This window comes from Ambystoma mexicanum, chromosome 13, assembly GCF_040938575.1.
Source record: "Ambystoma mexicanum isolate Mex_15411 chromosome 13, UKY_AmexF1_1, whole genome shotgun sequence".
NCBI classification, from domain to species: domain Eukaryota; kingdom Metazoa; phylum Chordata; class Amphibia; order Caudata; family Ambystomatidae; genus Ambystoma; species Ambystoma mexicanum.
This window is the reverse complement of record NC_090938.1, coordinates 687,934,699-688,006,787: the sequence shown is the minus strand read 5'-3', so window position 1 is coordinate 688,006,787 and position 72,089 is coordinate 687,934,699. Positions and strand designations below refer to the sequence as shown.

Genomic DNA, 72,089 nt, shown 5'->3' with positions numbered 1-72,089 from the left:
ACATCTACATATCATTGTAACGCATGTAAGTCGTTCAATAGTGTGCATTGTCTAGATAGCATTTGTCCGTGCAGAATGCTATTAGTTACAAGAATTGTCATTGACAACAAACGTTTATTAAACTTATCTTGGTCATTTAAAAACAGTTTGTTTCATTCCTTTTCACAGGTGGTACAGGCTGTTGGCCTATCGTTCCTTTACATGGTGGCTCCACGGGAGGCTTGGGCACCGCGTTCGAAGAGTGATACCCACCTGTGCCGTTCGTGCCATTAGAGAAACGTTCCCGAGTGACAGCGGTCAGTACAGGGGATTTTCTCTCGCTGTGCTGCAACCTGAACTGTACAATGTTTAAAGTCTTGTATTTTTGTGTCATCAAAATAAGATACAAAATAAAACACCACATATATTTTAACAACGGTTGTTTCGATTTTTTAAATCAATCAACTGTGTCTCCATTCAAGGATGGACGTCAGACATCTGTGCTCCGAATGGGAGAAGGTCTGGTCGCTGTGAAGCAGGGTGGTCACTATCTATCTAAGCTAACATAACATATTCTCGATAATGCATGCACTAAATAACACTTGTTCAAAGTCTTTCAGTGGGTTATGTCTCTATAAAAATCATACATATATTTATACTAACAATTACCATTGGATTATACAGGCCTTGGGTCTTGACCACTATAATACACCGGTTGAAGTGTGGGTCTGTGCTCACAAGAATCTCCGGTATGTGGAAATTGTTATTGATAAGCAACGATATACTATCATTGATTTAAAGATGATATACTATATATTAATATAAAGGCAGTTCGCGCCGGTGGATGCGCGCTGGTATGGGGGGCTGTCAGGGGCGCGAAAGGCCAAGGTGCCAAACTACATGTACACTTCAAAAGGTGTCCCACGCCAAGGGGCCATCGGTCACATGGCCTCCTCAGACCCCGTGTCTCCAGCCAGGCCTCCCCTTGAAGCAGGCCGCCCCCCTGCAATCCACATAAGTGTGTCTCCATTCAGCAGCCTTCCTGTGCCGTATCTGCATGCCCCAGGCCCATCCATCCCACCCCCCTCTATCAAAGGCGGTTCGCGCCGGTGGATGCGCGCTGGCATGGGGGGCTGTCAGGGGCGCGAAAGGCCAAGGTGCCAAACTACATGTACACTTCAAAAGGTGTCCCACGACAAGGGGCCATCGGTCACATGGCCTCCTCAGACCCTGTGTCTCCAGCCAGTCCTCCCCTTGAAGCAGGCCGGCCCCTTGCAATCCACATAAGTGTGTCTCCATTCAGCAGTCTTCCTGTGCCTTATCTGCATGCCCCAGGCCCATCCATCCCACCCCCCTCTATCAAAGGCGGTTTGCACTGGGGATGAGCGCTGGCATGGGGGGCTGTGACGGGCGCAAACGGCCAAGGTGCCAAACTGCATGTACACTTCAAAAGGTGTCCCACGCCAAGGGGCCATCGGTCACATGGCCTCCTCAGACCCTGTGTCTCCAGCCAGGCCTCCCCTTGAAGCAGGCCGCCCCCCTAAAACCACGACATACATACGTCATTCATTCACAAACACACCCCTGTTTCTAATACTTTATAAACCACTTGATATGTCTCATGAGAACATCTTTGTGCTTTGCAAGTCAACTCCTGAAAGTGTTACCTGGCAACCACTGAGATCTACGCTAATCTGCTCGTCGTCGTGCTATCCGTGAACCTCTGTGACCGCTTAGAGCAAACCCATCAGTGTGCTACCTGTGGCCACCCACCTATTCTCCTGCAACATACTGCTCTGCTTGCTGAATCCAACTGTTTGTTGGTCAAGGTAAGGCCATGTATCCTAGTCATATTTCGCAGATTTTTAAATTTCTATCTATTTGCGAGTAGAGTACACAATAGTGCTATGTTCATTGGTCTCATTGCTATTGACTTGAGTTTCCATTGCTATGCTATCAATAGATCTATTTATTTTCATCTGTGTCTATTGTCATCGAATTGCATCCTTCGGGGGTCCAGTCTATAATGTAAGCATGTTTCCTTCTCGTGCAAGACAGAACATCCAAGGGACGAGTCACATGTTCAGGTTTTAGACACATCATTTGTAAATTTCTGCAACTTATGCAAATACTAAGCCGCACATAATGAACTGGTATAGTTCCTGCGACCAAAACAAACCTTGCATTGATCATTGTATGATTCATTTACTTTTGTATCAAATCTTTATTCTTGAAGATTGTATAATAATGTCGATATTTCCTTTTCAGATTTATCAAAAATGCCTGCCTGTTCGATTAGCGGTTGCCCTTCGAAGACCCATGCGAAATCTGAAGGCACTACAATGCATGTATTCCCGAAAACTGTTGATCGAATAAGAGAATGGGTCAGACATTGCGGATATCCACTGGATGAGCTGGAAAGTAGAGTCCAACAAGTCTTACAGGACAAGAGGGGTGATCGATACCGCATCTGCAGCCGGCACTTTTCCTTGGACATGTACACAACATCTTGGGTAACAAAGAAGAATAAACGGCGAACGACATGGAAATTGCTCGAAAACGCTATTCCCACTCTATTCGTCCTTATTCCGCTACCGGTGAGTCAAGTGTCCGGATTTAGCTTTAGGCCTTGTGGTAGTGTGTAGGTATCCGAACGGATTAATTGATATTGTAGGTGTTCTATCCCTTGTAATTATTTCGATATTGATATGAGTGTATAGTTTTTTGAATAATGACATTTACCAATATATTCTTTTTCGATTTCATAACCCACAAACGCAATGTATATATATGGGAACAGGGAACTGTGCTGTATTGAGCATTTTACAAGTATTCTGTCGCCTTACATGGCTATTTTTAATATTGGCATTTCATTATCAATCATTAATTTACCTTTACAACTTCTTGACTATCCCTTGAATCTAAAGCAAGAACATTCTACATCCTTGACGTGGTCGCAGTTATCAACCACTTCTAGCGCGTATCAGGTAATCTTACTAGGCTAATCCGCTACAGACCTGTTTTATGCATGTCAAGTAATATTTTTATTTTATCGTGTAATCATTTTACCGAATGTTTGGTTAGTGCTTTCCAATTGATATACACCTTAGTTATCGTCCACTGGTGTTTGTTTTCAGTTATAATTAGTGTTATCCATACTAATGCAAGTACTGTCTTTCCGGGAGATGCTGAAGTGTCCGCCACATCTACAACATTTCTAGATTTTCTTCAACAGCAGGAGGTATGGATACTGACAGCTCCATCGAGCGTCATCATCAGAGCTGGAATTCTTGTCGTTTGATTGTTCTACACAATGTTTCATTCGTGGTTAGCCGTTGATATGTACCTGTGCTGTCGACCCCAGGTGTGTGTTATGTTTTCACTATTGTAATCCTCACTAATGCAAGTACTATGTTTCAGGCAGTTGATGGAGCGTCACCCCCTGCACTTGATGCAGAGCCTGACATTCAAGTAATTCGAGGGGAAGTGGAAGCGGGACTATGCGTATACGAATCGGCACAACAGCTTTCGGAAGTGCGCACTACATTTGCAACATCCATAGATATTCTTCAGCAGCACGAGGTATGGATAATGACAGCTCCATCATGCATGATCATATAACGTGATTCCATTTGCTATACTTTCTTCCCTATTAATGCAAGTGCTGTGTTTCAGGGAGACGACGAAGCTTCCACTACAATCACAACATCCAATTTAGATGATGCAGATGTAAATAAATCGGAGAAATAAGTCGATGAAATGTGATCATATTTAGATTTTCCTTGATTCTTTTGGACAATGCATCATTTGCGGTTATCTCTTTATATGTACCTGTGCGTTCGACCCCAAGTGTGTGTTATGTTTCCAATATTGAAAACCATACTAATCCAAGTACTGTGTTTTAGGGAGACGACGGAGCTTCCACCACAATCACAACATCTCATTTAGATGATGCAGATGTAAAGGAATTGTTGAAATAAGTCGATGAAATGTGATCATATTTGGATTTTCCTTGATTCTTTTGGACAATGCATCATTTGTGGTTATCTCTTTATATGTACCTGTGCCGTCGACCCCAAGTGTGTGTTGTGTTTCCAATATTGAAAAGCATACTAATGCAAGTACTGTGTTTCAGGGAGATGCAGATGCCTCCTCTCCAATACAACCATTCATGGCAGTCCATGCAGAGCCAGACGTATGGATACTGACAGTTCCATCGAAATAGATCATCACTGGTCGAATACTTGTCGTTTGATTGTTGCACACAATGTTTAAATCGTGTTTGGCTATTGAGATGTACCTGTGTGTTCGTCCTCACGTGTGTTTTATGCTAACAATATTTTGATACATAGTAATGAAAGTACTATGTTTCAGGGAGACGATGGAGCCTCATTCCGTGCTGTCTATGCGGATACAGAAAATATAGTCGTTGCAGCGCAAGAGGAAGGGAGGACATGCGGAAAAGAATCGGAGCTACAGCGTGCAGATGTTGAAGGTCGAGTCAAAAAAGTTGCAAAGAAAAAAAAACAAAAAAGGTTAGTTACAAACAGTTCATAACTTTAAAAAAAATGTTTGTGCTGGGGACTATTTTATGTTTTTTTCCAGTCAATTCTACTACACTCCATCTTGTGTTTAAACTGAACATCCCTTTTCCAATCTTTCCTCCAGTTACCCGTGGATGTCAGAACTATACACAGACAGACAGTGAAGCGAATGAGAGATGTGGCTTGCCAGACCGTGTACACTATGGAGGAACTATTAATTGAGGCGAGGCGTGTTCAGGCTCGAGATGCTCATGTCCAATGGCCAGAACATGAATTAACTGTGTTTGGAGACTACAGCAAAGTTGCATTGGACCATAGCTACAGTGCGACCGCACCACCACAAGAAGATGTTATTGAATGTATTGAAGATAGCTCTGAAGTAGTTGCAGATCAATTTACACAATCTACACCCGCCAGAAATTTGCCACCGAAAAACCTGTCGACATTGTTGTGTTCTCCCATCAATGTTGAAGTAATAGATGTCGAAATGACAGAGAATGAACCAGCCGCAGCATCCATAGACGCATCAGAACTTGATATCAGCGATATCACTTTCCAATGTGTTGAAATCTCCACAACGTCACAGGCCGAAACAACGTTGACACAGGGTGACAGTCTAATGAAAGAGAGCAAATACATTGTATTCGACAGTTTGATGGAAATTATAAGTATGCTGAAATGTGTGCATTCCATTAGAGGCAAAGTATGTGGGAAGCCATTTATTAATGTGACTCGTTAAATAAAAGGCAGTAACATCAAAATAAATGCCGCCTGTAGATTAAATCATAGGTTCTCATGGTCTGCACAACCGATGCTGGGGAAACTGCCAGCAGGCAATCTACTGTGTGCAGCTGCATCACTTTTTAGTGGCTCCAGTTTTAGAAAGTTAGAGGCTTTCTTTCAGTTTGTGGGACTCCATTTCATTTCTAAAGCGCTGTACTACATATAACAACGTGATTATCTGTTTCCGGCCATTAGTGATGCTTGGAAAATTGAACAATTGTCTCTAGCAAGTACATTCGAAGGCAAACGATTCAGGCTAGCCAGCGATGGACAGTGCGACAGCCCTGGATTTTCTGCCAAGTACTGCACCTACCACTTTCAGGACATGGATAGTAAGAAAATTGTGAGTTTGGTGGTTGTGCAGGTAACACAATGTACATCGTCAGTGGCCATGGAGAAACTAGGATTTATAAAATCAGTGGAATATCTACAATCAAGGGGAATGCACATCGACCTCATAGCCACGGATAGACAAGTTTCAATTTCCAAGACAATGAGAGAGCAGTTCCCACATATTAAACATCAATTTGACGTATGGCATCTTGCTAAATCAATCAATAAGAAAATCTCGGCTGCAGGGAAAAAAAAAAGGTTTTGAAAGTATTTTGCAGTGGTCACATTCTATCACCAACCATCTTTGGTGGAGCTCAAAAACTTGTGAGGGGTCAGTGGAAATACTACTTGAAATATGGCGGTCACTGATGCACCACTGTACCAACGTTCACCGCTGGACAGCAAATCAACATTTCCACCAATGTGAACATGGCCCTTTGTCCCCAGACGAGGCACGGAAGAAGAAGTGGTTGATTCCATCTTCACCGACACACAAAGCCATTGAGAAGATTGTTTTCGACAAAACTCTATCAAGAGATTTGAGAGGACTGACAGAATTCTGTCACACAGGAGATTTGGAGGTATTCCACAATATGTGCCTAAAGTACAGGCCAAAGCACATGCAGGTCCACTGGTCTCACTGATCTCGGTCCTTGGCCCAACTACTTTTCCCTGCACTGCCTACCTGCACTACGGGACTGTCTCTGTATCCTTCAGCCCCTTCTCCCGGCATTTACCTTGCACTTGCCACCAGCTGGCTCTATTATTTAATTTGTATTCAACTAACCATGTACAGCCCTTCCCCATGCGCGATCAGAAAGACACCTGGCCTAGTAGGATCGTTGTCTGTCTGCCCTTGTTCCCCACCTGCCTCGTCACGCCTAGAAACACTTGAGTATAGGCGCGTTACAAATGTCATATCATATATCATATAATTCCTCACGCATGTAGACTAACTGTCGTTTATCATTGTGTGTTTGCCTCGATTTAGCTGGTTACTTTTCGCATTGATTTTAGAGACCAACATACTCCATTGAACTATCCTTGCAAGCAAATAGTTTCTGATCGGCCGTAATAAATAAAATGAGTAATATTAATGAAGTTCGGCTAGCGAGACTAATTATAATTTTTTTGTTTTCATAACAGGTATTTGATCCCATTCTGCCACTGCCATCTGTTTGAGGCACCGGCGGATGGATTCTTCAGCAGACACCTGCAGCTTCGTGTCAACAACTGGAGCACGATCACCATATTATGGGACGATCGCCAAGGGCCCACATGCCCTTACGCTGTACTAGTGGCTAGAAGCAACATATCAAACTTTAGGCTGGACTAGTGCCTAGTTGATGGAACAGCCTTGCGGTTCACCGTACTTCCAAAGTGATTCTTTTTACGAAAATGAACACCCTGTGTACCATAAAGGAACAGCGCGTGACTCAAGATGAAACGGAACAGTTATTGCAGATACAGATAAAAGAAAATAAATAGCTTTCGGAGTTCATATGGCAATTGCTGAATATTCTCTAAACATTGAATGTCAAATAAATAGACTTTACCAAATGTACCGTGTTGCTGTTTCATTTTAAAGTAAAGTTTCATATTCCGAATTGTGGCGCGCTGTGTTTTGAGTTGATCTGTGTTGGTTTCCGGGTTCTGTGTGGAGTCGCGCAGAAGACGACTGGGCGCGTTTGCCTACACAGCACAGTAACGTCACGGAGAGAGGCGGGGAATATGAATGTTTTGATAATGTCAGGCTCAGGGGCGGGGGAATTGATTTAGTGCCGCAAAAGCAGATCAGCCAGGGCGTTGGGGGAAAAGATAGGATTATCAGAAAATGGCGGCTCCCTGGTGCTTGTTTTTTTTCGCGTGCGTTTAATGGACGAAAACTCGGGTAAGGTCCATAGGAAAGTTTTCTAAAATCGAGCCACTTAGGCTTAAAAAAACATGGCCGACCCGTAGGGACAATACATTTTTTTACTAGACCATGCCTTTAATTACTCATTTAAGTCTAGCATTGTATTACTCCACTACTTTCATTACTGTTGCAGTTAAACAATATATTTCTCCCCTCATGATCTACTCCCTAATCTTAATACCACCATTATTCTCCAATTTGTGCAGCAATGACCTCTTTCCCTTTGTGTGTTGGCTAATGCATATGTGCCAGTGCTGTGTTCAAAAGCGCTAGTGGCATTATTACTTGCACTGTGTTATTTTGTTGCCAAAGTGTGTCTGTTGGGAACATGGATCATCCACCCCCTTACCCAAAGTTCTCTCCTCCCGGGGTGCCGCTCCCTGCAATTCCATGATGTGTGTCTCTTGTGTATTGTTGTACCCCACTCACATCACATGTTCCTCACTCCTCTCAGGTCAATGTGTCTCTCCTTCAGTTTTCTGCGCTGTGTTCTAGTGCCAGTGTAAGAGCAACTAATTTTGCTGTGTGTGTTTAATAATTAGTTAGCAATCGTGCGCCCTTAACCTTCTCATTTGTCCTGCCTTCCCTCAGTCTCACTACAGCATTTCCTAACCTCTTGACCCCATCAGTCTGATCGATAGTTAGTGAACCATCAATGAAAGGCACGCCTCCCCCCTCAAGTGCACCTTTCCCCAGCTTGTGTGTCTCATTGAATTGCTCTGTGTTATTTGTGTATGCATGAGCCCAGTCTCCTTGCTGAAAGGTGTGTGCTCAGAATGTAGCTGAATTTACTCTCTTGCAATGCACTATCCTTAGGCACCCCCTCTGTACCCTGCACCCTCAATATGCCTAAACAATCTTCCGTACTTTCAGCATGTGTATGCTTGGTGTTAAACAAGTAATGGCTTTGTCTGTGAATAAAGTGGTCATATCCAGTCTGCTCATGATGTCACAAATGTCCCTTCCCTAATGCATGGCCTAGTCGCCCCACTGTCACCCAGAAAAGAAAATGTGTTGTTACCTATCACCACCCCTATGCAATTGTCCTCCACCGGATTGAGTGTGTGCGGCAGAGTCAGACAAATCAAGTTTGTCTGGGGCTGTCCTATTAAAAGTATAATGTCAATCCATTTCCTTTGAAAGGGTTGTTCCCCACCAAGATGACCCCTCCCAGTCATCTAACGGGTACTGTTGCTATTGTGTCGGTGTTCTGTATGCGTGCTGACTGCTTTGCAGTCGCACTGGGTTGTGATGCTTGTAAGTCCTGGGGTAGTGGTGCTGTCATTTGTGGTGTTTGTGTCTGTACCTGTACCTGCAGTGGTGACAGTGCCTGTGTTGGTGCTTGTGGTGTCTGCTGAAATGATCCCTGTATCTGTCCTTGCTGCTGCTGGCACTCGGCACAATCATTTCCCTGTGCCCCTGCATACTATTCTTGTTCCTGATTCCCCCCCACATTTTGCTTTGCTCCCCCAAAATGACAAGTTCTTGAAACATGTCCTAAATGCCCATAGATCCAGCACTGTAGTGACCCCCTCCCCTGTCCTGAAACACCCCCTGGAATATTTCCTGCATTCTGTGGTCCCTGCTGTCCATAGCCCCGAAATCCTCCCTGATTGTGGTGCATCTATGGTCCAAACCCGCGCCCTCCTTGGAGTTCCCCCCTTCTTTGAACCCTTGCTGGAGCCCACCCTGCCCCATGGGCAGTGCGTATTGTGGTTGTTGCTGATACTGCTATTGAGATGCTTGTGCGTGTGAGTTAGGGTAGGTTTTAACTGCCCCTTCCATTGCATACTTTAATAATTTATTTTGTACCAACTTGGCCTCATCTGCCTTTCTCTGCCTATGCTGTTTGTTTAACCGTCTTCTCTTGCCACAATCTTCAATACACAGTCAATCTCTAGCATGCTATACTTGCTGCCTCCCTTCCATAAGCCCATGCATACTGTGCCTCTATCATGTTTGGCTGTGATGTCTTGTTCAGTCTTTCTCTCCACCTCCCATCTCTTCCTTTCCCATTCCAGTGCAACCCACTCACTGACCACTTTTATGGCCTGTTCATCCTCCTGCTTTTGTACCCATTCCCTTGCCATCTATCCCTTGTCCACGCTCTTTTCCCATAAGCTCCCTCTCTTTCTTCCTCCTCCATTCCATTTCTTCCCTTTCCAGTTCCCCCGCTCTCTTCCTGTCTCCCTCCTCGCACTGCACTTTCATTTCCCGGTCCCTCTTCCTTCTCTCGTCTCCCTCCATTTGCTCTACCCAGTCAAGCTTTTTGCTCTCCTTCTCCCAACTCTCTATTGCTGTGGTCACTCCTTCCACCTCCCCCATTGTCTTCCCTTTAATTTTGAAAAAATACTTGTGCTGCTATTTATTCCTCTGTACCTGTGCCTTCAAATCTGCTTTCATGCACTGCAGCCCTCCCTTGCTCGCTCCTGTGCTGCTAGTGGGTTGTTCTGCACCTTCCAGTTTGTTCTCTTTAGTGTATTGTGATGGTTTGTATGTGGTGTTTAAATGTCCTTCTGCTGTTTTCAGTTCTCTCATGGAATGCATTCCTTGCTTATCATTTGTGTGATCAAATATTAAACTCCCGGAGGTGCAGAAGGGTGAGACCCCTCTTCCCTCTGCTCGTGCTGGTTCAGCATCTGCTGACACCTTGCCACTTTCCTTTCCTTCATGCGCCACAGTTCAACTGTAGCCAGGCGCTTTTCAGCCTCTTTCCCGTGTAGGTGCTGTGTATGTGTGTCAGTAGCAATTGCTGCACGCCTCTGGAGAAGCCTCCTGTGGGCAGCCATGGTCTTATTTATTTGCCTTAAGTCATTTTGAATCATTGTACACTATGTTTTACTAAATTATCTTGGCATGGAAGCTGTGTGCTACATAACAGTTGAAGGCGAGTCATTTCTCTGCTACCCCTAAATGCATTATGCTTTATCCACCTTAAGTTGAGAATTTCAATAATCCGCTGTTCAGGGATCAAAAGTTAGAAAATAATGTAACATTTCTCTTTTTTTAAATGACATTTTTATGAGCCTTCTTGGCTCTCACCTTAGCCAGTGCACTCCACGTGCAGCCCATCTTCACCAAACCATTGCCTTCTCCGGCACACCCCCACAATCTTGCGCATGTGCCTTCCACACACCGCCTCTGGGTCACCTCTCCTGCCTCTCCAAATCCACAGCAGTAGCGCCTCACCATCAAAAATCGGCATCAATCTAAAGGTGACGTCACCAAACTAAAAACACAGTACAAATGAACAGACAAATGCGCATACACATAACAACAACCCATTGCTTCCAACCCCACACAAAACCCCACAAAGATCCCAAAATAAAACCCCACAATCCCCACAGCTGTCTTCCCACTCACCAGGGTGGACTATCCATTAATCATTTTCAAATGTAATCAGTCTGCACCCGCTTCGTCGCCTCGCGTGTGATACGCTCCCTCACCAGGGGAACTTAACCAGCCGATTATCTTCCGCAATGTGAGGCAGACTCTAGCTATCTCCTGTGAGTATCCGCCATCTATTACTGAGCTAAAACACTCAATCAATAGGAATCCTCATCTACTCATCGAACTATAACGCCGACTCATAGGAATACCATACCCCGTACATGTAATCACCATCCAGACCAACCAGCGCGGCACTCCGTCCTACACGTGGGGAGGGACTACCCCACCCAATATCCTCATAAACACAAGAAGGGACCACTACCTCCGCTCCAGTCCCGACTCCAATTCGCGTGCCGATCACCACTGATATGCCGAATTTCACGACAACGTATAACCACCCGCCACCCTATGTACAATGCCTCCCCAAGTCCCTATCCAGACAATACAACTTAAAACTTCTGCAACATACTGATCAACAATACATCCTAATACTTAAAACATTTGGCCATTGTTGTCCCACACAATCACATCCTCCCCTCAAAGCCCATGTTGCTGGTTGCTTGAATTTGTACTTACATTTCCTATGCTGCACTGGCACTTGCTCTGCTACCGGACCCCCCATCAAGGCGCTTCACCGGACTCCTTCTTCTGCAAGGCTCTCACCTGCCCTTAAGCAGGGTATTTTCAAGTGGCCCCCATGCCTTTACCCGGTTATGTGTTTTCTGGTTGTCTTTAGGTGCAGGCGAGGGTCCCACAGCTTCTTTGGGTCGGCGGCAGGGAGGGCAGTTCAATGCAGGGCTTGTGCAGGCAGTGCCCATTCACCAAGGGCCTTACAATGAGCAATGAGCCTCACAGAGGGCACCAACTTGTTGGGGAGAATTTGGACCCTCACCAGGGCTTCTGGGGGTCCCAGCTATGGGAGGCCCCAACACCTCCCGTTTTGCCAAAAGAAATGCAGCAGAGTTCCAAGCAAGCAGCAACATGTTCCAAACTGCATTTATTTCTGAGCAGCAAAAAACAAAAAAAAAACACAGAGGGCTTCGTGCATAGCGAAAATCCTGGCACTGTCTTCCCTGGGACTGACTTGCAAGCCAGCTTTGTAACACACTGCAGTCTGACATCACAAAATTGGACCAGCCACAGAAACCTATCTCATCCTGGGATTGGCTGCTAAGTGATAGGTAACCTATAGTGCCCATATAGGACGCCTGATCATTGGACATTTGGACCTTGGTGTCAGTGGGCTGGCTTAGCTGTTCCTCCCCTATTACCTAATTCTAAAATTGTTGCATTGTGAATTTGTTCCCTTTAGTTTTAGCTGAACAGGCTTTTCGCTCCTGGGTTCTCAGCGTTCATTGGCGGCAGCTGAGCCATTCTTGTTACAATTATGTTTCAAATGATGTGTAGATCTTGTGAGAATGTCTTTCGTTCCCAGAGAAAAACTCTGCACCCTGGGTGTTCTGCTCTGACTTACTCGTATTTGTGAAGAATTAAAAATGCTTGTCTGCCAGAGTTCACTGTCGTTCAAAGAAAGGAATCATATCTTACTGTAAGACCTTGAGCTGCTCCTGAGTTTGCGAGGTGCATTGCTGAAGTCAGCACGAATCCCCACTGCAGCTGGGGTTCAGTGAGACAAGTGTACCTGGCTGTAATTTTCCTGAAACATGGCTTTACACTGTGCCATTAGATCAGGTTAATTCATATGAGCATCTGCAAGCGTTTAACCAGGAATGCTTGTGTTTTGTAGATTCTGGTATTGCTGCATTGAGGCTAATGTAGCATGTAGGTTGCAGTGTTGGTGAAGTGGGTGTCTTTCAGCGTATTTGTCACCAATGGGCGCACTGGGCCTGGTGCAAATGTTGAGTGCGCTCCTTATTCTTCCTGCTGTTCTTTCTGTTGATGTGCCTGGGGTGAGGGGGCAGGAGTTTGATCTCGATTTTCCCTCTTCAAAGAAAACCTACGTGAGATCGTGATAGGCTTAGGGGGAACATCTAAGTACATTTTCTATAAGGGGTAAGGTTATAATTGGACAATTTATGCCCATCCCTAGTGCAAGTCATCTTCAATAGTTATAAGAAACACAACATCTTATTGGCTCTCAAACTATAAGGCCCTTCATTATATGGCCTTCTACAATTGGTTGGCATGCTTGTACCCTTCTGGAACATTTGATTCTCTAGCAGCACGTAAGCTGGTACCCCAGGAGCCAGTGGGTGGACTTGACCATGTCTCCCCACTTAATTAGCCCATATCGCTCATCACTCATGCCTTCTGCCATGAGATTGTCTTTGAACTTTGAACTCAGCCTTGCAACTGGTTCTTGCTCCTGGGAATATAAGGGAGTATGAGCATTCACTATCTTCAGTCTGGTGCACCATGCTCTCCGTCTATTTCCATCCTCAGCGCACGTGACTAGAGACCATGAATCAAGCCATATTTTAGCATTTAATTGTCTTAAATGAAGAAACTTGGCATCCGTGGTGTTCCTTCTTTGCAATTTAACAAGAGACACCTCAGCTTCTCACGCTCACTGTTCTTAACGGGCTGATAACCAATTCTTGGCTGCTTCCAGCCTTTGACACCAAGCCAGACAGCCTTTTTGATCCTGCTTCAAATTCTATCTTATACTTTGCTGCGACACACGTTCAGTTATCAATCCTTCTTTCTTCATGGAGACTCGCTTACTAAAATTGTGATCTCGAATGTCCAGAATTCTATATACAATGGTGGCACCGCCTGAAGTCTATTCACTACTTATAGCCAGCCTTATGATTACTTTGTCTACTTGCGTTAAAGCATCTGTACAGTTATACAATGACTTGTGTTTTCTGCAGTGTTCTTCACGCGTGCAATCTTCACTCCACATATGAACGCTTACTCGATTCTTTATTTCATCATCAGTTTCCATATGATCTATGCATCTTCTCCTTCAACCATTCTTCTCAGTTCATCATGCTTATTTCTTGTGCCGTCACCAGCCTCTTTTCCCTTGTTTTCATATTCCTTCGGGGACTGCTTCCCACAGTTCATCATCTCTTTGGGGGTACATCATATAGGGTCTTCTTAATGGATATATTGGGCCTCATTCCGACCCTGGCGTTAACCAAGGCGCTATTAGCGCCTTGGTTGACGCCGTTATCATTCCGACTCCGCCATGGTGAATGGCGGAAATTACCGCCCCATTCCAAGGTTGGCGGGGTCGGTAATTCCCCATTCACCATGGGCCCTTCCCCATTACCATTTTTGCCCCATAGGGCTCAATGGGAATGGGGAAGGTGCTAATTACGGCACCGTAAATTACGGTGCCGTAATTAGCTCCAAGGTCCCTTTGCGGGTTGGTTTTTTAACGCCTGCAAAAAGCAGGTGTTAAGTTCCAACACGCAAAGGGAACTCGCAATAGGGCGGTAAGGGTTTTACAGCACCGGTCTCGTTACCGGTGGCCGTTAACCCTTACCGCCCGACTCGGAATGAGGCCCATTGTTTCAAAGACCTTCCTCGTAATAGTCACAGTTACTGGTATGAAACTTGGCACAACCTCTGTTTCCCAGCACACAGGTGGCAGAGATGCGAACTTCCTGTAGAGGCATTTGGCTCCTCCTCTACAGAATATTTATCAGAATTCAAAATGTTCTTATAAATTAAAATACTTTTTTAAATAAATTGAGCCCACCATGATAGCAGACCCGTCTCCAGGCGAATGACAATGATGGGTACTGATCTGAGCACTCCTAAAACCTCTTTAAGAATATGGCCCTCAAGGCAGTCAAAATACTTTCTGTTGGAGAAAAGTGTTAATTCAGAACCATAAAGACACATGGGGTGACCTTTAAACGATAAAAATCTATACGGGGTAAGAGGGAAAAAGCGCCATGCTTATGCTTGATGACTTTCATAAGGAATAAACAAGACCTCATTTTCTCTTCATATTTCACCTGAAATTTAGGCAAGGCGTTTCTAACTGAACACACATAGCAAAAGAATTCAACCTCAGAGAATTAGGGTGATTTGTTGTATTAAATATGGTCAAATTGGCCACCCCAAATTTGGTCTTTTGGGATTCTGTCTTTTTGCCCTTGATCTTTTTGAGTAATATCACCTCAAAAACCTTTGTGTCGTTTATAAACCACTTGTACTTTTTCAGCTTGTACTTTGAAGTGATCCTCATCATGAAGGATGTGACAGGATTTATTACCAATTTGTTCTGTCTTAGAAAGAGTGTAAACACCATTCAAGGATTGAATTCCATTCATATAAGATCATCTGCATATCCAATACCAGGCATATGCAAAGCCCCAAATTTAGGAGGATAACCACCCCATAGACTGCACTCACACCAGAGGTCCGCCACGCACAGATTAACCAAAGTAGGAACGATCACACAACCTTTATGGACTCCTTGACACAAAGGCAATGATCTAGATAATGCCTCCAGGGTGTTTAATCTGACCCTGGTCACATTGTTCGAATACAGCACAGCATTCCCGTATCTATCCCCCAGTATTCAAGTTTATTCCACAAGCGGAATAAGTTTACATTGTCAAACACAGAGGACAGATCCAGGATGGCCACGTAAAGGACTATGCTCGTGCAGCCACAAACTAGTGACATGCACGAGGCCAGGCCATACCACTCTCTGTGGAAAGGACTGAACTGGTTGGTGGTCTCTGCCCAGTTTGTTAGATCTTTTAATAAAATAGTTGCCCACATTTTCAAAGATGTATCTATCAGAGAAATTGGGCGGTAGCTAGTGGGATTGATTCTTGTACCTTTTTTCAAAAATTGAAACAATTATGCTTTCGTTCCATGAAGTTGGGCTTACACTACTGCTAACTTTTTGAATAAACAATCTGAGGAGGATCTCTGTCCATAACCCACTGTTGTTTTTCAATAACCCGTTTGTTATGCCCTCCGGTCCCCAGAAGCGAGATGTCTTTAACTTAACTGTTAGATCCTTGATCTCATCGATCTCTACTTGTGTGACCATATTTCCCCAATGTCTTGATGCTGAATTTCCTCCCCAGACAGATTTTCGTAGGTGTTAAATGTAACTGAAAAATACTGGATCCAATCTTCCTCTGCAGCAGAAGAAGATTGAATGTAGATGAACTGTCTTTGAGACTCAGAGTATTCTTGGGCCACCTATGAGAAGAACCAGAGTGCTCGATGAATTTTAAGACCAGCCGGAGTGGTCTTTCTGAGCCTGCGTCATATGTGATTGGAAGGGTGGCTTAGGCTAGTATTTGGCAGAGGCGGCTCGTCCATAATGGGCAAGGGGGCGTAGACCCATCCGGTCTTGGCCCCCTCTCACCCATTATGGAGGAGCCAGCCCAGTAAAATACGAGCACTCCCTTAGCTTTTTTTTCAGATGAGGGAGTGCTCTTAACTGTGAAAGGGATACTTTGTTTCCCTTTCCCGGTTAAAGTTCTGCAGCCGTGCAAGCTCAATGAGCCATGCAAGGCTGGGATGTTTGCTTCCCCAGTCTCGCATGGTTCATTGGAAATGCTGTCTGGGGAACTGCACGTCTGTATGTGCAAGGGGGTGCTCCTGTACCTCCATGCACATACAGACACAGGAGGCTGGAGTGGGTTGTCTCCGGACCCACGCTCAGGCCCCTTGCACGCATGTGCAGGAACCAGGAAGATTTCTGATTCCTGTTCATGTTAGAAAGGGGCTGGAGCACTGCAACCTCCGGACCTGCGTTAGAAGATAAGTTTGTTTATGTGAATTTTTCAAATTTAAATTACGTGTATGGATGCGTGCATGCTTGTGTTGTTAGGTGAATGTATGATGATGGATGCTGGTGTGATTGAGAGAGTGCTTTCTGTGTGTATGTTGTGTAAATGTGTTTATATGTTTGTTTACTTAGTATTAAAATATGTGTATGGATGCATGCATGCTTGTGTTAGGAGTGAATGCATGATGGGTGCTCGTGTGAATGAGACAGAGTGCTTGCAGTGCGTATGTTGTCCAAATGTGTGTGTTTATATGTTCATTTATTTATTTAAGTATGTATATTAATGTGTGCATGCTTGTGTTAGGAGTGAGTGCATGATGGGTTCTCGTGTGAATGAGACAGAGTGCTTGCAGTGCGTATGTTGTCCAAATGTGTGTGTTTGTATGTTCATTTATTTATTTAAATATGTGTATGGATGCGTGTGTGCCTGTGTTTTGAGTGAGTGCGTGATGGATGTTCGTGTGAATGAAACAGAGTGCTTGCTCTGTGTATGTTGTGTAAATGTGTGTTTGTATGGTTATTATTTAAATATGTGTATGGATGTGTGTATGCTTGTGTTATGAGTGAGTGCATGATGGGTGCTTGTGTGAATGAAAGAGTGCTTGCTGTGTGTATGTTGTGTGTGTATGTTGTCTAAATGTGGGTGTTTGTATGTTTATTTATTATTTAAATATGTGTATGGATCCATGTATGCTTGTGTTATGAGTGAGTGCATGATGGGTGCTCGTGACTGTGAATGAGACAGCGAGTGCTTGCTGTGTGTAAGTGTGTGTGTGTGTGTATATGTGTGTGTTTGTGCTGGTCCGAGATGATTTTGGCGAGTGGGGGTAGGAGGTTTATACAACAAAGGCATTTTAAAAAATGCCTTTGTTGCACAAACCCCTCCCCACCGGCAAAAATCAGCACTCCATCTGAAGTGCTGTGGGGACCAGGGGACAGGGATGGCATTTTTGTGACAAATACCATACCTACCCCCCTGGTTGATAAAGCAAGCATGATAAGTGGTATTATGTAGCTAGACTTGCATTTTAATGCAGCCAGTCTAGCCATTTCGTATTGTGGTATGACATTTCTTATTGGGCATCTTTGGTAAAGCAAGCATGATAAGTGTTATTATGAAGCAAGACTGGCATTTTTTATGCAACCAGTCTAGCCATTTCTTACTGAGGCATGACATTTTGTAGTGGGCATCTTTGATAAAGCAAGCAGGAACAGTGGTATTATTCTTACTGTGGCATGACATTTTGTATCAGGCATCTTTAGTAAAACAAGCATAAGTGTTATTATGTAGCTAGACCAGCATTCCAATGCAGCCAGTTTAGTAAATTTTTATTGTGGTATGACATTTTGTATTGGGCATCTTTGATAAAGCAAGCATGATACGTGTTATTATGTAGCTCGACTGGAATTTTGGACATGTTTTCATACTTTGATATGCATTTTTAATGGTAAAGCCAACTGGAGTATGTTCTTATGTGAGGACCCTGCCATATATTGGTAGAACAAACATGGACATGTTTTCTTACAGTATCATTACTGGCATTATGCACAGAGCAAACATGAGTGTGTTTTTATATGGGAATAATAGGGTATAATGTTGCAGTCAGCATGGAAATGTATGGGCACAGCCAGTGTGAACATGTTTTATAGTGGCACATATTATGGGGAAAAGGCATGAAAATATGTTGGAGAAATGCTCCTGTGCACTATTAGTGACTTGCATCTATTGGATTTTTTTCATGAGTTACCCTACAAAACCCAATTGCAAACTGTTTGGCTTTTTACACTGTTTTTCTAAAAAGTGTGCTCTAAAATGCACCATTTTCACCCATTATTTAATACAAATTCTTGGGCGGGGGGCACAAACTCCCCCTTGAGTGGTGTGGGCTCCTTCGCTACACTTGGGCGCTCTGGCACATCTGGGACAAATATTTACGCCCCTCCAGTTAAAAAATTCACCAGCCGCCACTGGTATTTGGGTAAATGCGTTGCCGTTGGGAGACACTGTGCATTCTTCTGATTCTTGCCTAAATTAATAGAGGACAGCTGTGACGATGGGCTGCTGTAGCTAAAGGCCCTGCTTGGCCTTGTTTGCTGGACACAGGCTCATTTATCCGTGTTCTGTTTATCTTCTAAAGCTACTGCTTAACCATTCTGGGCTCTTCTTCGACTTCCCCTCAGCCCTCAGTCAAGGAACAGCTGATTCCTGCATTGAACTGTTTGTGAGCTACAACAAATCGGCCACCGCCGGCCTGTTCCAAGCTTCTTCGTGGCACGTGTCTTTACTGCTTGTGAATCGTACCGTGTGTTGGACCTAGTCATGCAGCCCACCAACCTGACACCAAATTACCACCTCAGAAAGCCCCTTAACCCTGGCCTGATGCTGTTAAACCACAAGAACAAAACAGCTCCCTGTTCCCCTGGAGGGCCCTGGTGACTTATAAGACCCCACTGTACCTTTTTTCCAAAGACATCTTTTTTTAATGTCCCCAAAGACATCTTTTTTTAATGTCCTTTTCATCAGAAAGTGTGGACTCTCTATGCTCTTTCCAACAGTGTCTTTTTGTGTGTTTTTTATTAGTTGTGTTCATTTTTTGTTTGATTAACGGTCGAATCTCTTTTTATAAACTTTTTGGGGCCATTCTTTTATTTTGGACTCATTGTACCAATGCTATTTGGTTTGCAGTTGTGACCACGTCACACCCAGGGATGTCATTTAAGGGTTGACAGCGGTTGTAACTGCGACCCCTGAAGTTTCCCTTGCTAACCCTCTGTTCTCCAAACTTTCATTTTTTTTATTGTGTCTCCTGGGCTGTGGCCAGCAGCATGTGGCTCTTTGTTTCTGGAGAGGCTGGTTTTCTGGTGGCTATATCCGGTAAGATAGCTCAGTGGGTAGAGTGCTCGCTGCTGCACTGTGTGTGTGATCTGCAGCATGAAGGTTCAACTCCCGGCAAGGTCAACGTAGCCTTTCAACCCTCTGAGGTCGAGAAATGAGTACCAACACAGCTTGGGTGATATTGTATGTATAATTGTTCTGTATGAAGCGCTTAAGCATAAGTGCTATATAATAACACAGCATTATTGTTTGGCCTTGGAAGTTTGCTTGCATTCATAGTAATTTGGTAATATGGGCCTATGCACACTGATATTAATGATACATATGGTAATCCATTCTTGTGTGCAAGGTATATCACTTTACAGTCATAACGTAACCATATTTTTCATAGTGTATTTAGAACCAATGCTATGTGATGCTACTTCCTGTTGTGTCAAGGGGTGAAATGTTCTGTTCTATTGCTTCCCGTGATGTCACTTAGGGGTGGGGTCAAATGACATCACTTCCTGTGATGTCATCAGAGGTCAAGGGTCGTGTGATGTCACTTCCACTACCCTTGGCATTTTGGTGAAATGACGTCCCTGCTCACACCCCTTGTAAGAGTATAGCCTGGCCTCGGCCCACATTACCAAAGGAAGCTGAGGAGGTATACTATTGGGTTGCGCCTGGTTTACCTGAATGATTGGGACCCCTGCTGGTTTAGTAGTAGTATGGGACGGGGTAGGTGATGTATACTCCTACAGAGCAGCAGTCATGTTGTCACAGTGTTAGGACAGCGTGGGGGTAGTAGAGATGGTAGTGTGCTGGTGGGTTGGGGGGGTGGTTTATTTGTATCAGTATTTATGCTGTCACTTGTCAGCAGGGAGTCTGATGGCTTAGGGAGTGACGCTCCCTCCACTGTCAGCAACAAGGTGTACGGTGTCCAGGCTGCTCAGCCTATGAGCCCCTCGGTCATATATAGCTCATGGCTGCAGGGCTCTGGAATTTAGCTGTCTTTATAAGAAACTGGAGGAGAGGGCAGAGCAGTGACTCACCCAAGGAGGGACCCATGCAGACAGACGGGCAGAAAGAGATACAGAGAGAGGGAGAGGGGCAGACAGAGATCAAGAAAGAGAGAGAGAGGGAGACAGAGTAACGCTAAGGGATGGACACCAGAGAAAGGGGCAGAGCAGGAGCAGAGGGGGTTGAATAAACACCAGGAGGGGGTCCTTGTTGAGACACAGGCATACCTCAAGCTAATCAGACACTGCTGAGAGGCACACAGAAACAGACATGTGCAGAGGTTCTGGATCTTCAGACTCCCAGAGGGATGACCCCTACTTTCAAATAGAGATAAAGGCAGAGTAAGCTACAAACAGGCACTGGCTCGTCAGACACCAGAAGGGATCCTTACAAAGAACAAGACACAGATAGGTGCGAACATTCCCTAGCTAGTCAGACACCAAGTGGGAAAACTGCAACTAGAGGAAGAGAAGTATACAGAAACATGTACGAACAGGTCCTAGCTCGTCAGCCACTAGGAGAGATCTCTCAAAACAGACAAGGAGAAACAAACAGAGACTAGAGCGGTGTAGACAGCCCAGTCGCTCATCAGACACCCAGAAGAATTCCTGATGACAGGAAAAAAGATAGAAATACAGACCTACAGTGACAGGTGGGGATAGGTCCTGGGTGGTCAGACACGAGCAGTGGGAGGAATCCCTTTCTAGATAGAGACATCAACAGACTCCAGTGTGCCCAGGCCCTGGATTGTCAGACACCCAGCGGGATCTCTACTGACATAATATTTCGGCAGAGTCTAGGGTTGGTTGGTCCTTGGTTGGGCAGACATAAGCAGCAGCCAGCCAGTGGCCCCAGAGATGTCGGGCCGGGGGATGGTCCTGCGCAGTGCAGGGATGCTGAGCGCTGCAGAACTGAGCTGCCAGGTGCAGGAAGAGAACACTGCCCGCAGGGAGTTCTACACCGCGGACTGGAAGGACCTCGCTCTGTTCTGCAGAGCTGAGAAGGGGTGAGTGTGCATGGGCCCAGGGGATGGAGAGTGGTGTAAATGGGGGTAAGTGAGTGTGTGCCATAGGGGCGTGAGTGTGAACAGGCCACCAGGTTACAGCAACAAAGCCTCCAGGACTGGTCCCCAGCTTAATACGGGTTTCTTTCAGCAGTGGAAATGGAAAACAATTGCTGGGGGATCCCACAAGGGCCGGGTTGGGGGCGGAGTTTGGGGGACGGTGCCTGAGGAGGTGGGGTTTAGGGGGCGGAGCTGGCAGTTGACCTCCGATCAAAGCAAATGTCCAAAATACTTTCTGTTGGAGAAAAGTGTTAATTCAGAACCATAAAGACACATGGGGTGACCTTTAAACGATAAAAATCTATACGGGGTAAGAGGGAAAAAGCACCATGCTTATGCTTGATGACTTTCATAAGGAATAAACAAGACCTCATTTTCTCTTCATATTTCACCTGAAATTTAGGCAAGGCGTTTCTAACTGAACACACATAGCAAAAGAATTCAACCTCAGAGAATTAGGGTGATTTGTTGTATTAAATATGGTCTAATTGGCCACCCCAAATTTGGTCTTTTGGGATTCTGTCTTTTTGCCCTTGATCTTTTTGAGTAATATCACCTCAAAAACCTTTGTGTCGTTTATAAACCACTTGTACTTTTTCAGCTTGTACTTTGAAGTGATCCTCATCATGAAGGATTTGACAGGATTTATTACCAATTTGTTCTGTCTTAGAAAGAGTGTAAACACCATTCAAGGATTGAATTCCATTCATATAAGATCATCTGCATATCCAATACCAGGCATATGCAAAGCCCCACATTTAGGAGGATAACCACCCCATAGACTGCACTCACTCCAGAGGTCCGCCACGTACAGATTAACCAAAGTAGGAACGATCACACAACCTTTATGGACTCCTTGACACAAAGGCAATGATCTAAATAATGCCTCCAGGGTGTTTAATCTGACCCTGGTCACATTGTTCGAATACAGCATAGCATTCCCGTATCTATCCCCCAGTATTCAAGTTTATTCCACAAGCGGAATAAGTTTACATTGTCAAACACAGAGGACAGATCCAGGATGGCCACGTAAAGGACTATGCTCGTGCAGCCACAAACTAGTGACATGCACGAGGCCAGGCCATACCACTCTCTGTGGAAAGGACTGAACTGGTTGGTGGTCTCTGCCCAGTTTGTTAGATCTTTTAATAAAATAGTTGCCCACATTTTCAAAGATGTATCTATCAGAGAAATTGGGCGGTAGCTAGTGGGATTGATTCTTGTACCTTTTTTCAAAAATTGAAACAATTATGCTTTCGTTCCATGAAGTTGGGCTTACACTACTGCTAACTTTTTGAATAAACAATCTGAGGAGGATCTCTGTCCATAACCCACTGTTGTTTTTCAATAACCCGTTTGTTATGCCCTCCGGTCCCCAGAAGCGAGATGTCTTTAACTTAACTGTTAGATCCTTGATCTCATCGATCTCTACTTGTGTGACCATATTTCCCCAATGTCTTGATGCTGAATTTCCTCCCCAGACAGATTTTCGTAGGTGTTAAATGTAACTGAAAAATACTGGATCCAATCTTCCTCTGCAGCAGAAGAAGATTGAATGTAGATAAACTGTCTTTGAGACTCAGAGTATTCTTGGGCCACCTATGACAAGAACCAGAGTGCTCAATGAATTTTAAGACCAGCCGGAGTGGTCTTTCTGAGCCTGCGTCATATGTGATTGGAAGGGTGGCTTAGGCTAGTATTTGGCAGAGGCGGCTCATCCATAATGGGCAAGGGGGCGTAGACCCATCCGGTCTTGGCCCCCTCTCACCCATTATGGAGGAGCCAGCCCAGTAAAATACGAGCACTCCCTTAGCTTTTTTTTTCAGATGAGGGAGTGCTCTTAACTGTGAAAGGGATACTTTGTTTCCCTTTCCCGGTTAAAGTTCTGCAGCCGTGCAAGCTCAATGAGCCATGCAAGGCTGGGATGTTTGCTTCCCCAGTCTCGCATGGTTCATTGGAAATGCTGTCTGGGGAACTGCACGTCTGTATGTGCAAGGGGGTGCTCCTGTACCTCCATGCACATACAGACACAGGAGGCTGGAGTGGGTTGTCTCCGGACCCACGCTCAGGCCCCTTGCACGCATGTGCAGGAACCAGGAAGATTTCTGATTCCTGTTCATGTTAGAAAGGGGCTGGAGCACTGCAACCTCCGGACCTGCGTCAGAAGGTAAGTTTGTTTATGTGAATTTTTCAAATTTAAATTATGTGTATGGATGCGTGCATGCTTGTGTTGTTAGGTGAATGTATGATGATGGATGCTGGTGTGATTGAGAGAGTGCTTTCTGTGTGTATGTTGTGTAAATGTGTTTATATGTTTGTTTACTTAGTATTAAAATATGTGTATGGATGCGTGCATGCTTGTGTTAGGAGTGAGTGCATGATGGGTGCTCGTGTGAATGAGACAGAGTGCTTGCAGTGCGTATGTTGTCCAAATGTGTGTGTTTATATGTTCATTTATTTATTTAAGTATGTATATGAATGTGTGCATGCTTCTGTTAGGAGTGAGTGCATGATGGGTTCTCGTGTGAATGAGACAGAGTGCTTGCAGTGCGTATGTTGTCCAAATGTGTGTGTTTGTATGTTCATTTATTTATTTAAATATGTGTATGGATGCGTGTGTGCCTGTGTTTTGAGTGAGTGCGTGATGGATGTTCGTGTGAATGAAACAGAGTGCTTGCTCTGTGTATGTTGTGTAAATGTGTGTTTGTATGGTTATTATTTGAATATGTGTATGGATGTGTGTATGCTTGTGTTATGAGTGAGTGCATGATGGGTGCTTGTGTGAATGAAAGAGTGCTTGCTGTGTGTATGTTGTGTGTGTATGTTGTCTAAATGTGGGTGTTTGTATGTTTATTTATTATTTAAATATGTGTATGGATCCATGTATGCTTGTGTTATGAGTGAGTGCATGATGGGTGCTCGTGACTGTGAATGAGACAGCGAGTGCTTGCTGTGTGTAAGTGTGTGTGTGTGTGTATATGTGTGTGTTTGTGCTGGTCCGAGATGATTTTGGCGAGTGGGGGTAGGAGGTTTATACAACAAAGTCATTTTAAAAAATGCCTTTGTTGCACAAACCCCTCCCCACCGGCAAAAATCAGCACTCCATCTGAGGTTCTGTGGGGACCAGGGGACAGGGATGGTATTTTTGTGACAAATACCATACCCACCCCCCTGGTTGATAAAGCAAGCATGATAAGTGGTAGTATGTAGCTAGACTTGCATTTTAATGCAGCCAGTCTAGCCATTTCGTATTGTGGTATGACATTTCTTATTGGGCATCTTTGGTAAAGCAAGCATGATAAGTGTTATTATGAAGCAAGACTGGCATTTTTTATGCAACCAGTCTAGCCATTTCTTACTGAGGCATGACATTTTGTAGTGGGCATCTTTGATAAAGCAAGCAGGAACAGTGGTATTATTCTTACTGTGGCATGACATTTTGTATCAGGCATCTTTAGTAAAACAAGCATAAGTGTTATTATGTAGCTAGACCAGCATTCCAATGCAGCCAGTTTAGTAAATTTTTATTGTGGTATGACATTTTGTATTGGGCATCTTTGATAAAGCAAGCATGATACGTGTTATTATGTAGCTCGACTGGAATTTTGGACATGTTTTCATACTTTGATATGCATTTTTAATGGTAAAGCCAACTGGAGTATGTTCTTATGTGAGGACCCTGCCATATATTGGTAGAACAAACATGGACATGTTTTCTTACAGTATCATTACTGGCATTATGCAAAGAGCAAACATGAGTGTGTTTTTATATGGTAATAATAGGGTATAATGTTGCAGTCAGCATGGAAATGTATGGGCACAGCCAGTGTGAACATGTTTTATAGTGGCACATATTATGGGGAAAAGGCATGAAAATATGTTGGAGAAATGCTCCTGTGCACTATTAGTGACTTGCATCTATTGGATTTTTTTCATGAGTTACCCTACAAAACCCAATTGCAAACTGTTTGGCTTTTTACACTGTTTTTCTAAAAAGTGTGCTCTAAAATGCACCATTTTCACCCATTATTTAATACAAATTCTTGGGCGGGGGGCACAAACTCCCCCTTGAGTGGTGTGGGCTCCTTCGCTACACTTGGGCGCTCTGGCACATCTGGGACAAATATTTACGCCCCTCCAGTTAAAAAATTCACCAGCCGCCACTGGTATTTGGGTAAATGCGTTGCCGTTGGGAGACACTGTGCATTCTTCTGATTCTTGCCTAAATTAATAGAGGACAGCTGTGACGATGGGCTGCTGTAGCTAAAGGCCCTGCTTGGCCTTGTTTGCTGGACACAGGCTCATTTATCCGTGTTCTGTTTATCTTCTAAAGCTACTGCTTAACCATTCTGGGCTCTTCTTCGACTTCCCCTCAGCCCTCAGTCAAGGAACAGCTGATTCCTGCATTGAACTGTTTGTGAGCTACAACAAATCGGCCACCGCCGGCCTGTTCCAAGCTTCTTCGTGGCACGTGTCTTTACTGCTTGTGAATCGTACCGTGTGTTGGACCTAGTCATGCAGCCCACCAACCTGACACCAAATTACCACCTCAGAAAGCCCCTTAACCCTGGCCTGATGCTGTTAAGCCACAAGAACAAAACAGCTCCCTGTTCCCCTGGAGGGCCCTGGTGACTTATAAGACCCCACTGTACCTTTTTTCCAAAGACATCTTTTTTTAATATCCTTTTCATCAGAAAGTGTGGACTCTCTATGCTCTTTCCAACAGTGTCTTTTTGTGTGTTTTTTATTAGTTGTGTTCATTTTTTGTTTGATTAACGGTCGAATCTCTTTTTATAAACTTTTTGGGGCCATTCTTTTATTTTGGACTCATTGTACCAATGCTATTTGGTTTGCAGTTGTGACCACGTCACACCCAGGGATGTCATTTAAGGGTTGACAGCGGTTGTAACTGCGACCCCTGAAGTTTCCCTTGCTAACCCTCTGTTCTCCAAACTTTCATTTTTTTTATTGTGTCTCCTGGGCTGTGGCCAGCAGCATGTGGCTCTTTGTTTCTGGAGAGGCTGGTTTTCTGGTGGCTATATCCGGTAAGATAGCTCAGTGGGTAGAGTGCTCGCTGCTGCACTGTGTGTGTGATCTGCAGCATGAAGGTTCAACTCCCGGCAAGGTCAACGTAGCCTTTCAACCCTCTGAGGTCGAGAAATGAGTACCATCACAGCTTGGGTGATATTGTATGTATAATTGTTCTGTATGAAGCGCTTAAGCATAAGTGCTATATAATAACACAGCATTATTGTTTGGCCTTGGAAGTTTGCTTGCATTCATAGTAATTTGGTAATATGGGCCTATGCACACTGATATTAATGATACATATGGTAATCCATTCTTGTGTGCAAGGTATATCACTTTACAGTCATAACGTAACCATATTTTTCATAGTGTATTTAGAACCAATGCTATGTGATGCTACTTCCTGTTGTGTCAAGGGGTGAAATGTTCTGTTCTATTGCTTCCCGTGATGTCACTTAGGGGTGGGGTCAAATGACATCACTTCCTGTGATGTCATCAGAGGTCAAGGGTCGTGTGATGTCACTTCCACTACCCTTGGCATTTTGGTGAAATGACGTCCCTGCTCACACCCCTTGTAAGAGTATAGCCTGGCCTCGGCCCACATTACCAAAGGAAGCTGAGGAGGTATACTATTGGGTTGCGCCTGGTTTACCTGAATGATTGGGACCCCTGCTGGTTTAGTAGTAGTATGGGACGGGGTAGGTGATGTATACTCCTACAGAGCAGCAGTCATGTTGTCACAGTGTTAGGACAGCGTGGGGGTAGTAGAGATGGTAGTGTGCTGGTGGGTTGGGGGGGTGGTTTATTTGTATCAGTATTTATGCTGTCACTTGTCAGCAGGGAGTCTGATGGCTTAGGGAGTGACGCTCCCTCCACTGTCAGCAACAAGGTGTACGGTGTCCAGGCTGCTCAGCCTATGAGCCCCTCGGTCATATATAGCTCAGGGCTGCAGGGCTCTGGAATTTAGCTGTCTTTATAAGAAACTGGAGGAGAGGGCAGAGCAGTGACTCACCCAAGGAGGGACCCATGCAGACAGACGGGCAGAAAGAGATACAGAGAGAGGGAGAGGGGCAGACAGAGATCAAGAAAGAGAGAGAGAGGGAGACAGAGTAACGCTAAGGGTTGGACACCAGAGAAAGGGGCAGAGCAGGAGCAGAGGGGGTTGAATAAACACCAGGAGGGGGTCCTTGTTGAGACACAGGCATACCTCAAGCTAATCAGACACTGCTGAGAGGCACACAGAAACAGACATGTGCAGAGGTTCTGGATCTTCAGACTCCCAGAGGGATGACCCCTACTTTCAAATAGAGATAAAGGCAGAGTAAGCTACAAACAGGCACTGGCTCGTCAGACACCAGAAGGGATCCTTACAAAGAACAAGACACAGATAGGTGCGAACATTCCCTAGCTAGTCAGACACCAAGTGGGAAAACTGCAACTAGAGGAAGAGAAGTATACAGAAACATGTACGAACAGGTCCTAGCTCGTCAGCCACTAGGAGAGATCTCTCAAAACAGACAAGGAGAAACAAACAGAGACTAGAGAGGTGTAGACAGCCCAGTCGCTCATCAGACACCCAGAAGAATTCCTGATGACAGGAAAAAAGATAGAAATACAGACCTACAGTGACAGGTGGGGATAGGTCCTGGGTGGTCAGACACGAGCAGTGGGAGGAATCCCTTTCTAGATAGAGACATCAACAGACTTCAGTGTGCCCAGGCCCTGGATTGTCAGACACCCAGCGGGATCTCTACTGACATAATATTTCGGCAGAGTCTAGGGTTGGTTGGTCCTTGGTTGGGCAGACATAAGCAGCAGCCAGCCAGTGGCCCCAGAGATGTCGGGCCGGGGGATGGTCCTGCGCAGTGCAGGGATGCTGAGCGCTGCAGAGCTGAGCTGCCAGGTGCAGGAAGAGAACACTGCCCGCAGGGAGTTCTACACCGCGGACTGGAAGGACCTCGCTCTGTTCTGCAGAGCTGAGAAGGGGTGAGTGTGCATGGGCCCAGGGGATGGAGAGTGGTGTAAATGGGGGTAAGTGAGTGTGTGCCATAGGGGCGTGAGTGTGAACAGGCCACCAGGTTACAGCAACAAAGCCTCCAGGACTGGTCCCCAGCTTAATACGGGTTTCTTTCAGCAGTGGAAATGGAAAACAATTGCTGGGGGATCCCACAAGGGCCGGGTTGGGGGCGGAGTTTGGGGGACGGTGCCTGAGGAGGTGGAGTTTAGGGGGCGGAGCTGGCAGTTGACCTCCGATCAAAGCAAATGTCCAAAATAATAGTTTAAAACGGCGCTATGTTTTTCATGCTGCGTCTTTTCTATATATCAATTCCACTTTAAACCCCTTCCATGGCACTGGTGATGAGTTACTTCCCTATGCGGATAATAGTTTTGACCAGTGTTGCTGAGTAAATATTCTTTAAACTGCACAATTTGCATCGCATTTTATTGAAAAAAAACTCCCCCTCGTGTTCTATTCAAACAGGGTGATTTCTGTTCGCCATAAGCAACGTTTTCTTTTACTTGAACCCCACCCGGCACTGCTCCTGCAGCTCCTCTCTGAAAGCAGTTGGGTGGCGGCATCATGTGGGATGTTAATAGGGGTATTTATTCATGCCATTTTTGTAGGAAACCTGTATATTTATTTATGCAATGTTTGTCGGATACAGGTATCCGACAAACATTGAATAAATAAATAATCCGGGTCCATGTATCCGACAAACAATGCATAAATAAATAAACCGGATCGTGTCTGAGGACTGGGTCGTGGCTGTGGACTGCAACTTCCTCTGGTGACCCATTGCACGGGGTCACCAGAGGAAGGTACAGTTTGCTCGCGAGCGCTTTCTTCGTTTTATTTTTCCTCCACCGCCGACTATGGCTGGATCCCGAGATCTGGCTACACAGCTGGTGCCGGACCTCGGATCCGGCCCAATCGTCAGCGCTGATTTCTTTACGGCATGCAGTCACCTCCCTCCTGCCTTTGCAATCGGTTCTAAGTGAATCTATGCCGCCCCTCGAACCTTCTTTCTTCTGTGGGTGCGATTTCTCGCCGTCCATAACCAGTACAAGAGGGACCCTGCAATAACTCAGACAGAAAAGAGCCAAGTTAACATTACTTTATTAATGCACAAGCATTCGCGAATGGGCAGCAAGTTCAAACGTCTCGCAAAGCAAGTCGTCAAAGTGCCGCGCTTTGCCCTGCACATCGTGGTCCTTTTATACCCATCTGTTTTACATTGTCATATATTGCTGCACATAGATTATGTCCACCACAAGGCGGTTCCTCCCAGTCATGACTTTGCATCAAGGTCAACAGTTCAACATCTGCTATTGTGGTTTCCTGTTATCTGTTATTCGCTCTCTCTCGTGCCCCTCTGTGTATCTCTGTGCACGAGGCTGTGCTTACTCATTCCTTCCCCACCCGTAATCTGCAGATAGTTTTAGCAGGCTCAACATGCTTCGACATACAGTGACCAAACACAATTCTTCTGTTAAAAACAAGTTCTTGCCAGGTCAGCAGGTCTCTTTCTAGTTTGCAATTGCTATTCATATATGGCCATTAAACGCCACCGTATAAAAGAGAAGGCCTCTTCTTTTAGCAAAAAGTACATTCTTTTAACGCATATGATGATTAGTACAAACTCCAAGTGTGAGCACAACATTACATATGTATGCGTACCTTCAATCCACCCTTTGCTCACACTTGAGCATCAATCTAAACCTTCCTAGCATAAGCAGATGGCAGGAAAGCAACATCATCACATACTGTATGTACCATAATCTTCTCCAGGCCTCCCATGTCAAAAAATTCCTGTTGTACATGGCTTTTATCCATTGGATTTAGGCGCGTTATGCTGGAAGAACACATGGAAACACAGCACGACACACATACCGGGAAACATTGGATGCAGAGACAAATACCTACAACTATTGCCGCTAGAACCAGTATAGGCGTAAGAAGTTGCCATCCAATTTCTTTCAGGAGCTTCATCCACCAGCTATCTCCTTGTGATGGTGATAGGGGGAGGAGGTTCTCTTACTATCTGTACCATAGCAGGTGCAAGCCCGATTCCCTCAGTTTTGATTTTATAGCGTATCTTTTCCTTTAGAAGGGTTTTGTTCTCTCCTCTAACATAACAAGCGGTATTCGGTATCATGTATTGCTGTGCTGACACTATTCTCATGTAAATTAATGTACACCCGGCATCCTCAGTAACTGGCGATGCGTACACTGGGATGCCTTCACTGCTATGTCGGGGCATGTGGGTGCAGATCCAGCAATCAGTTTTATTCACTACCCCATATGTTGTGTTTATTATCTTCACATATTCATTTTTAGCATAGTCTTCCGGGTCGTGTTGGTCATAGGCATCTCGATTCCTGCTCTTGACCCAATCTGTTCTCCCTGTTTCATTTGACTCGGGCAACAGGTTCTTTAATTCATATCTAGATGGATGTTCCAGATACCAGAATATTATGGCAAATGCTATTAGTACTACTATCGTGCATACAGAAAACAAAATTTTGCCTCTTGTGGTACAAACTGGTATTTTCCTCTTACCTTCTGTGTTTGAGGAGCATACACTTATCCGTTCAGGGACTAAACCAGCATACACGGGTGTAGACATAGTTCAGTATATGGCTCAGTATACAGCGTATATCAGTTGCAACCTAGCGATATAGCAATATCCCCTATTTAAAGCACCAGTGTCCTTATTACTCTAATAGTGGTAGGTCTCACTGAAAACCTTCATCCGATCTGTCCCACGTCTCGTAGTGCCTGTCCCAGGAGGGGAACGCCGAAGGCCCTTCAGGCTACAAGCCCGTCGTCTTCAGTAAGGCACAATTCTGCTAAAACCAACAAGAGAGTCCAAATGTTCATCTCCCTAATGATCAAAGTTCAAAACAGTGTCCTTACACGTTGCTTGGCACATACACGTCACGGGATCGGAGGCGATGGGCACACCTACTAGTGGCATCTGGCAGTACTGTTGCAACCTGGGGTTGGTTGGTTCCCTTTTCTGGATCCACGTGGTACCAGTGCGATTTGCCATCAACTTTTACCGCAGTTTGTGTTGCGAGGAGAACCTGAAACGGGCCCCTCCATCTGGGTTGCAGTCCGCTGGTGTGATCGAAGGCTTTTATAACAACCCAGTCACCGGGCTGCACGTCGTGACCTTCTCCTATCAGAGGAGATGGAGCTACTGCGTTCACCTGTGCATTAATAGAAATCAGTCTATTAGTTAACCCAATACAGTACTGTTGTAATGCAGGCCATGCTTGCTCAGACAATCTCTTAGGTGATATGGGGGTCCCAATACTTGGTGGACGCCCCATAACAATTTCGAAAGGAGATAAACCATGTGTACGCTTAGGCATAGTACGCATACTCAATAATGCAATAGGCAATGCATCCGGCCATTTCAGTCCCGTTTCAGCACAAGCCTTTGCCAGTTTGTTCTTCAGTACCTTATTTGTGCCCTCTATATCTCATCACCAAACAGTAGGAATGTTTATTTACAGGCTCCAGCTGTATAAAGTCCATATACACCACCTCAAAAGGGCAGGTGGGTAACTTACTGTGGCCCGCCGGGGCCGGTACACCTTTCCCCACATTATATAAAACACATATTTCACATTGTTTTGCCCATTGGCGACAATACATTCCCAATCTTTTGTTGTACCACACAGTACTTAAAACTTCTTCCATAGTTCTTGCGTTAACGTGGGTTGGACCATGAGCCACGCTCACTATCACAGGTAAGTATGCGTCAGGTAGTACCCAGGTGTTCGTTTTGGTATGTGCCCATAGCCCATCTACCGTCTCCTCATATTGATCATCCTTGTGCCAAGATAGTCTTTCTTCAATGGTTGCATCTGCTTGGATTTCCTTTACGCGCTCCTTCGTCCCTTCCATAGTCACATCCCTCCCCACTATGAGCTGTCGGGCTTCCCACCGAGTGTCCCTTGTGGCAGCTAGTTTAGCCATCTGGTCAGCCAAAGAATTTCCCTGCGTGACATAATCCAGTGTTTTTTTATGCGCTGAGCACTTCACTACGGCCACCATTTTGGGCAGCGTAAGGGCTTGCAATAATTCAGCAATCAATCGGGCATGTTTAATAGTATCACCTTGGGAGGTTAAAAACCCACGCTCTCCCCAGAGTTTACCAAAACTGGAAACCACCCCATGAGCGTAGGCTGAATCAGTATAAATTGTCACTTTCATACCGCTGCTTAACACTAATGCTCTCGTTAGCGCAATTAATTCTGCTGCCTGGGCCGATTTTTCACACACTTTCCCACTCTCAATCAACCGTTCCCCTGTAGTTACTGCATACCCTGCTGTTGTCTCCCCATTTGGCAGTTTGAAACAGGAACCATCACAGAATAATACACCCTCATTATCAACCAGCGGGGTGTCTTGCAGGTCTGCTCTACCCTTAGTGTGTTCTTCCATTTGAATCACACAATCATGCCTAATGTCATCAGGTGAGGTGGGCAAAGGAAGCAGTGTCGCTGGATTCAAAGTGTTACACCGTTCAATTTTTACATTACTGGCAAACAGGATCATCTCATACTGTGTGAGTCTAGCTGTAGTCAAATGCTGTGTATGCACTCTATTCAGAAGAACATCTACCGTATGTGGAACTTTTACTGTTACTTCACTCCCTAGGATGAAACCTGCACTTTGTTTTAGGGCTGTCGCTGCTGCAACTACTGCTCTCATGCATGGGGGTAGGCCTCGAGCTACTGAGTCCAGAGTGCTAGAAAAATATGCACATGGTCTCTGTTTACCCCCTTGTTCCTGTGTCAAGACTGACACAGCGCAACCTTCCTGTTCATCAACAAAAAGGCAAAATCTCTTAGTATAATCAGGTGTGCCTGTTTCCAGCTCCCGTGTCTACCAGACATCTCAAGTTTCGGTGGGGGCCGATCCTAATAGAGGCATAAGGCCCCCTTTGGTCTATAGGAACCTGCACCACTCCCGCTATCTCATTCCGGCATCCTCAGGACATATCGCTTGTGTTATCCTGAAAATCATTGTTATAGTATACCCCTTCTCCACATTCTTCACCCTGGCATACACCTTGTACTTGTGGTGTTTGTTGTGGCTGATACAGTAGATTGGGGGGAGGCGGGGCCGGCCAGGGAACATCCCCTCTTGCTTGTCCGTCAAAGGCATTGGGTTGAGGGGGTTTAAACATTCTATTGTCTTGGTTGCCGTACCCACCAGTCCTATTTCCTGGGGCAAATGTTGTCTGTGAAGGGGGCCGTACGCCCCTTCCTCTCCCACCACTCTGGGGACACTGGGATTTCCAGTGTCCGGGTCTCTTGCAGAAGGCACATACATCTTGGGGTAGCCCATCCCTCCTCCCATATAGCGCACCTCCTTGCACTGTACCTCTTCCTGTCCCTTGGCCCCCTATCATGTTGCTACTATAGCCCTGTGACGGGCCGTTATAATTGTAGTTATACCTGCCTTGGGCCCTTGATGCAACTGTTGCATCAACACTTTGGTTTTTAAATCCTTCTCTTGTCGTGCCTTTTGTTGTCCCTTCACTCTTTCCCCTCTTTCGTAATACCTAGCCATTTCGAGGAGATCCCGGGGGTTCCTAGTCATCCATGTACTTTCTGCCCTCCTAATGTTCTCCTGAATTGGCCCGTGGAGCCCCTCTACAAAGTTTGTGGCAAAGTACCGTTGGCCCGTTTCAGACCCTATCTCTAGCCCACTGTGCGCTTTGAATGCTGCTTCATAACGCAGAAAGTACTGTGCTACCTCCTCACTTGCACCCTGTATCACAGCGGACAGTTTCTCCACATTCACATCAAATGGGGGTAACACCTTTTCTAGAGCCCTCAGGACTGCCATGCCATGCCCCCTTAGGGGTTCAGGATATTCCTCATGCAGTTTTCTATTTTTGCTCGCATCCATTACATCTTTCCATTTTATTGTTTCATTGTCTTTGGCACGAAAGGGGGTCCATATTTCTTCTGGGACAATGGCTAACAATATGTTATCTACATCCTCTACGGTAAATAACCCTGGTCTGAATAACTTTCCCACTTCTTTGTAGAATCCTGCCGGGTCTATACGGGGGTCGGGGATGGACTTGGTGATATGCATTAATTCAATTCGGGATAAAGGGACATACACATAGGTGCGCATCATGTTACCAGTGGCTGCCTCTATGGTGGGTTGGCACTCTCTCATTGGCATTAATAGTGACTTTTCTGTATTTGTTTGTTCACTCACAAGGGCCTGCACTGGTGATGAAGCAGAGGACTGGTGACTAAGAGTTTTCTCTTTTATTTTTTTATAATCTTTTAATAGTTTCTCCACCTTAGCCATCCTCCATTCTTCCGCCCCTGAATCATCCACTCTTATATTAGATAGCAGTTTCTTATCCAATTCCGTCCTAATCCTATTCCACTGGGACACATATCTAGGCTCCTTTTCCTCTTCTATATCATCCACCCTAATAAGAAGATATTTAATTATGTTTACTTGTATAGGCCAGCCAAGGCCCTCCATCAGACTCACCAGGGTGGACATGGACTGCGAGTGTATGGATGCTATCATACGATTAGCTACGTTTTGGCCCGCCTGGTCTGCATCTTTGAGTTTAGCCTCTCTTTCCCTCACCTCTCTTTCCCATGCCCTCTTTTCCTTCTCCCATTCAACACTGCCCCTTATGACTTCCTCTATTATGTCTGACATACATCCCCATAACTGAACACTGGACGCAGTCACTGGTAGTAACGCGACAGCGTCCTGATATGCTGAGGGCAGATCCGCAGTACTCTGTCCTCTCAATTTACAGTTACCCTCATGAAAGGTATATAGTTTAGTGGCCACTGTCCTAAATTCCAAAGGTGTCAAACGCCCCAATTGGTCCCGTAGGCTGTCATTGAGGGGTGTGCCATACAGCCCGGTCATAAGGATTTGCAAGTCTCCATCTCTATCCTTTTCTACAGTAGTCGTTCTCCTATGGTCTATCAACCTATCTGGGTCTCCATACTTCATTGGGAATTCCACCCTTTCACCCTCACTGTCTGCCGGTGGAGCTGTAGCTCCTGGAAACAATAATTCAGTCGTTGTTTGTTCTGCTTCTAGCCCTATCACATCTTCATATCGAGGCACCGGCACGGCAGGATACATACCCCCACTGTTCTTAATCATCATATGTCTATCCAACTGATCTAGCCTCTCACCCTTCTCTTTTATCTCTAGATCATGTAATTTTTGATTTACCGTTCTCTTCTGCTCCTTTGCTTTTTGTTTATTCTGAGCATTGCGCCTGCGCATTGCTTCTACCCTCCATAGTCGTATAGCCTCAAACTGTGCGGGTCTAACCCGTCTTTTTACTAACTCTATTTCTACTTTGGATATGCGGTCCACATCAAAGGACCCGGTGTCTGGCCATTTATGCTCAATCAAATCTTTTGTGTATTCGGACCATTCTTTTAAGAACAATGTTGAATTCAATCCATGTTTAATCAACATATCAAATGCAGGGGTTCCTTCAAGAGGGGCATAGTGTCTCTTGCCTATACCACTCTTGCTGGAAGCCGCTTGACCCATTTTGTTGGTATACCGCAATTGCCTAAAACACTCACCTTTCCCAAATATGCACCTATTGGTTAACAATAATAATACATCCTCCTGGCGTATCTAACATATCATATCATCATTTCAACATTACTTCTTCATAGACGGACTTACCACCGTCCTCTTCACAAACCCTGAATCATTATTTCCTTATTCCATCATGCATCCGTCCATACCACTTATCTTAAGGGTCCCGCCAGAGTGTTCCGGACCCGAAGGGCGACAGCCTGCTGTTCCACCGCCAACGGAGCCGGAAAAACAAGGATGACGCGTTGGTTGCAATCAAAGGTGCGGATTCAGTTGTTGGGGCCCCGTGATCAATTCCTTCTCCGGTTCCGCCGCGGCGTTCCTCACCCAGTGACGGACTGTCGCTCCTTCGCGTCCCACTTCTGACACCAAAATTGTGGGTGCGATTTCTCGCCGTCCATAACCAGTACAAGAGGGACCCTGCAATAACTCAGACAGAAAAGAGCCAAGTTAACATTACTTTATTAATGCACAAGCATTCGCGAATGGGCAGCAAGTTCAAACGTCTCGCAAAGCAAGTCGTCAAAGTGCCGCGCTTTGCCCTGCACATCGTGGTCCTTTTATACCCATCTGTTTTACATTGTCATATATTGCTGCACATAGATTATGTCCACCACAAGGCGGTTCCTCCCAGTCATGACTTTGCATCAAGGTCAACAGTTCAACATCTGCTATTGTGGTTTCCTGTTATCTGTTATTCGCTCTCTCTCGTGCCCCTCTGTGTATCTCTGTGCACGAGGCTGTGCTTACTCATTCCTTCCCCACCCGTAATCTGCAGATAGTTTTAGCAGGCTCAACATGCTTCGACATACAGTGACCAAACACAATTCTTCTGTTAAAAACAAGTTCTTGCCAGGTCAGCAGGTCTCTTTCTAGTTTGCAATTGCTATTCATATATGGCCATTAAACGCCACCGTATAAAAGAGAAGGCCTCTTCTTTTAGCAAAAAGTACATTCTTTTAACGCATATGATGATTAGTACAAACTCCAAGTGTGAGCACAACATTACATATGTATGCGTACCTTCACTTCGGGTACGCCTCTGTCCCACACCCGGCCAGCAAACCTACTTAGCTTCTTCCGACCCCAAACTGCACTTGCTTCTGGGACACACGACCCGGTCTTTGTGTCTCTATATTTTTTTTCCACTGCTTAATCCCCTCCTGCTGTGGATGCAGCGTGCACCTGCCTATTACGAGGCAAACGTATTCCGCCCACCGCCTCTAGGGATCAGGGGGGTCATTATCTAAATCCTCGATTAGTAAAATGTGGCTGTACAATTGCGAAAGTAGAAGAAATTATTACTGCCTCTCGTCAGTAATGACTCGCGCTACTCCTAGCAAGCAGTAAGATATTGCATCATGCGTCATACGGAGCTGAGGTAAAGGGCAGACTTCCCGCCCGCAAGGTTGACAGTTAGCATGCTGATGCTAAAGCAATGAATTCCAATAGGATCCACCTGTTTCTTTCTAGCTGGTAAAGCTGGCGGGTTTTTGAATGCCTGCCACAAGCGTTATTTACGGCAGACATTTAGGAGCCCTTTTTATTGAGTGGCGTAATGTTAAATGTTAAAGGTATTTTTACCGCACAGTCACCAGCGGAATTGGTCCTCAAGCGCTCAGGCGGATCTGTAAACAAGAAGGTGGGTAAGGTCAGTCGGGTGAAGAGGGAGTAGGAAAGTGAGAGAAGTGGTGTGCTGTTGGCAGTTTCAGTTCGGTTTTCACCGCACGCTGAGCTTTGGTGTGTATCGGACCGATGGGAGACCTTGTGTGCTGTTGGTGCAGTTTCTGTGTTGTTTCTTTGTTGTTGTGGTGAAGTGCATGCGGTTTGCTGAGTGAGAAGATGGTTGTGTGGAATTTTTGGGTGAATTAGGTATGCAGAGATTTGCGCTTAGAATTAGTGGGTTATACATCCTCGTCCTTACAGATCTTGTTCTATGTATACAGTTGTCCTGTAGGTAGGCTTAATTTCCACTTTTCTTTCATGTCTATCTAATTGCTATGAGTGGTGGTATGGCGCATTCCCGGCTGTGTTGTATTTGAACTTAGTGTAATGGGACGGGTGTGTCTAGTCCCCCATCTGGTATTGGTGTTGTAATTAGTAGTCACCTACTCCGTTGCTCTCTATTCTGTTGGTGCTCTTTTGGTGCTTGTGTTTAATTTGGAGGCAGGGTGCTATTGATAAATTGTCCTTGTCCTTCCATCCCGGTCTAGCTGTGTTTAATCCAAAGTTTTGTCCTATCATATGTCTCTCTCAGTTGGTAAGGTGGTATGCCGTAGATTGTCTTCCTTAGATTGTGTTTAGAGACGATAGCTTATGGGATCTGGGATCGGTTTCTTCGCTCGTCATCGTTTCAGCAGCGTATATGCCCTTGTAGGCGTTCTTTTGGTTATGAGGTGAAGAGCCAGGATTTGAGGAGTTTTCTGAATAGTAGATGATTTCTTATGTTACGTATGTTCTTTGGTTAGTCGTTCCAAGTTTTTGGTGCGAGGTGAGAGAAAGAAGATACTCTGAATTATCTTTTGTTGTAGAGTTTTGGTTCCAATCGGATGTCGTTGCTTGATCTGAGCATCCTTGTTGGGTGATATAGGCTTAATTTATCTCTCAGGAACTCTGCGTCTTGATTGTGTATTGCTCTGTGCGTGATGCACATTGATTTGAACTTGATTCGCTGTTTTATTGGTAGCCAGTGTAGTGTTTTCAGCGCTGGTGTGATGTGTTCTCTTCGAGGTAATTTTAGGAGCAGTCTGGCCGCAAGATTTTGTATGCGTTGTAGTTTTTTTTTAAATCGTTCAGGCAGCATAGTCTACTCTGGTCATGACGAGAGCGATAACGGTAGATGTTTTGTTGACCAATGACAGGAATGGTTTGATCCTTTTTACCGCTCGCAGGAGAAAGAAGCATTTCTTGATTAGAGCGTTAACTTGTGGCTCTAGAGTAAGTTTGTTGTCCATCAGGACTCTCCGGTTTTTTACAATCGATGATGGGGCTGGGGCTGCACCGAGTTCCTATAGCCAAGGGATGTAGTGGTTGTCTCCTCTGTTTTTTTGTGATGATCTTTATTTCTGTTTTGCCTGGGTAGAGTTTGAGGTAGTTCGAGTTCATCCAGTTGTATATTTCATGAAGGCAGTTCTCTAATGTTGTGTTTTCTTCTTGAATTTCTTGTATTGTATTTTTGATGATTTTGATTAGTTGAGACAGGTAGATGGTGAGTATTAATGGGGAAAAGGATGATCCTTGTGGTACTCCGCATGAGGATTCTCTTGGGTTGGATTTGAAAGGTTTCATCCATATGGTCTCTGTTCTGTTTGTGAAGAAGGATTTGATCCATAGAGGGGCGTTGTCAGTGATTCTAAGTTCTTCCAATCTTGTGATGCGGATGTTGTGGTTAACTGTGTCGAATGCTGCAGAGAGGTCTAGAAGTATCAAAGCAGTACTGTTGTCTGAGTCTGTGTTTGCTTTTAGGTCATCCCATATTGAGAGCAGTTCTGATTCCATTCCTCTCATTGGTCTGAAACCTACTTGTGCCTGGTCTAGTAGGGGGTGCTCGTCTACAACATTCTTGGGTTGTTCTGTATATGTAAGTTTCAAGCAGTTTAGCTGGATACAGGATGTTGGAGATGGGTCTGTAATTGGACAGGTCCTCTACATTTCCTGCTGTATATTTGAGTAGCAGCCGGATGTATGCTGATTTGAAGGATTGTGGCACTTTCCCTGTTGAGACTGAAAGGTTGAAGACATTTCTATGGTTTTCCTTGTTTAAGGATTAACTTGTATATGTCCGGGGGGCAGGGATCCGAAGGGGAACCTGTTTTGTTGCTTTGATTTACCAGTTTGACGAAGGTCTCCACTGATATTTCGGTGAAGCTTCAGAGTTTTCTCGGGCGTTCCTCGTAGGGCTAGGTGGGTTCCGTATTCTGTTCGCATGCTCTGTTTTGTATGGTCTGCTGGATGGTAGTGATTTTGTCTTTGAAGTGGTCTGCTAGGTCATTGCATAGTTTGTTCAATGGTATTGGCATGTTGTTGCAGCCAGGTGGATTTTTTAATTTCATTTATGATTCTAAAGAGTTCTTTTTGGTTGTTTGGTGCTTTGAAGATTCGGTGGTTGTAGTATTTCCTTTTTGCTTTTAGTATTTCCCTTTTGTATGAGCGCATATGTTGTTGAAACTTCAATTTTTATTTGTCTGTCTTTTTTGGTCCTCCGTTCTAGTTCTAGTTTTCTTTTTTTTTTTTTCATGGCGCTGAGTAGTGGGGTGAACCATTTAGCCATTACTCTATTGCGTGAAGGGTGAAGGTTTTTCTTTGGCGATTTCGTTGATCGTTGTTGTGACCCAGTTGTGAGTAGAGATATTTTTATGTCCAGGTCGGCTTCGTCCACAATTGTTGCTTGTGGTTTGCGAAGTTCTAGAAGTTCAGTTAGGTTGGAGTTTTTGATGGTTTTCCAATTTCTTTTTATGGTGATTGGTGGCTTGTCTTGTTCCGGGGTGGGGACCCGTTACGTCTTGACAAACCAATAGGCGGGTCCCCGGCGCCATATTTTGTTCATTTGCATGGCAGAGTGCATAAGTGCAGGTCAAAAGGTGGCATACTCATGCAATGCACTTATGTAGTGCGGCATGCATCTGAAGTAAACAACGGCCGCTGTGTTTGCATGGCAGGCAGCATTTACAATGGATTCCTATGGAGTCTGCTTGCTTTTTGCTGGCGCATAAAGCCTGCGCACCCCATAGGGATCCCAAGAATTTGCGCCGGCATGAAAATAATGCCACTGCAAATGCTGGAGCATTTGTGTGGCGAAGAAGAAGGAAGGTGGCGGAAACGCAATTTGCGTTCCACCCCTCCTCTTTGCCATACAAATGAATGAAAATGAACCGTTGCGTCAATGGAAGGCGTAAAAGCCTTGTGTAACGCTTTTACGCCTTCCATTCACGTTTCAGCTCCTCAGGCTCTTTTGTATTTGGAAGAGTAAAAGAAAGGCGTAAAGGCGATTTTGCCTGTTTTTCCACCTCTGTGTTGCACTTAAAAATTGAAATGATGAACATTGTATTGGGGGGAGGGGCTGTCTGCACACGTTCACAGTCCCCGCTAGTCTAATTTAAGAACTATATAATACAACCTCCATGGAACGCTGTTATCAAATTGTGGTTTCCACAGCTGAGACAAAACAGAGATGCCTTCGTAGTATGAATAGTGGTGCCCGCTATGACGCCTACTGTGTGTCACAACATCACTCTAACTCGCTCTCAAAAGCTGGCCCCTCTCATGGGAGGGAAGGAAGGTGTAAAGTAAGGAGAGAGGGGGGGAAAGCAGGAAGGCAGGAAGAAGAGAAGAAAATAAGGGAGAGATAGACAATAAAGAAACAAATTGGGGCGACCATGTGAAATAAACTGAGGAAGCATGCTCCCAGTTTTAGCAGACAGGAAAGGGAGTGTAGATTTAGGCACATGGGAAGAGGAGGCAGGCAATGACGCAAAGGGGCAGGCAGGATGCTATTAGGAAATGTGGAGACAGATCAGACACTGAGGCTCCCTTCAGACAAGAAAGCGTTAAGAACTAATGAAATTAACAGAATCTGGGGAGAAGCAGCAAATAGAATGGGAGCACCTGCCAATTCTCCCAGCATACATTGGAACCCCATGGCCCAGGCTCACTCATTACAAGCACACACGTGCCTGAACTACGGTGACCAGATGCCACTCTAGATAGATGAAAAGTGCCAGACAGCGCCAAGACCCCAGATCTGATGCTGCGGAAAGGCCATGTGGGGACACTGGTGTGTCAACAAGTGAATCAATATGAGGCATGAAGGCATGATTTCACCCCAAACACTCAAATTTGGGCCTGATCAAGAGTTGGGCAGTGTCCCGGCGATAATTGTGCTGGAAACAGGTCGCTGGAGAACACAGCCCATTTAGAGCCCAATCCATGGTCAGCAACTCAGGTTTATTAACCTTAGTGCTGTCGGGAAGTCCCCTCTCTTGACATAGGAGGCACAGGACATCCTTGCTCATTCCTTTCACAGTCTCTAGCTCAAGATCCATGATTATTACAAATACCTAGCAGTGTCTAAACGTTGCCTGCAACAGTACTTTTATCGATGGGTGACTAAGCTGTGTGCAATTCTCCAACTAGATCCCACTGCTTGCCACCAATGACAGAGGGGACGGCGACTGTAGGCTGTGTCCACCCAGAGTACACAGGTATATGTATGTTGTGCATTGAGCATAGAAAAATGTGTGCAGATTAGCTCCACACATTTTCCAGAGGTTGATCTACCATCATTCAATTTAATTTAAAATTACAAAAAAGCCCAGGCGAGTGCACACCCATCGTGCGGATGGTCGAATTCCTCCATTGATAAAAAGCCATTTCAGCATTTGGTTGATGTAAGAGTGAGGAGACAAGTGTGGCAGAAGAGTTGCCCTCCTGTTAGCCAGCATTCACGAGGAGAAAAGCAGAATCTGCGTTTCATTTTGCATAAACAGAATCAATGTGGTCCACGTTTATAGAAGAAGTGTTTATCTCTGAAGTTGGTGAAAGCCAAAAAACGTTATGAAGTTGTTGTTACGAAAGTTGCTGAAAGTCCACCAGTGCAAGGGACTTTGTAGTTGTAGACTTGGCAGGTGAGTGGACCAGGTGGAAGTTATTGAAGTACTGTGTTCTGGTTAAAAGGGCTATATGTGATTTTACCGACCACAATTTCAGAGTGGAACATTTCATTGTGGACCAAATACAGACCGAACCCGTTTTAAGCCCTTTACCCCACTACCCTTTATTTATTTAACAAATGTTTGCAGTATTTTTCAGTATAATGGTCCACACTGAGATTTAACAATCTGCAATGCTTTAGATATATTGACTGGATAGCATTAAAAGTATTAAATAAGACCACAAAAGCACATTGGAAATGGTTGTGGAATCATCCTGACAAAACCATATTGCTGATACAAGTATTTTATGAACTTTTACAGAATTATCCTGACATACGTTTTTTTTTATTCTGATGAACTGTGGAAGTATTTTGGTTCTGAAGAAGAAGTTGTGTTAAACTTTTTGGTTATAAGTGGAAAACACAGATTTGCTATTTCTATTGGAACTATTGGGAAGACCCATTAAGAGACTTGTTGGGGCAAAAAGAACATTGTTTTCAAGAACTGTGTTATAAAACAGAACTTTCCTATTTTTAACTGTGGATACAAAATTCCTGCTTTGAATCTGGGGATGGAAACATTACCTAGGTCACAAGGAGAAACAGTTATTAAGTATATGTTTGATAGAACTGTGATTTTTGTTATATTTTGTATTACCATACATTTCCATCATATGTTTATTCTATGTATAAGTGTGAGGGACAGATTTCTTTTGTTACAGTGTTTCCTTTAGTTATTTTGAGAGGTAGGGAAATTCTCTTTAGGGTAGGAATAGTGAGGCGTTTATCAAACCCTTTTAAGTTAATAACATGGCATTTTATGAAACACCTTCACAAAGTTGTCCTCCTCACATTTGTCACCCCTGACATATGGTATCAGCAGTGGGATCGGAGTCAATCTCTATAAATTGGGGGACCTTTAAATATGAGAAACTGAGCAAGAGAGCCTGTGCTCCTTCTATAGTGACTGAGCAGTCTATACGCTTCGATATCTATAAGAGTAGAGCGGAGTTAATCCAGCCTGGAGACAGGGTCTTGATTTTCACTGACTTCATCCTTATTCCTCCCAAAGGTACCTATATCAGCCTTGCCTTTAAGTTGGGCCCAGCCTGGCGCTATGGCTTGGACATACTGGCAGGAGTGATTGACCTTGACTATAGAGAGGATGTCAGAATATTGGTGCAAAATAATGGGAAGAAAGCATACCAAGTTAAATCTGGAGAGAAAATAGCTCAAGGGAATGGGAAAAAGCTCTATTCCCAAAACCAAAAGAAGTTAAAAAAACTGACCAAACACAGAGGAACTCAAGAGTTTGGGAATGCAGATATACAGCCCATTTTAAAAACCCCATAATATAGAGGAAGAGATCATTCCAGACTTGGCTTTTGCACAGCATAATTATCCCTTGGTAGCTGAACTCTTTATACAGGTGATATCTGAGGAAGAAGGATCGTTTTTTTTCCCTGAAAGCCAGCTTACTGTATAGAGGAGATGTAGGACCATCGGGTGCACCAAGGTCACAAAATTGTAATACCTGTCTACCATCGACCTAATGAAAAGTTATTGGCAGGTGCCAGTCAACCCTGTAGGTAAGCCTCAAACAGCCTTTCCCACTCCAATAGGATTGTTTCAGTTTAAGTTTCAACCTTTTGGGATACACAGGGCCCCAGCCTCCTCTCAAAGACTACTGGATCATGTTCTTAAACCACATTCTTCGTTCTGTGGTGCCAACATTGATGATATCATCATCCATAGTAAAATCTGGCCTGGTCATATGTTCCATTTGTATCAGGTTACCCGTGCCTTGCGGAAAGTTGGACTATCGGCTAACCCAAAGAAATGTCATCTTGCTGGGTCTGCCGTCAAATACTTATGCTCTTTGTGGGGAATTGACTACTTCAACCACAGGCTGAAAAGGTTAGAGCTCTTAAAGAGATTGAGGCTCCCAAAACTAAGAAGTAATTATAAGCTTTCCTGGGCCTACATGGTTATTATCGAAGGTTTATTCCACATTTCTCTTCAATTGCCACTATTCCTATTGACGAACGCAGAAATGCAGAAACCCAAAAACGTAAATGGCGTCCAGCAGACCAAGTATGTTTTGAGAGACTAAAACAAATCCTATGTAGTGAACAGGTCTCGAAGGTGGCAGACTTCAATAGACCCTTTATCCTACAGACCGATGCCTCCCATACTGGTGTTGGGGCTGTATTATCACAAGGTCATGATGGTATAGAACATCCTATTCTCGACATTAGTAGAAAACTATTTCCCAGAGAGAAGCATGACGCTACTCTGGAATTGGAAGCCCTAGCCAACAAATGGGGTATAACCCATCCAAAATATTATCTGACGGGTCGGAGGTTTCAACTAGTCCATGACAATGTCCCTCTAAAATGGTTGAGCCTGTGGGAGGACACCAACACTAGAGTGATACGCTGCTTTTTTAGATTCACAGTCATATTGCCTTATTAGCGGAACTTTGTAAAGGAAAAGAACAAGGTAATGGGGATTTCCTTTTACGATTTCCACTGGAAGCTGTGAACATGTCACTCCCCATACCTTTCTCTTGGCTAAGAGGTGACTTCTCCCGTTTACATTCCATAATGAGACATAACACTATTCCATGTCGACAGACTTTTACAAGGTATGTCACTCTGGGATCGCTTTAAGGGCAGCAGCCCTTTATACTGTCAGTGGATCCGTCATTTGGGATTTTCGGTTCGCGACAAACAACCTCCCTCACATGTTGTTTATAACTCTGTCACTGTGGGATTAATTCGGGATTTATGTTTCCCACATGTCATGTCTATGACTCTTTTATACTGTCTATTTTTAAAGCTGTCAGTCTTGTCAAGTCATGTGATCCATAGTCCCGCATTGCCAGTAACTGCCTGCAGGGGCATCAGTCACCTCCCAGCAAGTACCTGGTTTCCTCTTAACTGGCCTGCTCTGCTGTAAGAAGAGTTCTGAATAATATTTACTCCCACGCCTCTTTATTAGAAGGAGACGGGGACCACTACAAAATGGCAACTAGCCAACGCTTGAATTTCCCCCATTTTATCTTGTGTTTTAGCGCTGCTCTCACCAGCTTAACACTTTCAATCACCAGCCGTCAAACACACAGCTGTGCTCCATCTATCAATGCCCACAGCATCCTACTCTCTCTCAGCCCTCAATCCTTCAGAGACTCCCACAGCACCATTAATCCAAAAGTTAAATAAATAAATAAATAACCAAAAGTGCTCCACTTTCATTTCTCAGCCCCACCTTAGAACGTTTGCTGTGATCAAATGAAGCAAAACAAGAACGTTGATGGCGTGCAACGTTTGCAGGAATCATAACCTCTGGACAACACTTGAGCAACCCTCCAGACAGGCACTTTTCAGTCTGCCATGCCATTGGCAGGGAAAAGAGCATATGGGCCTTGACGCACAGAGATGTTCTTACGTGGTATAAAGCCTGTACGTACGTGGGTACGTACGTATGTACGTGTATACATATGGAAACGAGGCCTGGTCTGATCCTGTGATGACAAGACTCTAGGTTGGCAGAGAAGGTACACACATTTTGGAAAACTACGAGCACGCTGTAGGGTCATATAAACGTGTATAGCACGTATAGGTGGGGAATGCACAGAACCAGGTCTGCCTAAGAACTTGCTGAAATCCTGACATGCAACTTTTGTATTTTGAATTTCTATTTATTAGAAAGGAGAAAAGAACTTCGACAAGAAGCCCTGCACGTGAGCATGACAAAGCTGTCGGAGCGATACCAAATGTGGGTGCCTTACACCAGTACGCAAGCTAGATTGACAGAAGGATGAATTTGGTGCTGAGTAAGGAGGTGCTGGGACAGCAAGAGGGAATAGCACTGGCATACATTGAGAGCAGACTGATAGAAGAACACATTCCAATTTACACGGTTGAGCCTCCATCCCAAGAACCTCCCCGCGCAAGCCTTGGAGGATAGCCCCCTCTGCTTGACAGCCACTGTAAGCCAGCCAGGAATGGACTCTCTCTCAACTCTCAATCACACCTTGACCACACTTATAGGCCACCACGCAGTGAAACTCAACTGCACCACCACAGTGTGTTTGCCTTGGAAACACAATTTGTTTATTTATTTTTTTGCATTTTTAAAGCGCTCACACAGCCCGGGGGCATCGAGGCGCTGTTACAGGATATGTCTTAGTTGCGTATTTATAACGCATTTAGTACCCAGAGGTTTCTAAGCACGGACCCGGGCCGGGGATCGAACCTGTGTTGCTTCGTGTCCTCTTGTTTCCAAGGCAACACTTGCAGCAGAGCTATCCTCCAATGGAACATGCACTCAGCCAATCCTGGCTACCTGCCATGAATCTCGAAAGGTTGATGCCCGAGCTAGGCCCAAGTATTACATCGCTGGGCTTCATAATCAACAGCCACCATCCTTTCAAATCCCACATCACCAAGAAGATCCCAACGGCCTGGTTTCAGCTCACAGTCCTTTGGGACTTCAGGACTGCCAACATGGCATCTAGACGGAGGTAACAGACTCCTTGCAGGTGACTCCGTTGCAGCCCCCGAGTCGCACAAAGCAGCGCGATACGCTGCTCCTAGCCTGATCCCCAGTATCTTTCCAACGCTAATGATATGATAAGTCATTTATAAAGCGCCTGTACACAAGTGTTTCTGGGCGCCACAAGACAAGGAGGGGAAGACAAAAAGAGGACAAAACAACGCGCTTACTCAGCCTTGTGTCATTCAGATTGCGCGAGTGCGGAGGGAGCGAGGGGCAGAAGTGTCAGGGGCAGGGGGAGGGGAGAGTGCAAAGGAATTGGAACTAGCCTGGCTGCCATTAACAGCACAGGTTATCTTATTAAAATGGCCATGCATTATTTTCAGTCTCAACTCAAGCTCCATCATACCTAGCCAAGCATCTACTATAAAAGCAGATGCTCCACGCTTCTGTAACCAGCACCTAGATGCCTCTGGGCTAAGTGCGCTTAACAAATGTCAAAATAAATAAACAAATAAATCTGGCATCTCCGTAGGTCAGCCGAATTCCAGAAGGCGCAACAGCACAGCTGAACATAATCAAATGCTGGAATGAGAAGGCAATGAAACAGGCTGTCTGTTATGCACTGACAGCACGGAACCACACATCTGACCAGAGAGCTGCATAGTGTAAAAGCTCCTACAATTCAGGAAAGTCTTAAAGAATTTTCTGTTTAAGAAATGTCTTGCGGATCATAGCCAATTACTATAGTAGAGCTACATTTACCTATCTCACAGATAGCCACGCCAAGTAATTCCTCTCAGTAAGACTTGCTTAGATTATGTGCAGTGCTCTCCTGGTTCGTAGCTAGGCTTTCTCTATGTACTATACCTGATTTACACCTGTGCACAGGTGCAAAGTTTGTATCGGGGAATAACCAGGGGAAGAGTGACACTACCACATGATTTGCGTGTTCCTTCAAGGGAAAAAAGGGCTGATTAACGGAACTGTTAGCGGTTCCATGTGATTATGTCCCTGCAAAAATGTCGTCTGACAAAAATGTCGCCAAAAAATGGCTGTGGTTTGAAGGGACATTATCACATTGAACATGCAGGGGACAACCCTGCAAACCCCAAAACCTTTTTATTTCCCAAGGGGAGTGGGGCACACCTCTGCAACCCCTGCTTCCCATGACCCCATATATAAGTCGCCACAGCCTTTTCCCAGCGAACATATGTATGGTGAGGTTCCTAGTCATTGCATAGAATTCCTACCATCGACATACCATTCCATCTAAAAAAAAGCCAAAAAAATCCATCTAAATCATTAAAAAAAATATATATATATATTAATGGGAGGTCCTCCCCAACTCCCCTTTTTTAAACCTTTAAAACCCATTATAATTAAACTAACCCCTTTACCTTTTAAAAAAATGCATTCAATGCTTTTTTTTCGATTTTTTTTTTTCGATGATAAGGCATCGATGCAATGACCAGATACTGTATGGTGACCATATATATGGGGATACTAGCAGATACCCTTTTAGCGCAGTGAAAAGTGGCTTTGCACTGCTGCAAAGCCACTTTGCGCTGCAAAATTGCACTTTGCACTGCTCTGTGAATCAGGGTGTTTGTTGGCAGTGCAAAGACACTTTGAATTGAACTGCGCTACAAAATTCCATGAATCCGGCCCTAGGTGTTTCCGTAGGGCAGTTTGGAATTCTGATATAGCGGGGGTGGGCTTGCTGTCAGGGAGGATGGAGAGTTTCAGTGGCAGGGGGCAGGGAGGGGGAACGCGAGGAAGTGGGAGCGAGCACAGAGGCAACGGGAACAGGGATGCTGGATAAGTGTTGGATCGGAGAGTTTAAAGGGACGCACATCATATTCCGGGGAACGGCACAGGGGCGTTTATCCGAGCATGTGCCGCGCCCTGGAAGCGGATGCAATCGAGCAGCAAGAGGATTTTTGATCCCTGCATGGCCATCTCACCCCATATTCCCTCAGTGTTTTATGGAGGGCATCCGTCACACCACCACCCTTACTACCCACTACCTTCTCCTTAACCCTGAACCCCCCTTATTGTACCTAGCATCCCTTTTACCACATTGTACCACAGTGAAATATCCCACAGTTAAATGTGGTGACTTACCTGTGGGGAAATGAGGGGATACCCATCAAGAGGACAGAAGTGTGGTCGACATTGTCTATGGCGGCAGAGCGACCGAGGAGGACGAGGATAGAAGACATTTAGTATCATTGTATGCAAATTTATTTCATGAATATTAATGAGGGGTATCCTGAAAATCCAACATGTTCCTGTCACTCAAAGCCTGGAGTCGGACAACCCTGTTAAACAATAAACAAATAAGAGTGGAGTGATCCAAGAGTTATTTAGTGTAGGGGTATAGGGACATAATGGGATTGCAGAAGCGAGGCGGGGAACCATGCTTAAGGTGGGCGCTTAAGAGTGCCCCAGTGATGGGTACGGAAACAGTGATTAGTATGAGAAAAATTATGTTGAGTATGGGTAGCGGCAGGTATGGAGTGGGAGGGAAAATTCATTTGCACGGACCACTTGACCAAAAGACAGTTTCCAAGGGCCACTAGTGAGCAAAATACAGATGCACAGGTCTATTTCGAACAAAGCTGCCCGGCTCCTGGACGCCAACATGAGAGTTGCACATGCCAATCACGATCAGCAAGCAGCTGCACTGGCCAGCAATGACCTAAATTCATTTACCCAATACCCAATGCCCAAAGCGATATTTTTCAGGCCACTAGCGACCAAAGTAGCAACAGGTCCATGGGTTGCTGGGCGCTTGGAAGAACGCCCACTTCCGGGAACGGCTGATGTAAATGGTGCCCTTGTGCCCCAGAAGGCCCAGCAGTGTTTCCTCTGTGAGTGCACTCAGTGCTCGACGTTGAGCAGGCCACTCCGGTCAGAGGCCTCTGCTGGCCAGCGGGGCAAATATGGATGGGTGCAAATGGGAGAGCGGGTGCTGCTTGGGTGCTCTTGAGCTGGCAACCACCACTAGAAGTGTATTCCATTAGCTCCTATGTGACAAGGTCTTTGCTTTCAGGAATATTCCAATAGTCCTGACTATCTTGTGCACATCCCCATCTGTATAGTGTTCTGTCATAATTGCTGCTACATTTTGATGACTTGTTAAATTCTCTCTTCAATGTTTTGCTCTATGACCTGTACAGCGCTCCGTGGCTCTCGAGCTAGGCTTGCGCTATGAAAATATTTAAAAATAATATTGTCAACAGGCTCACATTTAAATAAAAACAGCATCTTTTAAACATGTTTCTGTTCGACACAGCAATTTGAGCATTCAATGTCCCAAAGCAGGCCTATTTTGCGTGGGTCTGCCGATGGAAGCCATTGGTCCATTGAATTGGATGGTGCAGAATTGCAGGGTCCTGCTGTGTACCCCAGTCTCACCCCCAGACAGACCTGTGTAGGAATAGCTGATCCACGGGTCCCTGCTCTGAGCCAGTTGTAATTGGTTATTTATAACGCACTTAATACCCAGAGATTTCTAAGGGCGGACCCGGGGATCGAACCTGTGTTGCTCCTTGTGGTCTTGCTTCCAAGGGCAGCACGTTGCCCCTGAGCTATCCTCCCAAGACTATCCTCCTGAGATGCTTACTCAGCACTGTCCCCAGGCACCAGTTTCCCAATAGGAGGTACTTTTATTGTCTGTTCGATTCGCTTGTTCAGGGTTGAGGTAAACACGACTCGGGAGTTGCTTTCAGGCATAGGCTCCCCAGTGGGGGGCGCTGTACCAATGGGATGTATAGTGAGAGGGATGTTCAGGCACTGACTATGTCCCTCCTTTCCTTTCCCCACAGATGCTCTGTGACGCAATCCGATGAGAGCCGCAGGGAGACCTACGCCAAGCAGCATGAGGTCCGGCTTATCGTACAAAGGTCCCCCTGGAACATCATGAAGCTTGGGCGCCTTGGTGAGGTGCCAACGGAGTACCACCTGCCCTACCAGCGGGCCCTGCCGATGCCCATTTTCAAGTCTGTAGACATTGGAGGCCAAACAGAGAGGGCGCCCACCCCGCAGGAAATGAGCAGAATGATGATGACGTCAGAAAGGGACCTGGGCCACCATGTGGGTGCTGGCCTGTGCAAGGACAGGAAGCCCATTGCTGATATCACCAAGGACTTGCCCCCAGTTATACAACCAGTACTCATAGGCTTTGGGAATGCATCCCTGCCGCCGACTCCGTCCAGAATCTTCTCAAAAGAGGCTCAGCGGGGCTGAGGGAGCCAGAAAGTCCATGTACAGGAAGACTCTTCTCTCCTTCCCTTCCTTTAGCCGCATCTCCTCAATAGGCTGACCAAGGACCGGAAAATCACATGATCTCACAAGATAGCCATCACTCACTGGAGACTGTTTATTAGTATAAAATGGGCAGCGAAAGTGAAACACAGTCCCTTTGGCTACAGTAAGGGACATCACACTCCCTTTGGCTACAGTCATCGACATCAGACTCCCTTTGGCTACAGTAATCGATGTCACACTCCCTTTGGCTACAGTAATCAACATCAGACTCCCTTTGACTACAGTAAGGGACATCACACTCACTTTGGCTACAGTAAGAGACATCAAACTCCCTTTGGCTACAGTAATCGACGTCACACTCCCTTTGGCTACAGTTATCAACATCAGACTCCCTTTGACTACAGTAAGGCACATCACACTCGCTTTGGCTACAGTAAGGGACATCACACTCCCTTTGGCTACAGTAAGGGACATTATACTGCCTTTGACTACAGTAAGGGACATCACACTCTCTTTGACTATAGTTAGGGGCATTGCACTCCCTTTGGCTACAGTAAGGGACATCACACTCACTTTGGCTACATTAAGGGACATCACACTCCTTTTGACAACAGTAAGAGATATCACACTTCCTCTGGCTTCAGTAAGAGACATCACGCTCCCTTTGCCTACAGTAATGGACATCACACTCCCTTTGGCTACAGTAAGGGACATCACACTCACTTTGGTTAAAAGTAAGGGACACCACACTCTCTTTGACTATAGTAAGAGCCATCACACTCCCTTCGGCTACAATAAGGGACATCACACTCACTTTGGCTACAGTAAGGGACATCACACGCCTTTTGACTACAATAAGAGACATCACACTCCCTCTGGCTACAGTAAGAGACATCACACTCCCTTTGACTACAATAAGAGACATCACATTCCCTTTGCCTACAATAATGGACCTCACACTCCCTTTGAGTACAGTAAGGGACATCACACTCACTTTGGTTAGAGTAAGGGACATCTTTTGACTACAGTAAGAGACATCACACTCCCTCTGCCTACAGTAAGATACATCACACTCCCTTTGACTACAATAAGAGACATCACATTCCCTTTGCCTACAGTAATGGACACCACACTCCCTTTGACCTAATGACTCAAGAGGAACACTACTTTGACCCAATGGCAGCACAACGTAAGGCCTATTTTTGAACAATATCCATTGATACGTTTGTTCTGCTAAATGTTAAACTACAGAGAATTATGAAAGGCACAGCTGCTATCCCTATCAGAAACTGATTTACATTACAGAGGTTGCAAAGCAGTCCACCAGTGCTTTACGCAGCAATATAGGGGTGTAAGTTTCCACCACTCGTTGTCCTTAAAAGGGGCCCTGGGTTATTCAAGAGCAACTACCACAGCAATAATTCTGACCATCCTGAGTAAATTGGGTTACCGTGAAATCAATCATTGTAGTGCTTAGAGGTGGACAGAATGCGGCATTAAGCACCACTTAAGTATGCGATATTCCTATTCAATAACAACCTGGCAAAAATGGCCTAGACCTAAAGGTATTGTGGTGAAAAGGGGTAACTTAAAATATGCAATTGTTTCTTGGCTAAACAAAAGTTACAAATAGAAATATACAAGCACACATTATTTCATAGTCAATACAAAAAATTGCAACTTCTTTTTTCAAACAAATTTAACTTTAAAAAAATATTGAAAACGCACAGTCACAATTGATAAGGCTCTAGACTCACCACTCAAAGACCACTTCCACATACACTCCAGATTCATGCAATTAGATTCCCCCAAAAACTTATAAAAATGGAGTAACATCCATGTGGCATTTCTGGCAAATGCGGACATTCTGCAGAAAGGTAGGCAATAGAGCTTTTGGGGTCAGGGGGCATCCGTTCGCCTATGGATGAATGCTCTATTGGAGGATTCTAGGTCATCATACCAGGATAAGGCTAAAACACAGAGGATGGCGGGAGTGAAAGAGCTGACATCTTTGGGGAGAGTAGAGCGCTGGGTGAGCTGTAATACCATATGCCCCCTTTCTCATTTTCTGCATTGTATCTCTCTCCTGTTCTGCCTCTCTCGTGCTAGCACCTTGCCGTTTGTCATTTTATTTTTCCTTTCATCTATCCGGCCCACCTTTGTCTTTCCCCTCACTTTGTTCCATCGTGCGCCTTTCTTTCTCCATTTATCCTTTCTTATTTGCTCTCTTTTCCCGTTTCCATTTTTTATTTCGGCTGTCCATCTTTGTTTTTTTGCTGCCGGCATCTTTCTTTTGTTTTCCCCTCTTCGCGTTGCTGCCCTTCTTTTCTAGCTCTTTTCTTATTCTATTGACTTTTTCTCCATCCTTTATTTACCTTCTGCCTTTCCCTTGTTTGGCCCAGTTCTTTACCTCTTCTGTGCTTTAAAAAGACTCACAACGTGTGAAAACAGTTTATTCAGCCAAGCACTGTTTCTGACCATCAGTTAGTGAGCAGCAGGTGTGGCTGCTGCTGAAACCACCAGGAAGCATGAAAACCCGGATGTATGTGATTTCTTCAAAAATATTTCACCTAATGGAGATTTACGGAAATCCATTTCACCGATAAATGAAATGAACTTTTTACTTCTCCTACTTTCTTTTTTTATAATGCTGGAACCCCCCTGCAGACCCCTCTCACGCCTCCTTACCGTAACTTATATCCTTATTATGCATTACACATATACCATTTCACCTACCAGTTTCCGTGAAATAAATTTGGTGAAATCTCATTAGGTGAAATGGTATTCAATGAAATCTACAGTATCGTGAATACCTTACTGTAGCAGGACAAGTGGTTTGTTTTTCGTATTGCCACGCCCTACTTGCTACGAAAAACTGCAAGCTTTGCGTCTCCTATGCATTGTAAGAATCAGTCGTTACAGCTTCACGTGACTTCATGATGCCTCTAGGGCACCGAGCACAGACTCAGGTGCTATCTTCTCGCACAGATTGATTGTGAACGTGGGCACATTGTGTACAGAGCAGGGGCATAAGCGATAGCAGACAGCTAAAGGAAGTGAGAAAAAAGAAAGGAAAAGATGAGATGCAGGAACAGAGCTATTCATGATAATGAGCATAAAAAAAGGAATGCAATATATTTGCAAATATGATCAAATGAACAGAGAGGGGATGAAAAGAGAACGTGCAGAGCGACCTGAGACCTACAGGTGTCTGGTGCTTTATAAAAAATTAAAATAAATAAAGGCAGACAGAGCAAGAGAGGCAGAAAAGAAGAGACAAAAAGCAGCACGAAGGGAGGTAGAACACTGTGGCGATAGACAAAAAAGGGGGAAGCAGTGAAGAGTGAGGAAATAAAGGAAAAAGATAAAGAGGGTGCACAAAAGGTGGAAAAAGGGAACAGTCATGTATAAAGGTGAAATAAAGTCAAAGAAGGCAGGGTTTGTGTGGGGGGAGGGTTAGTGATTTCAATGCAGAATACTCACCTCACTTTGGCTTGATATGCAAACACACTAAACTCTAGGTTAATAGGCTACTGCAAAGCACCTGAGACTCCCATACATGAATCAGTCACAAGGCCTGAGGCCTCTGCGCAGTCACACGACTCTTCCGTGCTTTCCAACACCCACTGCACACACAGGTGGGGTCACTTTATCGCATGCATTATATATATAAAGTAAGGGCTGTGGTTGTAGTGGATTTGGCCTGGTTCTAGGTCCTCGACAATGGCACCAGTAGGCTCAACCTCTGCTCTCAGTTTCTCTACATTGACAAGCTGTGTGATCCTGGGCCCGTCAACTTATCGTCTGATGGCTCCGATCCCTGGACCAAACCCCGCAATGAGAGTGCTTAGAAACTGGTAGAAGTGTACTGAAGTTTCACATAGCGCATTTGTTCAGCCACAATTTAGATGCCCGGTGAAATACTTGAAAAGTTTCCTATTGGGAGCAAAAGGGTTAAAGCTAGGCATTGTATTTATTCCTTACTGGTCATGTTCCATTGTGTAGCTGCATGAACTTTAATTGCGGAAGTTGGGCTCATGAAAATGAGAGACAGAAGAAACCTGGACATGTGAAGTGTGTACTTGTATGGATTTTATTAGGTGTCTTCATCATGTTTGAAACTTTATTGCACACAAATAAATATTTAATTACATCCAAATTCATGACCGGTACTCTATATTCCTCCCAAATGCTGTTAGCCAAATACTAAATGAAACGTGTATTTTTCAGTGCACATCAACCATTGGAGGATTGATGGTGTGTTTCCCTTTGGTGAAGTGCGTGGTTTCTTTTTTCTTGCCATGAAAGTTATGGAGAAGGATCACTGCGTTGGAAAACAGTGTCTCCTTGAGTTCGGCATTACAGCGAATCAGAAAACAGGATCAGCTCTGTTTATGTGGTGGATAGTTTGTTGATGGCCATGGAGTGGGGCTGAACTTCTGCCCTGTCTGTATTTTGTCCTTGTCTGTGTTTTGTCCTTGAATGTGTTTTGTCCTTGTCTGTATTTTGGCCTTGTCTGTGTTTTGTCCTTGTCTGTATTTTGGCCTGGTCTGTGTTTTGACCTTGTCTGTGTTTTGTCCTTCTATGTATTTTGGCCTTATCTGTGTTTTGTCCTTGTCTGTATGGCCTTGTCTGTGTTTTGACCTCGTCTGTGTTTTGTCCTTATCTGTATTTTGGCCTTGTCTGTGTTTTGACCTTGTCTGTGTTTTGTCCTTGTCTGTATTTTGGCCTCGTCTGTGTTTTGTCCTTCTCTGTATTTTGGCCTTGTCTGTATTTTGGCCTTGTCTGTGTTTTGTCCTTGTCTGTATGGCCTTGTCTGTGTTTTGTCCTTGTCTGTATTTTAGCCTTGTCTGTGTTTTGACCTTGTCTGTGTTTTGTGCTGCTCTGTGTTTTGTCCTTCTCTGTAGTTTGGCCTTGTCTGTATTTTGGCCTTGTCTGTATTTTGGCCTTGTCTGTATTTTGGCCTTGTCTGTGTTTTGTCCTTGTCTGTATGGCCTTGTCTGTGTTTTGTCCTTGTCTGTATTTTGGCCTTGTCTGTATTTTGACCTTCTCTGTATTTTGGCTTTGTCTGTATTTTGGCTTTGTCTGTATTTTGCCCTTTGTCTTTCAGTCCTTGTCTGAACCTGTCAAGGACCTTTGATTCAATTCACCATGCCCGGTTGTTGGTCGACCATGAGGACCTTGCGGGCGCCGGGGAAGCAGTCTTGAATCAGTATCTTTTTCAGGGCAGGAGCCAGCGTGTAAGTATGTTCCCCCATGTCCCACTGGAAGGCCTTCCGGGTTCAGTCCTCTGCCCACACCATCATCAGTAAGCATAGCATAACAACAAGACCACTGATCTGTCTCTTTCCAATGCAGTCCTCAATTTGCTGTTAAATACGTGACAAACCATTTGTATGAATTTGCCATTTGGATGAAGGAAAATGTACTCAAGTTGAACCCAGATAAGGTGGAAATAATTGTTGATGGCCATTTAACTTTTTCTTTAAAACCTGACGTCTATATTGGCAAAAACCTAGCAGGTCTTAACAGATGGAGGCGTTCTGGCCCACAATTTATCTAAACTCAATCTCAACCTAACTCACAAATTAACACGAGAGCATATGAGAATACACGGAACAGGGGAGACCATAAATAGGAGTCAAGTGTTGCAAGTCCAATTCCTTAACATTCACAAGCTGCGCCTTTATCTGAATGACTGAATCTGTAGTTCTCTAAATCGTAAGAAGCACTTATGACAATATACAAATAGGAAAAAGGTGTGCATCATACATGTGAAAATAAACAAAGACATACCATTTAGGAAAGCATGTGCAAATGAAAAGATAATAATCATGAATAATAAAATCCTCATTTTATTCCACTATATGACAATATATATGATTAGATCACCAGATAAACCACATTCAATGTATGTATTCAGCAAGTGTTCCTCTAGGATTAGGCCCCTGAGGAATGTCCAGCCTTTACAGCAGAGAGGACAGAAACATGTAGGGCCAATTGCAGAATACATGCATTGCAGTGTACCTGGGCATCTCATCCTATATATTATCATATGGTGGAATAAAATGAATCCAGGATTTTAATATTCATGAATATTATCACTTTTTCATTTGTATATGCTTTTCTAAACGTTGTTTATATTTTCACGTGTATGGTGGACTTTTTGTAAATGAATTGCTAGCTGTGTACTTTTGATGTATCACTACTATAACTAGGATGCTGTTGTGTACAATATTTTTCTTGATCGATCGATTTCATCATAATGCGCACCTTTTTCCTATTTTCGTGTTGTTCTAAATGTTTTTTTACGATTTTGGCAACTACAGAGTCAGTTATTATAATAAAAGCCGCTCATGGATGTTAATGAACGTTAAGGAATTAGACTTGCGACACTGGACTGCGACATTGGACTCCTATTGATGGTCTCTCCTTTTCCGTATGTTGATTCTATGCGGCCCCTTACGAGTTTGGTAGTATCTCGGTGGTAAGTCTAACAAGATACCACCAAACAGCACTACCGTTACCATCACTTGCTCTGGTGGTGTTACCTCTGCAGGGATTACCTCCGGCAGTAATACCGCTGAATTACAAGTGGAGAATTGGCAGTGTAAACCCATAGGACACCATTGGGGATTTTTGCTGGCATTACCTCCGGCAGGATTACCGCATGGTAATTCTGCTGATGTTTGGAGGTAAAGTGGAGGAGTTACCTGCTGCATGAAGCGGCTTGAAGCTGAAGTTAACTCCTCCACTTTACCAACAAAAATCGGCAGAATTTTCATCCAGTAATTCCGTCGAAGGTAACACCGGCAAACTTGTAGTTTGGGTGTGCTGGAGAATGTAGATTGTATGAGTGGTATATGTTGAATGCATGTGTCGTGGGAAGCATCTGACTCGCATCCTGTCTTTTACCTATACAGTTCAGGCACGTTAGGTGGCAGCCTGCAGACCACAAACAAACCCTATGGCAACAGATCTCTACATATCTACCAATACACCTCTCTAATTAGGATATGTTAATGTGGCAAGGTCTCCCACCGGTACTGTCCTTAGGACCCCCAACCAGTCAAATTAAGATGAACTGGCAGTATTATAATTACTATATTTTAAAATTGGGAGTCAAATATTTTTTCAGGGAGTAAAAAATGAAGTCCCATTCCCAATGGGAGCCTTATATAGGCGAGTAAAAAATGTGTGTAACAGTAACTAAATAATGTTGTAATCAATATTTCTTTGCACCTAGTTATTCAAGCACTTTAAAAGATATATTTGATCCCTTCCTATCAGGCAGTAATAATGGAGTGTCTTCGAGTGGCAATGCGTGTGCCACCGATGCAGTCATGCCCATGGGGCTTAGTGAATGAAGCCCATGCGTCAGTTTCATATGTTTTGTTGGAAATCTTTCAACTCCTTATTTTTTGCTGTTCTTCGGATTATTTGCCTATTTTTAGGGAGTAAAATTGGCTGTTACACCAGGGCAGCCCCACACACTGAAATAATGATATTGGTTTTGAAAAGTTGATTTTAGGTGAGGTCAGGGAGCATGCGAGGTGCCATCGGTTAATGCCACGCCGCCCCGCCCTCATGCTTTTTATGTCGACACGTTTGGGTGACGGAGATGCCCTCATGAAAGGCTGCCTCTGAGCCGAACACTGAAACTGCAGCAGGTGCAGAGGGGGCAGGGGGGTGCTTGAATAAGGCAGCGTTTTCCATGCTTCCAGCATATTACCCCCATCTTGGACTGAATTCACTGCCTTTTGATCGTTTTTTCCACGTAAAGGACGAGTAGCTACTATAAGTGCCAAGGACGAGTACGTTCGTCCTTTTGCATAGACTTGCATAATACCCTGGCAGTTAAGGGGTTAAAGCTCTACAGAGAGGTGGACATGCGTCTATATTTTCAAGAGCAAGCTCTTTTTAAGGGTATTTCATCAGATGCTTGGATGTGGCACTTTCTTACGATTTGGAAGCTCCGTCTTACACCCGACAAGCGACGCCGACGGTATCTGTGTTTGGGACACATTTCTCCCAACTGGCTTTCCCAACACGAACCAGTGTTTTCTCCATTAGGTAGAGGATTTTAACGCTGTAATCGAAGATAATTACTGGCTTCCAAAACGCTGGATCTCTCTGAGGCTTCAGCGGAGGATCTGGTCTAAGGTGAGCAGATGACTCAATGTTTGCAGAACACTACCATTCAAATCCTGGGGTTTGCTCTTACAAATCTTTGTCATGTCTACGTCGAAGATGTTCATTGGGATTGATGCAGGCGGCAACATCCTGAACGCATTGCTTTAATATATTACAGCCGGTGGCATCAAAAGTGGTGCCCTGGTGACATCAAATCATCTGGTGCCCCTAAGTATGAAAAGCCTTCGAAGCCTTAGGCAGGATGCTTGGCATGCAAGAAAAACAAATCTTCACAACGCATCATTGGCTTTATCAACGGAGGATAGCACAGGGGCAACACGCTGGTCTTGGAAGAAAGACCACGCAAAGCAACAGAGGTTTGAATCCTGGATTCACGCTTAGAAACCGAATTCAGATATGGTATTAGGTGCGTTATTAAAAAACACTTAAATAAAAAAATATAAATGTGGCTTTATGTATACATTTGGCTTCCTCACATGCCTAGGCAACACCATCATATCGTGAGGGTGCAAAACGAACACTTTCATCTAGCCATTGGCTAGTGATATTGGACTCTTAGTGAGTGAGAAATCATGTGCTGTGTGTAGGTATAGAAGTGAGGTGGCGAGTGACTTTTTAATGACTGTCTGGTAGCTTGCGACTTGAATCCCCCTCTATCCCACCCCCAATATTGTTATTGTTTAAAATACTTAGAAAGTGCAATGTTTAACCGAAGGGTTAACAGAGTGTTGTACAGACTGTAATAATTATATAAAATAAAGATATTTGTCCTCAACTGAACCAATGATACAAAACAACCAGTTATTTATAATTTATTTTAAAGCACAAAAAAGACAGGGATAACAACAACTCAACATGAGTGAGTGCTCGGCATAGGAAACAACAACGTGTTTACGCTGTCGAAAGGATAATAGTGCATGGACCAGCCCAAAAGACACTAGTTAAAGAATCTAACAATATAATAAAAGGCCTTATGTATGTTTGTCCGATTGAGTAGCTTTGCCTGTTGTCACCGCTAGAGGGAGCTGTTGTTTTAGAATACATAGAGACAATGGCAAATTTGCATTGTTTCGCCTGTTGTCACTGCTAGAGGGAGCTGTTGGTTTAGGATATATAGAGACAATGCCAATTCGCATAGCTTCGCCTGTTGTCACCACTAGAGGGAGCTGTTGCTTTAGAATACATAGAGGCAATGCCAAATTTGCATCGCTTTATCTGTTGTCACCGCTAGAGGGAGCTATTGCCTTAGAATACATAGAGGCCATGCCAATTCGCATAGCTTCGCCTGTTGTCACCGTTAGAGGGAGCTGTTGGCTTAGGATACATAGAGACAATGCCAATTTGCATAGCTTCGCCTGTTGTCCCCGTTAGAGGGAGCTGTTGGCTTAGGATATATAGAGGCAATGCCAATCCACAGAGCTTCGCCGGTTGTCACCGCTAGATTGAGCTGTTGCCTTAGGATACATAGAGGCAATGCCAATTCACAGAGCTTCGCCTGTTGTCACCGCTAGAGGGAGCTGTTGCCTTAGGATACATAGAGGCAATGCCAATTTGCATAGCTTCGCCTGTTGTCCCCGTTAGAGGGAGCTGTTGGCTTAGGATAAACCGTGGTCCTACTGTGTCAATGAACACCTGCCCTTTCGCCAGTCTACACGGGCCTGTTCACTAGTATGGAATAATAAAGGAGAAACCCTTCATATGAGCTGTCTTTTTTACTTTAGGAATTTCAAGACAAAGGCTGGGTTGCTCCTTCAAGTTTGGCTACGACACTCAATGTCAATTCCATCAAGAGATCGTTGAAAACCTACGGGCGTGAAGTCCAAGAAAAGAAGGTCATCTGCATACGCGATACAGTTAATTCTTAATGAGCCGCATTTTGGAGGGTAGGTATTCCACTCTTTACTGCTCTTCCATAGATCGGACATATATACAATTTAAAAAGCATCGGAGCTACAACGCAGCCTTGACGTACACCTTTATTAAAAGGAATTTCTCTCGATATGTCACCCTCAGCATTTAGTCTGATTTTTTCACTTTTGTCTGAATAGAGAAGCTGAAGCATTTTTAACACTCCATTATGTACACCTAAACTGTCCAATTTTCTCCAGAGTAAAGCATGGTCTATATTGTCAAATGCTGAGGAGAGATCCAGTACAGCCTGATATAAAGACCTACCCGTGTTTTTCCCCGCCTGAGCAATGCAAGACAGCAATGTAAAACCACGTCGAATCGTGCTCATCCCTTTTCTCTATGCCATTTGTAGAGGATTATAAATGTCTGCTGTATCTGTCCATTTAGTCACTTCTTTCAATAACAAATTGTCTAGAATCATCAAAGATACATCGGTTAGGGAAATAGGTTGCTAACACAGCAGGTCCTCCCGAGCCCCTCTTTTATAAATCGGTACTACAATTGCTGGGAATACACCCGCATTTAGTGATCTGGGACTACAGTCGTAGCAGGATGTCGGACCAGAGCATAGGATTAATCTTAAACAGATTATTCATCATGCCGCTGTCAGGCCCACATGCCCTGGAATTCTTTAGATTGTTTTCTTGTCAAAATATGTGCTGCAGGGCCTTTCTAGGGCATGCCGGAATTTGTTTACCTATTATCCTCCTCATGGTCGCCAGTATCCTGATCCAATATGCTTTCCTCATGTGGCATTCCCAGAAGATGTGGAAAACTGATCTTACTTCACCCCTGCATTTAAGACATATCTCGTCCAGAATTCTCCCCATCCTATGGAGCCTGTCTCTTGAATAGTACACTCTGTTGAGGATTTTGTATTGCACTAGTCTAAGCCTGCTCGAGATGATGGATTCCCTTACAGCGAGTTGTGTGCCCCTATCCTTTCTTCCTCTTCTGGTACTCCCAAATCTTTCTCCCACTTTGATCTCAGTGCAGGTAAGGGTGGGGCGGTGTGGCTCGATATCGCCTGATATAGTGTCGATGTTGCCCTCCCCTCTATCTGTCCGCTCGCCAGCTTCATCTTTAATGCTGTGTATTCAGAGATAGCCGCGTCCCTCCTGAATTGTTTCTGTGTTGCGTGCTTCAGTCGAATGTATGCAAACATTTCCTTTTGTGCCAGCCCACAATGCTCCTCTTGATTTGGTGTATTATGGCTGCAACCCTTAGTATCCCTTTGTTATACCATGTGGGTTTGGCCCCCAGCTTACATATTTCCGGAATGCTTGGATTTTCCCACAGTGATGGTGACCATTGCATGGTTTTCCCTTTCCAACCCATGGCTTTAGTGACCATCTTCCTTATTTCCATGACTCTCCGTCCTGCTGCAGTAGGTCCCCTCCCCCACATCTATACCAGCTTCCATATAGTATTTTTAATGCAGGTTTTCCTTCACCATTGCTACTTCCAGGCTTGTGCGATCCATGGTCACCCCTCCAAATACCCCAGGGTTGTCCAACTCCAGGCCTCTAGGGCCAGAATCCTGACGGGTTTTCAGGATATCACTCATTAATATTCATGAGAATGAATGTGCATACATTTAGTATCATTGAATGCAAATTTATTTCATGAATATTAATGAGGGGTATCCTGAAAATCTGACATGTTCCCGGCCCTCAAGGCCTGGAGTTGGACAACCCTGAAATACCCAGTCATTCGCCACTACAAGATGCGATGCCCAATAGTATATTTGTACGTCCCGCACCCCCAAACCCCCTTCTAACTTAAACTTTCCTAACAGGGAGGAAAACGGACCAGGTTTCAGTCAATCCAACAGCCCTCCCTGGAATAGGGAGGCATTCGGAACAGTTAAACAAATGAGCAAAGGATTTCATTGGCTGGGACAGTGTATAGGTATGAGGCATGCTCTAAACCAGGGTTGTCCACCTCCAGGCCTCGGGGGCCAGAATCCTGACGGGTTTTCAGGATATCCCTCATTAATATTCATGAGAATAAATGTGCATACATTTAGTAAAAGGGTTGATTTCTGAAAAAGCTGAGAACGGGCTGGATTTGTGAAAATCATATGCCAAACTTCAGACATTACCTGCCCAGGTACAGCCTCACATGGCAAGGTACTGTCATCATAAGATTTGCACATATTTGTATTGCACCTGCAACATAACATGCCCATGTACTAACGCCACATCCTCCTATGCCCAGGTAAAGCCAGGAAGGGCCAATGCTACAGCGTCTCAAATGCCAAAGTGCAGCATTACATGCCGAGATACTGCCCTCACATACCTCAACTAAGAGCGCCTAGAGACCATGAGAATGGCGGCGGTGAGCGCTATAAATCTCAATAACATACTATACCATAACTATGGCTTGCTCTTGCCCCAGGGCAGCATTAACACCCCAGCAACAGCCATCATAGGACATGCCTCACATGCCATCCTTGGCAAGGTATGCTTTACATGCCCGAGTGCATTGGCATATGCTTAATTATGAACATACATTGCCAGGTGCACCTCACATACCAAGGTAATGACAGTATAGACTCTGGGACTGCAGCCATATTGGAAATGCAGTCTTATATTGCCAAAAAGGTGCACATTTTGTCTCTGACACCCTCATATACTCAAGTACATCCTCACATGCCTCTGTGCAGTGACTCAAGCCTAGGTACATCCTCATGCACCCAGATAAAAGTTCACATAGACAGGCACTGTGAAAATATGCCATGTGTATACAGCTAAATCGAGGCCTAGCCAGAAGCCCAGGTGTTGAGATTATGAGGCAGGTGTAGATTCACACACACAGGCACAAGCAGTCCCAAGCAGTTTCATATACCAAAGTACTGTCATACCTATCCTAGCCAGAGACTGCCTTAACCTCTTAAACCAATATAAGACCCCATAGATCTAGCTACAGCCTCACACGCTGAGATGCAGCACTCATATACCCAGGCACGACCCGCATATTCTTATGAAGCTATCTTACCCCAGGTGCATCCTGGGGTGAGATATCCCAGCCCGGGATAGCTGAGCTATCCCAGGAGGATAGCTCAGCGGCAAGGTGCGTGCCTTGGAAGCAAGACCACACAAAACAACACAGGTTCGATCCTGGGTCCACGTTTAGAAACCTCTGGCTGTTTAAGCGCATTATAAATCTGCAACTAAGACAAAAAAAATAAAAACAATTACGCAAATAAAGAACAAACAATTCCAGTAACAGCCCATTGATGCTTGCGGGCTGTGTGAGTGCTTTAAAAATGCAAATAAATAAATAAAATAAGGGTGAGAATTTCCATATGACCTTGGAGTTCCCCCAGGATTGCCCATCTTGGTATAATTTTTTCACTTGCAGGTAGCACTCTACTAGGAGGTTTAAGCACGACATGATTGGCCTAACATCCTCTGTGTTCTGTATAATGACATCTCTGAGCTTAGAGGCCAGTGCAATGTGAACACAGATGTATCTTTTTTGTAATAAAATTGTGCAGCCTAAGTACTGTCCATCAGATTACAGTCCAGTGCAGTGACTGGTCAGAGGTGTTAACCCAGCCACTGTTTGTGTCGTGTGAGACTACTCCAGCTGTGCACTAGGGATCTTATGATCCAAGAATCTACTGTTCTTTGGAAACACAATGACGAATATTCTATACATCTATCATCTATCTATCTATCTATCTATCTATCTATCTATCTATCTATCTATCTATCTATCTGTCTGTCTGTCTATCTATCTATGGATCTATCTATCTATCTATCTATCTATCTATCTATCTATCTATCTATCTATCTATCTATGTATCTATCTGTCTATCTATGGATCTATCTATGGATCTATCTATCTATGGATATCTATCTATCTATCTATCTATCTATCTATCTATCTATCTATCTATCTATCTATCTATCTATCTATCTGTCTATCTGTCTATATGTCTATCTATCTATGGATCTATCTATCTATCTATCTATCTATCTATCTATCTATCTATCTGTCTGCCTGTCTGTCTGTCTATCTATGGATCTATCTATGGATCTATATCTATCTATCTATCTATCTTTCTATCTATCTATCTATCTATTTATCTATCTATGGATATCTATCTATCTATCTATCTATCTATCTATCTATCTATGGATCTATCTATCTATCTATCTATCTATCTATCTATCTATCTATCTATCTATCTATCTATCTATCTATCTATCTGTCTGTCTGTCTATCTATGGATCTCTATCTATCTATCTATCTATCTATGGATCTATCTATGGATCTATCTATCTATCTATGGATCTCTATCTGTCTGTCTGTCTGTCTGTCTATCTATCTATCTATCTGTCTATCTATCTATCTATGGATCTATCTATGGATCTATCTATGGATCTATCTATCTATCTATGGATCTATCTATGGATCTATCTATGGATCTATCTATCTATCTATGGATATCTATCTATCTATCTATCTATCTATCTATCTATCTATCTATCTATCTATCTATCTATCTATCTGTCTGTCTGTCTATCTATCTATCTGTCTATCTATCTATCTATCTATCTATGGATCTATCTATCTATTTATCTATCTATCTATCTATCTATCTATCTATGGATCTATCTATGGATCTATATCTATCTATGGATCTATCTATGGATCTATCAATCTATCTATGGATCTCTATCTATCTATCTATCTATCTATGGATCTCTATCTATCTATCTATCTATCTATCTATCTATCTATCTACCTATCTATCTATCGAGAATTTGTATAGAGCAAACTGTCAATAGTGGCATAGTGTTGCATTGGGAGAATACCGACAGACAGCCCCAGAAGTTTAGCTAAACAGGTTTTCAAGTGAGCCTTAAATTGATTGAAGTCTGAGATTCCATGAAGAGCCATTTGAAGTGAGTTCCAAAGCTTTGGGCCTGCCACAGAGAAAGCATGGCCGCCGAACATGCCAAATGATACCTAGGAACAGAAAGAAGAGCTGATGAAGCAGAGGGCAGCAAACGACTAGAGCAGTAAGGATGAATATTCTCTTCTAGAGATAAACAGCTATGACCGGGAAACAATGAAGGTCCCGTCGAGCCAGGCATACTGGCTGTCCATAGAGAAGGCCCTTAGCCCCACGGACTGCAGCATTCGCCAGCACCTGTAGTCGATTGAGTAGATAAAGTGGTTCAGCCAGCAAAGTAGCATTACAATGATCAAGGCTGCGATTGATAGTGGCAGCGATGACAGGAGCATGAAAACATGCCGGAATATATGGAATTACATCCTTCAGCTGCTTCATATGAAAAAAGCCAGCACCGCAGATAGAGCTGATCTGGGCGTCTGGTCAACAAGGAGGCACAGATCTTGATGCCCACATTTTTTACTTTTTAAATAGGAACAGGCAGGGGACCTAAAGTCGGTGGCCAGAAATCAGAGGTTCACAGAGAAGCAGATGAAGGGGGACCAACAACCAGGAATTCTTTCTCCGCTGAGTTTCAGCCAAACTAAACTCATCCAATCACCCACGGCCACCAGGCAAGATCTCAAGTGCCCTCATGTTCAAGGTCAAGCCAAAACAGCAGCTGGTTGTCATCAGCGTAGGAGTAAAACCGGAATCCATGGGAGTGGATGAGGTGGGCCAACGGTTGAATATAAATCTTAAACAGCAACGGGGAAAGGACAGAGCCCTGAGGGACCCCACATGAAATGGCAATCAGAGAAGATTTGGGAGGTAGGGAGACCGATTGAGAACATGGCAACAGAAACGGATACAACCACTCCAGTACTGGACCTGAAATGCCAACGTCCTGCAGCCGAGTTAGAAGAGAGGCATGATCAATGGCATCACAGGCGGCAGACAGGTCTAACAAAAGAAGACCACTATTCCGCCTTGATCCTGAATATTCATTTATTGCATTTGATTATATAAGAGTAAGATCATCCAACACTGACAGCAGGATGCATTCTGTGCCCATAAAATTGCGAAAACCCAGAGGGAAAGGGTGGAGTATATGATGGGATTCAAGGAAAGACCTAATCTGGCTGGTGACCATGGCCTCCAATAATTAAATGAAAAAAGGAAGCAGAGAAATGGGCCGATAGTTTGAAAAATGTGATGCTCCAATGTAGACCTTTTTAAAATAGGCAACACCAAGGCATGCTCCGATGTAGCAGGAATCTGGCCAAAAAGAAAGCGATGAATGTATTGCCTCTGCGAGAATCTCATCAATGGAACTGGCTATAGCTTTGAAAAATTGAAGGGGGACAGCATCGGCGGGTGAAGCGAATTTGAGATGCGTCGTGGCCCGAGCTACTTACAGGCGATTGATAGACTGAAAGGAGTTAAGAGAAGGTTGTCAGAGCTCCTCAGTAGCCTGATACAAAGGAAGTAGAACTGCTACTGAAGAAGGTTCATCCTGATTGTTTGTCATTGAATAAAGCATGACCAATTTGTAATATCAAGGAACCTTTACTGTATTTACTAATAGAATATGTCTTGGGAAGATTAACCCAAAGAAAATGTCCAGAAGGAGAAACCCATATACGCACCAGGGGCTGTGAAATTGAATGACTTGTATTGAAAACACACAATTAATATATACAAAACATTTTTTCATTGATTACAAACAAAAACAAATCATAATGTTTCCAAAAAAACAATACAACATGAACATAGTGTTGTAAAAAGAGATTCTAAAATGGAACATATAACAAGAAAGAAAGAGCAAGAAACAAGCAAAAAAGTGTTTGGAATGTGCAAGGAATGTAGCACATATCTATGTTAATCAACAACTTGTATTCTTTAGAAATATGTTTGTGAAAACGAATTCCTGGGTCGTTCCAGTAATCTTAGAACAATCTAATTGGGTGGGTTCTATCGGAACAAAGGTGATCCCAACTAGTTCTGTGCCTAGCTCCTCAGTAGCGGCAAAAAGGAAACAGGAGGGGTGTCAATGGAGCACAGAGAGCATGCAATGTTAGTTCGAACAGTATCCATTTTGTGGATAAGGAAGTTAGAGAAATGATCACACAGAGTTTGAGAAGCCGGCACAGAAGAGGCCAGTTTCTGGGAACGTCAATATTTCACTGTCTGGAACCGTTGCCGAGATATATTTACTGCAGCTTGAATGGTGTGTGCATAAAGGAAGCGCTTAGTGGCTTTCAATGGGTCTCGGGAGGATAGCTCAGCGTACATGTGCTCGCCTTGGAAGCAAGACGACACCGAGCACCACAGGTTCGATCCCCGGGTCCGTGCTCAGAAACCTCTGGGTATTAAGTGCGTTACAAATAACCAATTACAATTGCAGGGATGCTAATCTACGCACCATTTGCGTTACACCTGACCTACCTTAGAGCGCAGGTCACAAAGGTCAGCTGTAAGCCATGGGGCTGAAGGACGGGTGGGTTTACAAACCCTTTTCAAAGGTGCTAAAGTTTATGGGCTGAGATAAGCCGAGTTAGAGGCAAAGCTAAAGGGCCTTCTCAAAAGTGATGATAATTGGAGGTGACCTGCTTGGGCAAATCCTGCAAATCCTGTCGCCAGTTTCTTTGCATTAATTTCGGTCGAGGGGCGGGATACGAGGGGAGGAAAGAAACATTTCAAAAGGAACTAAACTATGATCAGACTAGCTGAGGACCTGCCATGGTAAAACACGTAATGACTGAGGAGGGGCAAAGTGTGCCCCTTAATATGTGTAGGCTCAGTAACAAACTGGTGCAAAGTCAACTTTCCATACCAGCCAAAAAGGAGGAAGCCACTGTGTCATCAACAGAGTCAATCCAAAAATCCAAAAATGTACGTCACCAAAAATACATAGGCCATTATAAGTTAGAACCATATCAGAGATGATAGAAAGAAGGTTTTTTCAAAAATGGATAGACTCGATGAAGGGGGACGGTAACCAATTAGAAGATGATGCTCGATAGATGACGAAACAGATATAGAATCTTCATTTTGTCCCGGTGGGAGCAATTACACTGCATTGCCACAGAGGTTTTGTGCTGTGGGATCACGTCCCTTTCAAATAAATAAATAAATATATGCACAAGCATGAGAAGAAAGAATGATGATGAGGGAGCAGGGTTTCGGTTGCACGAGGGATTAAGGGCTGTCCCGTATGAACTAGGGCTAGGAGCACGCCCCAGATCTATGATATCTTGCCCTCGGTTCCCCGCGTAGCTGTTTCTTTATTTTTGTGGACATTTGTTAGGCTTCCCTTTTCCCTGTTGGTTGAAGCCAATGCTTCAAAGGACACATGCCCACTGGGGTTACTGGAGCAGGACCGTGGACCTGGGTCCAACGGATCCGTCCACCGTAATCTGCTATAAACAATGAACAGCTGTCAGAAAGAGGACCTCATGGCGGGATGGAGGACCTACTCCCCTGGGCCGATGAAGCAGAACTGGAAGCCCTCGAGGGAAATTCCCGCCCCTCCATCAGGTTACAGGTTATCCGAATGATGTTTGTAAACGTCACTTCTGTTCAAGAACACTGTAGTAGGATAAACCTGTCGGAAGCCCAAGTCAGGCGTTTTCTGGAACCTTCCAAGGTCAGGTGACCATAGGGCTATAAGGGAAGCAGGTCTGGAAGGCGGGTCAGGTTAGTAAGATGTGTTTCGTTATGGGCAGGATGCTGCGCTCCTTGGCTTGCAATGAAAACATCACCTCTGTTTACCATCAACCTAAATTGAATTGTGGGCCTTGTTTTCTCTGACATGTGTTACATAATCTCAACAGGTTTTTTAAAATCATCTTCAGTTAAAGGAATTCTAAAATATAGTTTAAACACGCGACATTTTAGCCAGACAAGATTCTTCTATGATGGACCTGTTGGAATGACCTGCCAGTCTGGACAGCTTCTCTTCAGAGGGTCTCCCTGTGGTCGGGGAAGGGTGGCTATAGAGAAGGACATGTGGCCTTCATGCTGCTTCTCAGGCAGGGCTGTACAATATAATACAAGGCACCTTTCTTGGCATGGAAAGGGAGACACATATTCCCAAAGTATCTACATGGGCTACATGCAATGTTATTTTCTCCAGTAGCGATACTTTTTCATGATCTGCCTTTTTTTCTTTTTTCTCAGTCATTATTACTTTCTGTGCATTGTCTTCTTCTGGACATGTTCTGATGTCCTCTCTGCTCATTCTGATGGGTGCCCGAGGATGGCGCAGAGCTGTACCTGACAGCTTTCCTAGGAAAGACTTCCTTATTCTCAAAAAATGTGGACAGATCATACTGCAAATGGGTTTGTATGGAGGAGAAAGCGCCTCTTGGTCCCTGCTAAATCACGCTGTTGACAGACTCTGTCATCCATGGGCTTCTTGTCATGAGCTCGAGCTGCACTTGGTGTGTTCCTCTGCTTCTATTTTCCCTGGAAAGCTAAGTCTTCTGAACGTTGCAAGTGTTGCCCTAGTGACTTGTAGCATTATAGCTTGCTGTGAAGGCCCTGGATCTGCTGTCCAGTACATGGCCATTTCTCTCGAGGGCCTGCTCTAAGTCCCTAGTCCATTCTCCTCCTGCCTTTGGTGTCTCATGCAGAGAATGTGTGGGCATTGCTGCTCTAAAACTGCAGTTCTGCAATATATTGTTCAAGGGCTTCTTTCCATTTGATTTAGAAGTGCCCAATAAAGGAGGGGGCATGGGTCACTGCTTTTTATATGGTCCCAGAACTTAAACTTGTGTTTTGGGCAGCAGAGGTAGTCTCCCTAGTTCCGCTCTGCACCCATGAATCTGCCAGTTTCTGGGCTCACAAAGCATGCGGAGGTGCAGAATTTCTGTGGGATTTCTGTTCCTTTCTGCAAACTCTTCTTTTAGTATTGGGATCCGCCCCTCAGTCTCATGAAGTAGAAAAGGGAGGATAGAGCTAACAAAAGCATTCATTGCAATGGTGGAATGGCACTCAGGTGTTCCTCCCAGGTGGTATCCGGTAATATTCTCCCCATATACATAATGTCGACAAGGAAAAGGCTCTGGCAACATTATACATGGTGACCATATATATGGGGTCAAGGCGAGCAGGGGTTGCAGGGAACTCCCCCGCTGAAAAAAAAGGTTTTGGGGATAGCCGGGGTGTCTGTCCCCCGCATGTTCAATGTAATAATGTCCCTGCAAAAAATGGCAATTCTCTGGTGACTTTTTTGCCAGGTGACATTTTTGCAGGGACATTATTACAAGGAACCCTCTTGCATCGCCCCAATGCTTTTTAACATCTACATCAGGCCCCTGCTCTGTCTCCTTGAACACCTGGATGTGAAGTATACCAATTATGATGACAACACCCTTGTCGCCCTCGAGCTCACTGGCAACTGCACTCAGGACTCCAAGTCCCTTAATTTGGTGTATGATGCA

General features: G+C 44.5%; 1 protein-coding gene across 1 annotated transcript; it reads left to right on the top strand.

Annotated features, from left to right (window-relative positions):
• The first annotated feature begins 27,630 nt into the window (after positions 1–27,630).
• Positions 27,631–55,827, top strand: LOC138521711 (telethonin-like). The gene is made up of 2 exons (XM_069634732.1): positions 27,631–28,593; positions 51,227–55,827. The coding sequence occupies exons 1-2, from the start codon at positions 28,445–28,447 to the stop codon at positions 51,645–51,647; spliced, it is 570 nt and encodes a 189-aa protein (XP_069490833.1). The 5' UTR covers positions 27,631–28,444; the 3' UTR covers positions 51,648–55,827.
• The last annotated feature ends 16,262 nt before the right edge of the window (positions 55,828–72,089 follow it).

Coding starts and splice junctions, on each gene's coding strand:
- LOC138521711 (XM_069634732.1), top strand. CDS start 28,445: ATGTCGGGCCGGGGGATGGTCCTGCGCAGTGCAGGGATGCTGAGCGCT. Junction 28,594..51,226: donor TTCTGCAGAGCTGAGAAGGG/GTGAGTGTGCAT, acceptor CTTTCCCCACAG/ATGCTCTGTGACGCAATCCG.